This window comes from Lathyrus oleraceus, chromosome 1, assembly GCF_024323335.1.
Source record: "Lathyrus oleraceus cultivar Zhongwan6 chromosome 1, CAAS_Psat_ZW6_1.0, whole genome shotgun sequence".
NCBI classification, from domain to species: Eukaryota; Viridiplantae; Streptophyta; class Magnoliopsida; order Fabales; family Fabaceae; genus Lathyrus; species Lathyrus oleraceus.
The window spans coordinates 232,995,920-233,068,008 of record NC_066579.1 but is presented as its reverse complement, the minus strand read 5'-3'; the positions used below and the strand labels follow the sequence as shown (position 1 = coordinate 233,068,008).

The window sequence follows — 72,089 nt, the reverse complement described above, 5'->3', positions numbered from 1 at the left end:
ATAATTTATCAAACAATTTATCATGCCAAAAATATTTATTTTATCACTACCACAGTGAATCGACTAAAAATAGTAAAATATATAAAATACCTAGTTTTAAATTTTAATTAAAATTAATTATTATAAAGCTCACATATTTTAATTCCATGAATAAAGTAAATAAATTCTAGATATATTAATTTAATAAAATTGAGGATTTTATAATTTATTTGGATTTCTTATGCATAAATTAATCTATTAAATAAATCATTAATCCTCAAAATTAATGAGAAATATTAATAATACATATTTAAAAGTTTGTGATGTTACACATTACATACTTTTAAAATAGTATAGATGTCCATGACTTAGTATAAAGTTACATATATTTTGATTTTTTGATTTAGGGTAAATATCTATTGTTTGATGAACAAAGACCTAATAATTAAAAAGCAAATGAAGAGGAGAGAAATATATTACGTGTAAAAGTCTATGCATTATATATTTTGATTTTGTGTAGAAGTTCCTATATTACATAATTTGATTTAGTCTAAAGGTTTATACATTACATATTTTGACTTAGTGTAAAAGTCCATACATTACATATTTATATTTAGCGTAAAGGTCCATACACTACATATTTTAACTTAATATAAAGGTTTATACACTGTTTACATTGACTTAATGCAAAAGTTGATACTTTACATACATTACATATTTTGACTTAGTGTAAAGATTCATGTATTATATACTATGACTTTGGTAAATAGAAAAAAATTTAAATTAATATTTTTAAAATTTAATTATGACTTTGATCTCTTTATTTTTATTTTTATTTTAGTTTAAATGCCTCCCTTTAAATTTTAGCTTTGTCTCTAAATTTCATTTTTTTAAAATTTAAGATCAAATTTTATACGTCAGTCTATTTCATGATGTGTCACTGTCACATTTATAATAATTAATTCCAATTTATTTTTATTAATTTTTAATTACATATTATTTTTTTTAGAAAATTCAAAATTTATTTATTTAAAAGTTGAAAAAAAATTGAAACACTGGGAAGTTACTAGTGCTATATTTCTAGCACTAAGCCACCTAAACTTATTTGTTAGTTTTTGGGCAGGATAAATTTATATGATTTAAATAAAACTATGATAGAAATGGTAGAATGGAAAAGTGCCACACCTCATACAAAAGGTGCTTGGAAAGTCTATGGGACTAACTTATATGGTTACATGCTTAGCTTATTAGATTAAAATGATTCATATTTCTCCTACCAAACAATAACAAATAAGTTTAGGTAGCTTAGTGGTAGAAATATACCAAAGTTACAATTAAGTGTTTTTTTAAATTGTTTATGATTCATATAATATTAATATTTGACTTAGATTCATTAGAATTTGAATTACAAAATCAATTTGGAAGATAAGGAGTCTCATTCTATATAATTTTTTATCATTTTATATAAAAGAAATCTAATCTTTAAATTTTTTTAATGTGTAATTTACTATCTTTCTAATAAATTCAAATTTTAATGATTCATTAATCTTTTTGAGTGAGATCATAAAAAAAATCATTTTTGATCAAAATTTTGTAAATAAAAATTAAAAAATTAAAACAACTGTACAAGCTGATATTAATCAAAATTTTAGTATAAATTGATCAATCAATTCACATAAACCGATTTCATTACAAATTTCAATTTGTGTAAAAACCTTATAACGCATTCACAACTATTTTAAATTAATGTTTAAACATCCAAACATCTAATAATTTGCATAAATTACTAGAGAGGACTAAAGAGAAATAATCAAAATTCAAAATATTACATAAAGTTTTTTCTGCACAATATACAAGTTTTATTTTGTTACCCCACTGTTCCCTTTACCATATTAACTTTGTAAAATATAAAAATCTATTTCACAACAACCACTTGAAATATTGAGTTTTTGAAAACCTCTAGTGATTTTTAGATTTTTCAAAGACATTATCACATTTTCCAAAAATTATGACAAGTATCATTTTTACTGCATTTTTGGAAATATATGTTAAAACCACATGTTTATCATGCATTTTAATAGAATTTTGGGGGAAAATCGATAAAAATGCATATATTTATTTTCTGTTATTTTTAAAAAACCAGTAAAAATGTATGCATTTTCTGGATTTTATGAAATGACCATAAAATGCATGCAATTTTTATCGGATTTTTTTGAAAAAATTCAAAAAAAAGTATGCATTTTTATTGATTTTTTCAAATAAATACAATAGATTAAGTTATTTTATTTTATTTTTTAATAAAGACCAGAGTATCAGATGACACGATTACTTCTTAACAACGTAATAGAGTTAAAGTTGTTGTGAGAGGTCGAGCGAGGCGAGATGTCGTAGAGGACTTGCATCTTCGGACGAGGATAGTAGCCCCGACCAATTTGGCAGATCAGTTTTGTCCATCCCACATTATCCGATGTAGAGTATCTAGACCTGCTTTTGCATGAGCGACCGATGATGATAATGAAGAGCCAGTTAATGTTAAGGCAGCAGTTCATAATGACATACAAATGGTAGTAGAGACAAAGGTGACACATCCTTCTGAGATGAAAGAGGTGCTCCATCATTATGAGGCGGAACTACAACATAATGATATAGAGGTTACTCCTCAGATTGTAAGATATTTTTCTTAACAACACATGACTCTTATTTATACCACTTTTGATTTATTCTGGACCAAACAAAACGGTTGGTATAATCACATCCGTACAAAACTATCGGCAAAATCTCAATCGTTCAATTAACACTACCGAATTTTTACCTGACCCACTAAAAATCAAGTAATTCAAAGTTGATTTGAAGGTAAAAAAACTGCCATTTTAAAATAACCAAGTTGTGCAATAAGATACCGGTTTTTGAAATATTCGGTACACCAAATTTTTCAGATACACTGCTGAATTTGATTTGTATCGTTTTTTTTTCAGACTTAATGATAAAATTTTGACAAGAGTAACATGTTTATTATGGAAATAAGGGGGCGTGCCAAGTGTCAAAGTATAAGTAGGAGGGTGCCATGATAAAATCTCCACAATATACCATGTTGAAGTGTAAACGCTGAAGAGTTATAGCAAGAAAGAGAAAGCCAAAAATATGGGGTTGGCTTAACTAGTTCAATTATTTGTTATATCTATTACAGGCAAAATTTAGAGAATTATGATGAGAAATGCGATCCTTAAGGTAACTAAACAAATTCCGCAAGTAAAAAGAAATTGTCTACCAAAGCCTGCTATATCAACCATCATATCCGGTAGATGTAAAAATGGCGCAATTAAAAAGACTTGCCGTTTATCAAGCTCTGCTAAAGAAATTGGCAACTAAGTTGGTCTTTGCCTATCTGTATCTGTATAGTTTATAAAATCCAATTTGCTACTTTAGTATTAGGTTGTTTTCTCTTTGTGATTGCTTCCCTTTTTAGCCTTCCCTCTGCATTTGGTGGTTGAAAGCAACATGCTGTCTTCTTTTGCAACAATGTTGGTGCATCTAGCAACATTACAAGATTCCCATGCTTCATGGTTCCCAGAAAGTTCAGAGTCAAGGGAAATAACCAATTTCACATGATCTGACGAGACAGCTTCTTCCCATCCTGCATCAAAATTGCTTCTATTAGGAAAAACAAATTAAAGATCAAGCCAAATAGGTACAAGCAAGTAGTAACAATGCTTACTTTGTGCAAGAAACTCTCTAGCATCCTGAATCGAAAACTTTAACTTTACTGGATCTACTCTACTCTCTGTATTGGAAACTTTGTTTTCAAAACCACTTCCATCACTACAAATCCTTGACAAGTTCTGACAAACTTCATTTCTATTAACTTCATCTTCCATCCCACCACTTTGAACTGGAAATGGATCTTCTTTAGTTTCAAATCGACTAACTGCGGTGGAAGGCTTAACCATTGACTGATTATTTTCAGTGGCACGTAAATTAGGTTTCTTTGGTTTATTCTGAGAACTATTCTGCTTCTTCACCATATTCTCAATCAAACACTTTTCTTGAATTGCCACCACATTCTCAATCAAACATTTTTCTTGAGATGCCACCACATTACCCTCTGATTGGCTGCAGTTGGCAAGATTGACAGATATAGATCCTATCAAAACTTCATGATCCTTTACAAGGTCTGGTTCAGTCTTTGTTACGGTTTTTAAAAGCATCCTGTCAATTTCGGGTTTTGGGTTTCCATGCCATGCTTTACCAGCATTAGATGTACCATCTGCCTTCTGACCATGGCGGGTTCCATATTTCTGAATGACTTCAGGATTTGAAATTGGAGGATTCTTGTTTGTAAGCTGATCACTGGCAGTGCGATGGGAGAATTTTGGCAGCTGGTGCCATCTTGCAAGATGATCAAGTTCACGTTGTGACTGTCGAATATTCAGATCAGCACCAAAATCATGTCCTGATTGGGTATCCCCATTTTTTCCTTCATTGATGTCAGGGAATTGAAGAGGTACATGTGGAGTGTTCTTTGCAGACTCCACTGGATTTTGAGCTTCAAAATCATATGTATCCAAAGATGTTTCTGTCGGTGATACAGTCTTCATTGTATCGTCAACATTCTCTTTAGTATCTACCTCAAGCTTGTTTCTTTGTTCCTTCGCCTTCTGTTCTTTTTGCCTAAGCTTTTTCTGACGTTTCCTCTTCAAAATCTCAGCTTGTCTATAAATGAAGGGTAAATAAATAAGGCGCTCAACGATAAACAAACGTATCTCATGTACTTTTTCCTAAACAAATGTTCAAGACAAACTTGAAGTATAGTAGCCCAGTTTATTTTATTTATAATAAGAAATGAAACCTAAGAAAATAAAATGAAAATCACTGCAGAAGCATTGTTCGATCTTATTTTAATTTGTGACAAGCTAGAAGTACTATAGGATATGTCAAACTTCTAAACAGACTTTTTTTAAATTTTATTCCAAAATTAGTCTTTTATAGTATTACTCAAACACAACCTGGTATGGTACCTTTTCTGGGCAGCTTCTTCCTCCTCAACCAATTGCTTCTGGCACCTCAGTGCTTCAGCATCCTTGTCAGCAAGCCATGCCTTAACCTAAATGAAAGAAAACTCATTTCATCATAACCATAACTGAAATAACTATTTTGGGAAATCAAGATTTTGGGTTTTTTATGATACAATCAGCATATAAGGTTTTGTAGTTTCTGAGGAAGTTAATCCTTGACATTTGGTTCCATTAGCACCTTCACAGCAAGATCATAATTTCAAATACACCGAAAAAACACATGTTGAATCCATGGGTTAACTATTGAAAGAAGACGGGTTTCAGGGCTGATGCTATAATAGGGATTTGGACTTTATATAGTGTTACTATGTGAAAAGCACCTTATAGATGAAATAATCCATTTGAAGCAAAATTATAAGAAGCAATGTGTTAGTTTGGTTTGGGCCTAAGCCCAAAAAATGTGTTCAATAGAGGAATGAGTTATATTTGCTGATGTGACTAGTTGGTTAGAGGGGAATGATAGTTATATAAAGGATAGGGATAGCAAGAGAGAAGGCATTGAAAATTATTCAGATAGGAACCGTATTGGTTTGGGCAGAGAGAGAACTGTCTCTTCTCTGAGGAGCTTAAGATTATAGGGTTCGTCTTCTGTAATAGTTATTGTTTTTCCATTAATAATACAATTTCTTTTCCTCTTGAATTTGGGTTCCTAACACACTGTATTAAGATAAGAAAAGGCGGGTGAGCTATGTGTGAACAAATTTTGAAGTGAAGAGAAACAATTACCAATATCTGTTCTAGCAAGAAGCTTGTACAAGCCACTATATTTTTCGGTTCAAGACCAATTTTTCCAGCCCCTCCAGGAAAAACACATTTTTGCACTGACACTGTTGTCCCCAATAAAAATGTTCCTTCACTAGCATCATCAAGGATACTGAATAACTCCTGGGAAGGTATAGGAAAACTGGAAGGTTTAGGTTGAACAATGTCCTGCAAACAATTTTGACGTATTGCATTAATATACCAAGTTACACCTGTCAGAAAATTTAACAAGAAAAGCAAATTAATAATCCTGACTATATGCTGCTTACCAATAGGGCAGCACCGGCCCTCAGATAACACGGAAGAAGAAAAAAGAATCCTTGTTTTTGAGTAAGAGTCATCAAAGCATGCAAAATCGAAGACCCTGGAACTTCCTAGAAAGCACAGTCAATGAAGAAAAACAAGATATTAAGATTATCTTATGTAAAACAGGAAAAGCAACAAAAAAAAAAATAATAAGAGCTGAAATGAAGATAGAAACATAATGCTCTATCATAGATCATATCTTAATTAAAATCATTGACCTCTAAGTCTTTCTCAATAGTTTTTCTTAGCCTTCCTCTGCCTAGTAATTGAGCTACCCCTTTGTATTATTAAATCTACATTTCTGCTCCCCACATGTCTAAACAACCAAGTCGGAATTCAACTGTCTTTTCATAATAAGACAATGACTACCCCAAAGCTATCTCTAACGCTCACAACAATACTAGCTTGACTAATACTTCCACACATCTAGTACAACCCTGTCATCTGAACTACACTAAGTTTACTGTCGTGTTGGCATTTTATTTCCAAACACACATACAACAATATTGGTATTTGTATTAGATTTGTAACCTGTACGATAGAACTTTTCTTTTAGCTTAAGCAACACCTTTATATCGCATAAAACACCCGAAGATCTTCTACATTTCATTCTGCCCACTTGAATGATTTACACTTTCCTCTATTTCTACGTTATTTTGAACAAAACCTAAGATATTTAAACCATGTGACTTGTGTAGGGGTGTGCATGGATCATGAACCAAACCAAATTGAACCATATATATGGTTCGGTTTGGTTCTTAAAACCATTTTCATAAAACCAATTTATTTTTTAGAAATCGATTTATAAGTGGATCGATTCGGTTTTAAACCGGTTTTTCAAAAAAAAAAAATAGTTTAAAAAAAACACTTTTAAATCAATTTCTTTAAAACCAATTTTTTATTTTCTTAAAAAAATCAATTTCAAAACCAATTTTATAAAAAAAAATAGTTTTTAAAACTATATTTTTTAAAAATCAATTTTATATCAAAAATAATTTTATTTTCTTTTAACTAACTTTTTTATTTTCACTAATTATAAAACTATTTTATATAAAAAAATATTTATTTTAAAAAATCACTTTAAATTTAACTTTTATAATCACCATAAATAATATCTCGATTAAAAACAATCCCAAAGTATGATGCATTATATAAAAACGGTCATAAAATAAAATAATTATGAATTATATCTCTATAAATCATAATTGTTCATAAAATAAATAATTCATCAAAAAAATTGTTCAAATTTCTAAAATCTCTCATAATTGTTCATAAACAAATTTTATGAGGTTTTAAAATATTTTTTCTTTTAAAATTTAAAAAACATAAAAAAAACAATTTTTTAAGAAAAAAAATAACAAATATTCAGAAAAAAGAAAAAATATATATATAAAAATATTGAAAATAATAAAATTATATTCTGAAAATAAAAAAAATAAAAAAAATCTATTTTTTTTAAAAATATTTTTTTTACTGAAAAAATACAAAATATTTTTGATAAAAAATACAAAATATTTTTGATAAAAAATATCTTTTTTATTTAGAAAAAAATAATAATTTTATTTGAAAAAAATATCAATTTTTTCGAAAAAAAAGTCCAAATATAATATTTTTGGTGAAAAGAAAAAAAAATCTGATTTTTATTTTTAAAATAAATTTTTTATAAAATTTAAAAAAATTTAAAATATAAAATTGATTTATAATGTGATAAAACATGAAAACATACAAATATAAAAATTTAACACATAGTAAAATTTGGATAACCAATAACAAAACCAAATTTTTATAATGGGTACCGGTTTATACTTGGACAACAAAATGGATACCCAAATTTTTATTTAGCATTTGGTTTGGTTTTTTTAAAGTGGATCAATTTGGATACCAATTTGGTTATGGATAACCGGTTTTTTTGCACACCCCTATTTGTGGTATAGTATGATCTCCTAGTTTCACCTCTAAACAAGTTGTGATTTTCCTTTTGCTAAATTGACATTCAATATATTGTCTTCTACTCAAACAAAAGCCATATGCTTCTAAAGCATGTCTTCAAGTCTCTAACCTCTGCTTTATTTTCTTTCTTGTCTGTCCAAAATAGGTTTCATGGTGCTGTCTCTTGAATGTGCTCTGTAAGGACTTCTAAGTCTAATGTAAAATGATATGAGCTTAAAGTTGACCCTTGGTGCAGTCCTATATTATTGGATAGCCATGCATCATTAAAGCTGACTCTTGGTTTAGTCATTTTTACTGTTTATTTAAAAGTAGATTGTGTTAAGATGACTTCACATCTTCCCTCTTCTTGCACTCTTAGGTTTGGGGCTTAACTGAAGCTCACAAAGCCCACTTATAAGGTGAGGGCAGCCCCTTACTTATAACAACTATTTAGGCCATATCACTATTTGTTCCAACTTCAAGTACATGGCACCGCATTTTCAAAGTATTGTTCACTTTGAGTCTTGTATAGTCCTCACGAGTCACAATTGTCTTTGTAAAAAGTGCCTTAGTGGGTAGAGGAGTGTGAGTGTTTATAAACTACCCTTAGCCTCAATTCTCAAGCAATAAGAGACTTTTCGATGAACCGAAACAATAGGCCCCTACTTAGCGCGCCAAAGTTCCGACATCGAGACCTCACAGTTTTGTCATTTGTAAAGGGCGTCTCAGTGGGTTTAGTAGTGCAAGTGTCTATAAACTACCCTTAGCCTCAATTCTCAAAAAATAAGTAACTATTTCTAGTGTACTAGACCAATAGCCCCCCAATCAAGGTTATGCGGCTAAAAGTCTTGTAGCTTAGACCCCTGCTTGGAGCCCCAATGTTCTGACCTCAAGTCTACAAACAACATGCTTAGGAGATATTGTCTGCTTCGAACCTTGTGTATGCCCTCGCCGTTTTACTCCTTTGTAAAAGGTTCCTCGACTGATAGAGGAGTGTCGTTGTTGTTTATAAGCTACCCTCAGCCTCAAATTCCTAAATAATGTGGGACTGTTTGGTGTACGGGAAGTATCCAGCGTAGAACTCTCAACACTACCCCCAAGTCTAGACATACATGGAGTGAAACCTTGGTAGCTTGATAACAAGTAGTCCAATGGGTCTAGAATAGCTCCAACAGTAACTTAGAGTTTGGGTTTGGCCTAACATAGCCCCACAAAACCAACTTGTAAGGTGTAAAGTTCCCAAGCTTTATAAGCTCGTATTAGACACCACCACTAGTCGCTATATGACGGGCTTTTTCCAATAAACCCCTCATGCATACCACACACTACAGGGATTAGTTTGTGGATAATATGGTGGGCAGCCCAACAATATACCTAGGATAGACTTTAATAGCAACTCAAAATTTAGATTAGACCAAACTCAAATTCACAAAAACGGACTTGCAAGGTAAGGAGTGATCAAGCCTTATAAGATCTTATTATACACTATTTATATTTTAAAAGGCCAAAGAAGAGTTTGTAAAACTCACATTCATAATTCAAATTTACATTTGAAAAGGAACCTATCATCTTCCAAACACATCAATGTGGATATTTTGTGTCATAATGAAAAGTAATATGCATACAAGATAATTAAAAAGTAATATAACTTATTTATGTAAGAGCAACAAGATTTTACCTCCAGCATTACATTTTCAAACGGTACAACTTCCTTCGCCTCTTCTACCGAGAGCTATAAAAATTATGAATAAGAACACATCAAAATCACCCGGGTCATTATATATGTAGAATTCACAGTGATGAAATATTACCTTATCCCAATATGCCCCTAAAAGCTCCCTAGTTTTTGAAGTATCCTGAAATTTGTAAACAGCATAAAGAAAAATTGAGGGCAACAAGGAAAAGAAACAAAAAAAGTGTTGTATAGGCATAGCATGAAGAAAATACAAAAGGGTAAATGTATGAACTAAGAGAAACAATATGATAGATATAATTATACTTAAAGGATCAAAAGAAAACCTTATCAATCTTTTTGAATCGGTGATGCACAAGTAAATGTCTTCTATAGTTAAGGGTGGAGCAGAACTCTTGAGAACACTTCTCACATTTATCCGTCGGAACCTTCAGAGGATAGAGCAAAGGCCAACCAGGATATTCTGTATGTACGAAAAATTCCTCTTAAGCTCATAGATGTTTGTTGAAAAGTTAATTGAGGGCTTTTGAAAAGTTGAGATGTAGAAGCTAGTTTTTTCTTATACTAGAAGCTATTGCTTAAAAGAATCATAGTCATTGCAAGATTCTTTTATTATTTCTTTCTAAGTCAAGAGTTATATACACCTATAACAAGCCCAAAAGTGAACTATGATACTGAAAAAGTAAACTCTCAATCCTGTACAGGCCAGCACAAAGGCCGCATTCAATGAAGCATGGACACGATATGAGTATCAGATACGATACGTATCCGATACAGCAATACGTATCCGATATGGCAATACGTATGCGATATGTCACTAATTGAATAATACTGGATACAATACGTTTAAGATACGTATATAAAAATTATAACAAAACAAAATACATAACACAATTTAAAACGCGATAAATTTCAAATATTGGTATTGATAACAAATTATGGAAAATAAAACCAATTTTGAAAAATGGTAACTAACTCCAAAGAATTAATTAGGATATTAAAGAGAATGAGCAGGAATGAAGGGTTACTAAAAGGGGAATGGAGGGTCATTAAAAAGAAGGATTTGATAAAAAAAATAGTCACGTATCTGTATGGAGTATCGGGGGCGTGTCGTCGCCATATCGGAATTTATTTATTTATTTTTAAATAAATAAATTCGGACACTCCTTTGATACGTATCAACGCCGTATCGGTATGCCTCGGATATGATTCGGCAGAGATTTTGACGTATCTGTGCTTCATTGGCGGCATTAGTCTAAATAAATATTTATAGCTCTGCTCAAGGTCTTTCTAATTTGTTTCCGGACGGCTAGACACATTACATGGCTGGTGTACATACTTCAATTCAATTAATGTCCAATGCATACAAATTTATATCAAAAGAATGATTTTGAACATGAACCCCCGAAAACATAAATTTTCAGACCTGAATAAACATTGCTAACACCTTGCGGATCAAAAGCATGAAGAAATGGAATCAACTGTCCTGGGCTGTCGCTGACCCTTGGAAAATAAAAGAAAGGTTCTTTGCCAATTGCTTGTCTGATTATGGTTTCTATTCCGTCTTCTGTTCTCATGACATCTGGAGTGTCAGAGGCTTTGAGTTTTGCAACTGACATCTACTTGAACAAAAGCTCACCAAGCAATTTTACTAGATTCCACTGCATAAAATATAAATTAATACTTGTAAATGGGTCATGTGGAAAGTCGATGAAAACTTTCTTGTTTAAAACATTTGAATTTCAGGTAAACAAGTCAAAGTTGTCAGTAGAAGTTAAAGGGAGGAAAGACAATGCTATTGATTGTTTTCTTTTCTCAAATTATTTACCCCGAAAAAAGGAGACACGGTCCTGCAAATGACTTGATTTAAGCCAGGGAAATAACAGAATAAAACTCCACAAATGTATCTTTACAAACTTACAAAAATGTTGGTAGCACAGTTCTTGTCTGGTCCCTTTTTCTCTCAGAAGACTTGGGCCTCTGGTGAAAAGTTAGAATCTAATGTCAGCATCAAACTACATAGCATAAGAACTAGAATATAATGGTACATCATATCAGATAGTCAATGTGCCATATGCAAAATACGTATGATCTGGTCCCCATTCATCCTCCTACATAGGCACCACACACCATACTTTTATAGCGATTTCTGCTACGCCAAATGTAGGAAATAAATTACAAACAATCAGTTGCAGATATACAGACCGCACTCGTGAATTACCTTAAACATATGGCCAAGGCCTCAACATCTGACCCATTGTTAATGTTGAGTGTGGAACACACATGTCCACTTTAGAATAACTTGAGATTCTTTACAAATCACAAGGACTAAAAACAGGTTAAAATATGATCAAAAGACTTAACAAAAAGATCAGATCATTACTTGTCTAACTTTGACAAGATGAACAAAGGAATGAAGAATGATTTTGAACATGAACCCCCGAAAACATAAATTTTCAGACCTGAATAAACATTGCTAACACCTTGCGGATCAAAAGCATGAAGAAATGGAATCAACTGTCCTGGGCTGTCGCTGACCCTTGGAAAATAAAAGAAAGGTTCATTACTTGTCTAACTTTGACAAGATGAACAAAGGAATGAAGTAGATGTGAACTTTTTTTCCTTCTCTATGTGATAGAAACAATTTATTGTGAAATTAATGCTCCATTATACCCTATACTAAGAACGGCTTCAAATGCAGAACTGTAATTGCCCAGAATCACTAAGTCAGTAAATTTACAATAAGGCAAATTCATCATTTCCCCGATGGACAAGCTGGTTTATGTTTGGAATACGGTTGAAAAACCCTATCGCACGTTTGAGCCCAAGCAGTTATAAATTTCTTTTAGGGCTAACGTATACAATGGGTTTTCATCAGTAAACCAAACAGTGTTGTCGATGGCGGAGAGCCAGAATTCCGCCATACCAGTAGCTTTGCAGCGCCATTATAGCGGATTATGGCAGAAAAACCCGCAATATCGGCCTTGATCAGCATAACCAAGAATTAAGCTACAACTAAGAAAGCTAAACGCATGCATCAACGACAGTAAAACGATCTCACACAATCCAACAAAACTACAATGCATATTCTGAAAGCAGTAAATAATAAAATTGGAATGAAGTGATCTATCAAGTATTAGGCGAGTGATAGTGAATCACATACCTGAGAGAAATGAGGAGAATGAGAATTCTTCGGCAGCGGCGACAAAATGAGAGAAAAATGCTAGAAAAAGATTGTTAGAATAAACTTATAATAAAAATTGTAAGAATGTTCTTCATATTTAAATAAAGAAAATTAAATATTAAAAATATAATGTTTTTGTGAAATGAGTTGTAAAAATAAAATAACAACCTGTCCTAAGCAAAAATAAAATCTTATAATAATAATTAATAACTTTGCGTTTTTTCAATATTTTTTTTAAATGATCTTATTTTGTTTTTTCTAGAACAAAAATTGAATTTCTCTTTTAAATACAATTTAGTTGATAGAAAAATAAAAATATATTTATAAACTATTATATCACTTATTCATATTTAATATAGGACTACGTGTTAATAAATTAATAAATTATTTAATTCAAAAATTAGTTGAAACTCATGCAAAAACGCGGGTATATACGTTGTTTATGATTATTATTATTATTATTATTCAGTTATTAATGGTAATATTATACATGATTAAATTATAATTAAATTAACAATTCATTATTTTTTTATAGTTAAAAACGACAATATATGAAATACAAAAAAATAATATGTATTGTATATAATTTTAAAAAATGATAAATTTAAAGAAAGCAGTAAAAATTCATGGATTTTGTAATGTTGCATACTATTTTTCATATTTAAATATATATTTGTAAATTATCATATCACTTATTCATACTTAACTTGTAGAAATATAAGTTAATAAATTATTTTATTCAAAAATTAGTTGAAACGTGTAAAAACGCGGGTATGAATTATTACGTTGTTTATTATTATTATTATTATTATTATTATTATTATTATTATTATTATTATTATTATTATTATTATTATCTAGTAACTAATGATAATATTATATATAATTAAATTATCATAAAATTAACAATTTATCATTTTTGATAGTTGGAACGTCAATACAAAATAAAAAAATAATATGTATGATATATTTATAATTTTAAAATTTGATAAATTTAAGGAAAGTAGTAAAAGTTCTATGGATTTTGTAGTGTTGCACACTATTTTTCATAGTTGAATATATATCAAGTTCCTAAATCTTTAATCTCCATAAAATCTCAGGAGTTTGTTGATGATGTTTGTGTGATTGACAAATCTATAGGGTTAAAGATCAAGGGTGATTGCTTAAATATGTTCAGTGCATTGTCAAGAGGGAAAGGTGATGGGATTAAGAAAGAGGGATGAGGAGAGGGGGTGGTAAGGGGGGGGGGGGGTGGAGAGAGATAATGGGGTTGAAATGGTGTTTTAAGATATGGTATTTTTAGGGTTGAAAATGGCTGATATGGCACAAAAGAATTCTCATTAGCAGCTTGAGGAGTAAAGTTTGGAGATAAACCCCGGGGATAGGCAGCAACATGCCTACTAGGACCTGACTGGCAGATCGGCTAACTCACCATAGGTTGAATCACAGTATCCACAACAGCATCAGCATAAGTGGTGACAGCAATGGCATCAGTAACTACAACAATAGCAGGATTGACAGCAGAGATAGAGGTAGTAGCCTTCTGAGCTAGAAGGTATTCCATTATGGTGTTCATATTACCTTGGAAGGAGTTCAACTCGCCTCAGAACTGAGCCAAGGTTTCCTTATACATAGCATTCTCTTGTTCCAGATCTGCCATAATTCTCGATTTGTTATCCCTCGTGAAGTACTGGTGTCGATGAGTCGTCATTTTTCTGGCTGGAGAAAGGACAAGGTGGGTTTTTCTAGTTGATAGGCACGAAATGTGGATGCATGAATGCACATGTTGGGGATGGAATGCAAATAATTATGCAACACCCATAGATTCAAAGAATTGATGGTATAATAATTCAAGGTCAAAACTCCGACATATATACAGCAATGCAAAAATGATATGCAATAATATATGTTAACAACACAAAATAATCTGGATAATCTGCGTGTACTGTCCGATGCAGGATCAAAGGTTTGACGTCCATGAGAATAAGTGTATGTAGAGTCTATGGTTTCCTACAGAAAATCCCATATCCCCCTCATAGGTAGGTTCTACTCTTCAAAGGCAACCTAGAAAGGTTACTAGAGTCAATGACCCAGTTCGAGATACCATTGCCTTAGACGAATGACTTGTCGGACAATGATGCTTCCAAAAGGATCCACTCTAGGTGTGACGTCTCGTGTCAATCATGATCGCGGAATAACTCCACGGAGGTCAAACACGACTCTAGTCACATTATCATGTGTATGTACTCAAACTCGGGTATAGAGCTTTTCTCTCATGTAATCTATCCCATCCCAAGAGGGAGTATAACAGATAATATCCATGATAAACAATATGTAAAGCGATAAAGAATGTGATAAATAAAGCGAGTAAGTCAATAAAGGTAAACACTTAAACTAATGGAGACGCAATCATAACTAGGCTCGACTCCTTTTAGCGACTAGGAAATGCTCCAAGAAACAAGTTCCCCAGCAGAGTCGCCAGCTGAAGCTGGGGATGCTCAAGAAGAGACCCACAATTACAAGCAGAGACGCCAGTTGAAGCTAGCAGAAATATACCTGAACATATCGCACGCTCAAACATACAACAGAGTCGCCATCAAACTTTATTTATTCCCTATGGAAAGGGAAAACATCGATAAAACTCGGGGGAAAGAGATATGTTGGGTAAGGAAGTCGGTTATGCAAGGGGAAGGTATTAGCACCCCAAACATCCATGGTACTCCATGGGAACCATTTTAATTGTTCTCGCTCGAATAGGTGTAATATTTAAATGTTACTCGCAAAAGAATGGGAAAAGGAAAGGAAATAGATAAAGTTCTCAGTGAGGATTGGGGCCCTCATGCCTACGTATCCTCATAGTGCAATGAGGAGTTCAAAACTCCATAGTTCAAAGAACTAGTGGTGAGAGATGAAAAGAATGTTGTGATAATAGTATAGTCTAAAACAAAGAATAATGTTGTTTGAACCCCAAAAAGGGTGAAAGCATGAACCCAAGAGTAAACAGGTATGAACCAACAAGTGAGGGGTCTAAGACATGGTATCGTTGTATTAAAATAACCGAAAAAGAAGGGTTGCCTGTATACAACTGCAGAGTAAGTAAGGATATGTTCGTCTAAGCAACGAGAGGACTAACAAGACAAACAAATCGGCTCTTGGTTCACAAAGAGATACAAGATGGAGCACAAAGGTATAGTGTATTTGGCTTAAAGAATGGGTATATCACATGAAGTGAATGAAGACAGTATATGACTGTAGGTCGTGATTAATATTCCATGGAGATAAATGGAAGAAATGCCCTATGGCAGAAGAAATAAACAAATATGCTCCCGGATGATTCAAACCCTCGTGCCTACGTATTCTCATCGTGCAATGAGAAAATCAGAGCAATCGTAGTTCAGCCTACTACGGCTGGAACAAAAGGGAATGAGATTGAGTGTCAAGGGGCAAGATAAGTTGCTTAACAAGAAGGAGTGTGGTACTAACCCAATAATGGTGATCTACCATAAAGATATATGAGATATGCTTGACCTACACACGAGAGGTTTTATAAGGCAAAAGCTTCGTCTAAGCATGAGAGATCTTATTAGACGAACAAATGATTATGAAATGATTGGCCCACACACGAGAGGATTTACAAGACAAGAGTTTCATCTAAGCACGGGAGATCTTATAAGACAAACAATGATTATGAAATGATTGGCCTGCACACTGGAGGATTTACAAGGCAATAGCTATGTCTAAGCACGATAGGTCTTATAAGACGAACAAAGATTGAGGGGTTTGCTAAAGCACAAAAGGACTAACGAGGAAAACAATGATTGACTGGAGTGGGCCTAAGCACAAGAGGACTGATAAGACTCATAATGAATAGAGGTTTTCTAAAGCACAAGAGGACTGACGAGGCAAACAAAGATTGAGTTAATTGATTATGATTCAAAGACTTGATTACAATGGAAATGATCCAAAGTATATATGAATGTCAATGGGAGTATGATTAATGATCCATTGAGGAAAAAATGATTAGTGTGCAATTGTGTTTTTCTATTGAAGTGTTGAATGATATGATGCTTGCTTGAAGAAGAAGACTTGTCAATCACGTGGTTCAAATTGCAATAAAGTCTATGAATAAGGGCGAGTGCTTTGAATAGCTAGGGCCTACGCCCCGTACGCAAAGTCACCCTAGACAAGGATAGGAGAAATTTCGTCTTATCATTCCTTATTACTTAAGGCTTGTAGCTTACGACTTGAATCAATATTAACAAGTTGTTGAATCATGCATTAATCCTATTGATGTAATGCCATTTGTTTGTTGTATTGAAAAGGCTCGACAATTGTTTGATACAAAATGTGTTAAAGCCTATGAATGAGGGTGAATGTTTTGCATTGCTATGGCTTACGCCCCGTACACAAAGTCACTCTAGACAAGGATAAGAGAAACTCTGTCTTATCATTCCTCATTACTTAAGGCTTATAGCTTACAATTTGAATCACACTTGTCAAGTGTTGACACCTTTGTTGTGCTGGAGAATGTAGTCCACTTTGCTAGCTATGTGTCATACCCCAAAATTTGCCCATTAGTATTTCGAGATATTTTTCAGGGCACTCCGACTCATTTTTATGACACTGATCTCAAAGGAACAAAGGCCCAGCTCACGAATGGCCCAATCCAGAAAATGGCCCAAACTGGCCTGTTCGCTACGCGTTCGCTACACGCTCGCCTAGCGAACGTTCGCTACACGCTCGCCTAGCGAACGTTCGCTACACGCTCGCCTAGCGAAGCTGACAGACAACAGAAAATTTCGGGCTTCATTCTGAGCCCATTAGGTCATGAAAAAGAGCATTATAAATACCAGCACTTCAGTAATGAAAAGGGGAGAACGAAAAAGGACGAAAGGAGAACCCTAGCAAGCAAACCCTCGCGCTCACAGACGGAAAACCCTAAAGGAAACCCTGAAGGAAAAGCCGGTGGCAGCAAGGTCACTTCCGCTCAATTCGATCCGATCGGCCAACTCAAGGTTACAATTCGATTACAAACAGGTTGGCATTGCTATTACTACCTTATGTTCTTAATTTGCATATGGTATCATGATTGAATTTATGAAACTATCTTAAGTTTTACATATGAATTTAAGTATGCATGAACACCTGAATGTCTAACCACATAATCTCTGTAATGGATGCTATAAGGTGTGAAGCTTGCTGACATTATGCTGTTATCAAAACCAGAATCCGCAGCCGCTCGCTAGCACATCGCTAAGCGAGCATGCAGCGAGTATTCGCTAAGCCCTCGCTAGGCGAGGCAGCGGCGACCGGGACAGTCGCTGATTTTTCTGTTCTGTCCTTTGCTAACCTGTCATGTTTTTATCATAGCCATGCATTGTTTATCTGACCCTACTGCTGTTCTGGTTTCTTTTGCGGTGCAATCCTTGATTGCATCCTGACTTGGTACTCTAACCCGTTTGCTGAATTTTGTAAAGGTTCACCTTTCCCAGGAAAAGATTGTTGTCTAGGTTTTCCACTTTATTTGTGGGATACCCTTGTGGAGTTTCACCCTAAATTACCTAATTAATTTTAATGTATTAATTTTAATGTATTAATTTTAATGTGGAGATTCATCCTAATTACCTAATCGATTGTAAAATATGGCCTCTAAATATGTGATCTTGGACCTCTCTTTATTGCCTTACGATGTTACGGTATTACGGTCATGTCCCGCGAATGTGGGGATACCCTTAGCAAAGACCCTTCGATTAAATCATCATGTCCCTTTAAAATAAATCATAGTCCCTCGGATGTTGCCTTCGAATATATGATTTTGTCCCTCGATGACCCTTCGGTGTAGCCTACGGTTAAATGATGATCGTCCCTTCGAATGCTAAGGTATCCTTACAACTGTTGCCTTCAATGACCTATCGATGACCCTACAATGACCCTTTTACATCCAAAGGATAAAACTACTTACTTCTCAATAGTAAGGACAGTTTTACCCTCATAAGGATAGGAAATGCCCATAACGACCTTAGGAAGGTATAACTCTCAATTACTGGATCATAACCAAAAGCATTTTCCACCCCTCACACTTTGCAAGCCCTAGAAAATCACCACTTGGTATACATTCATACTAGAATCATTACCAAGTTATATCTTTCTAAACTATTTTTCAAAATCAAACGAGATAAATACTTTGTATACATTCATACGAGAATCATTACAAAGTTAAACTCTCTTTTCGAAACATTTTTAACAATTCACCAACACTTTTCAGACGAAAATATAAGTGATCCAGCAATTAAGAGCCCATGGATAACCATGGATACAAAGGGTGCTAATACCTTCCCTTTGTATAATGTACCTCCCGAACCCAAAATCTATTGAGGTCTTTCCTATTCTTTTCCACCTTTCCTTATTGGATAAAAGAAAAGTCGGTGGCGACTCTTGCTATCCGCGACATTGCGATAAAAAGCAAAATACCCCAAGTCAGTTCACCGTATGACAGAACTGGCGACTCTGCTGGGGACTATTACAAGAGAGGTTACCTTAAAAAACAAGATCACTTATTTAAAATTGTCTGATTTACTTTTAAGGGATTGCTTGGGTATTCTTGAGTGAAAGATCCTACACCCGGATCTAGTGTACCTTAGGTAAGTAGCAATAGATCATCGCGACTATCCGGCGTATACTGGAATGGTTAAAATGATGGCTACGGTTAATGTGACACTTTGGATGTCCTGATGTTCCTCATGTTTACTTGAGGAAAAATTTGGCATCTGCGTGGTGTCATTAAAGCATTAACCAGACTTTTAGAACCCTAATTGACTCATCCTGGCCATTAGAAAGTAGTGAGATAACTGACTTCGGTTCCGACTGGGGTTGGTTGAGACTCGATACTACACTCCTTGAGATTGGACTTTAGGGAAGCTTCGGTCAACCACTTGGTGTTGCACTGAAGTGGACTTGAGGGAAGGTCAATGATTGGAGATCCTTTTAGAACCCGGTTACTATTCTAGGACAGGTTGAACCAACTAAACTTCAGTGGGGAGGGTACTTACCTATGGAACTCATGCAAGCCTTAAAACCTAGGAATGATGGTTGTGTGACTTGCTTGCGCTTGTTATTTATTTAACCTCATAACATCATAACATCATAACATCATGACATCATAACATTGTACTAACCATTTCAAGGACTTAGGGATTTAACTTTGCTCTGTTTTGTAAAGCTATGGCTCCCAGGAAGACCATCCGGATTAATCTTGTAGCAATCTCTCCTCAACTCAAGGATTTAGTGTCAGAACTTTCCGATCATGCCCAGTTCATCAAGAAACACGGTTCTCTCCTCAATTTGGTTACCACTGGTTTCAAAGAAGATATGATGAGAGTTTTATTCCAGTTCTTCGACCCTAAACATCATTGCTTCACATTCCCAGAGTATCAGTTGGTACCTACACTGGAAGAATTCTCCAGACTGCTTGGGATACCTATCCTTGATCAAATACCTTTCAGTGGTTTAGAAAAGGTTCCGAAGGCTGAAGAAGTTGCCGCAGCTTTACACATGACGAAGTCCGACATTGAAGCTAATTGGGTAACAAGTAGTGGAGTTAAGGGTTTACTTGCCAAATTCCTGACAAATAAGGCCCGAGAATTCTTAAAAGTTATGAATGTCCGTGCTTTCAAAGACATTCTGGCATTGCTAATCTATGGCTTGGTGTTATTCCCTAATCCAGACCAATTCATAGACATGAATGCTATTAAGATATTTCTCACTCATAACCTTGTACCTACCTTGCTGGGAGACATTTTGCATTCCCTCCACACTCGTACCATGAAGAAGCAAGGGACTCTCATGTGCTGCATACCTTTGTTGTCTAGGTGGTTTATTTCGCACCTTCCTCAATCGGTCTTGAAGAACGAGCAGAATTTGAAATGGTCTCAAAGGATAATGTCGCTCTCCCACCCAGACATCTGTTGGTGTCCTCAGTTCAAGGAAAATGTTACCATCATTGACCGTTGTGGCGAGTTCCCTAATGTACCACTCCTAGGAATAAGAGGAGGTATTACTTATAATCCTGCTTTAGCTCTGCGACAGTTTGGTTGTGCTCGAAGAGATGGTCCACATGAAATGATCATCGAAGGCATTGTGTTCGACTATGACAACGATTCCCAAGGCCTCCGTCAAAGATTTGTACGAGCTTGGGGCATGGTGAAGAGAGGTACGTTAGGACAGAAAAATTTTATTCCTATGGAACCTTATCTCAGATGGGTACGCGCCAGAGCTCGTGAACTTGTCATGCCATATCTTGCAATCGGACGTCAGATTGTCGAACCTGAAGCTGAAGGAGGTGCTCCTCAGATCATTCCTTATCCAGATATGCCTACCAATGTTGAGGAACTAAAGAGATCCTGGATCCAGTTGAGAGAAGAAAGGGATACTTTCGAGACTCAGTTCGTCGCAGAAAGGAAGAAAGTGTTAGAACTTACCAGTCAGCTTAATGAGGAACGAAGACTCAATGCGTATCTTCGCCCAAAAAGAAGTCGCCCCTGGGAGACTTGAGCTTTCATTGTATTTTTATTATTATTCCTTTTGTAATGAACATTGATCAAAGAAATTAGCAATAAACATTTCTCTCTCGTTGGTGATTTACGCAAAGTTAAATTCCAAAAGTCCTTGAAAACATTTCATGCATTGCATAACATAACATAACACTGCATAACAGGTATTTTACAAGTTCAATGTTCTCACAATTCGATTACAAACAGAAAAATGGATCTCGAACAAACTGTCAAAGATCTCCAGACTCAGAATGCTCAATTCAAGGAGATGATGCTAAGCTTATCCAAGGGGCAGGAGGAACTGAAGGCTCTTTTGCTCGAAAAGAAGAAAGACAAGAAAGCTGTGAGTTTCATTAACCCGGGAAGAAGGCGTAAAGGACAGGTCGCAGGAGTCAAGTTTGGAATCCCGAATGGTCCAGAAGAGGGGGCGGAGAATGATTCAGAGGAAGAGAATGCTGATTTCTCCAACCCTGAGGATGACGATGAAGATTATGAAAATGAACAGTACTCTCCAAGAGATGATAAGTACAAGTTGTTGGAAGAACGTATGCTAGCTATGGAGGGTCGGAAGGCGCCCGGTCTAGATTTCGAAAGTTTGGGTCTGGTCTCCGATGTGACCATTCCTCGCAAATTCAAAATCCCCACTTTCACTAAGTACGATGGTGCGTCTTGTCCTCAGATGCATCTGAGAGCTTATGTGAGAAAGATTCAGCCGCATACCACTGACAGGAAGCTATGGATCCATTTCTTCCAAGAGAGCCTGGCTGGCACACAGTTGGAATGGTATTATCAGCTCGAGAGCTCTGACATCCGCACCTGGACTGATTTAGCAACAGCTTTCTATAAACAGTACCAGTATAACTCTGAACTAGCACCTACCCGGCTACAGTTGCAGAATATGACTATGGGATCTAAAGAAAGCTTTAAAGAATATGCTCAAAAGTGGAGAGATTTGGCCGGCAGAGTCAAACCCCCTATGACTGACAGAGAATTGGTGGACATGTTCATGGGCACACTGACCGGCCCATTCTACAGCCATCTACTGGGAAGTTCTTCATCAGGTTTCACTGAACTTATATTAACAGGTGAACGTGTTGAAAGCGGCATCCGAAGTGGAAAGATACAGACGGCTACCTCTGCAAGCACCAAAAGGTCCTATCAGGGGAGGAACGAATCAAATGCTGTGTACGGTCAAAAGGGTCGTAACAAGAAAAACCGTGACCACGACATTGGAGCAGTTGCGATTGCAGCACCACCATCTCAAAACTTCCAGCCCAAACAAGACAGGCCAAGAAGGCAGTTTACCAGGATCAATATGACCTTGGCACAGGCACTGCAGGGAATGCTAAAGGCAAATTTGATCACCCTCAGAGATCCTCCTACGAATCCCAACACTACCTCTTCTCGTTATAACCCTAATGCCAGGTGTGCATATCACTCCGATAGCCCCGGGCATGATACAAACGATTGCTGGTCATTGAAGAATAAGATTCAGGATATGATCGAAGCTGGAGAAATTGAGTTTGAGCCTCCGGAGACCCCTAATGTCATCACTGCTCCTATGCCTAATCATGACAAGACGGTTAATGCCGTGGATGACGACGATCACGTTTCCAATGTGGCGGACTTAACATCTCCTCTCCCGATCATAAAGAGGAATTTATTGCAAGCTGGTTTATTTCCAGGTTGTGCTGAAGATTGCAATCTCTGCATACTCCGGCCCGAGGACTGTTTGAAATTGAAGAATGGTATTCAATGGCTGATGGACGATCGTTCAGTTCTCTTCGAAAGGATTCCTAAGGCGGAAAACCCTATTGAAGAAATATCCGTGATTGCTAGGTCCAAAGTTCCAGTGAAGATTACCGCTACCAGGGCGCCTGTGAAGATTACTGCTGAGCCCAGGGTTGCTCCCCTAATCATCACTGCACCTGGCCCGATCCCGTATTCCTCAAGCAAAGCTATTCCGTGGAATTATGGCGGTGATGTTTACGTCCATGGCGTGAAGCAAGTGGATAATGCTGCTAATACTAGTGGCATTGTTGGGACTAGTAAAATTACTCGAAGCGGAAGGATCTTCTCTCCAGAAATCTCACCTCCTGTCCTTGAAACTCGAGGAAAGGAACCAGTCAATCCTTCTCAGTCAGAGACACCGGTCGAAGTTACTCCCGAAGATGTTGCCAAACAAGAAATGGAAGAAGTGCTGAAAATCATTCGCAAGAGTGATTTTGATGTTGTAGAACAGTTGGGGCATACCCCGTCTAAGATCTCAATGTTATCCTTGCTGTTATCTTCTGAATCTCATGCCAATGCATTGGTAAAATTCTTGAAGACTGCTCACGTGCCTCAGGAAACATCTGTCGATCAGTTCGAAAATTATGTTGCTCACTTGGCTGTTGATAATGGCCTAGGCTTTTCCGATGCTGATCTGACACCAGCAGGAAAGAATCACAATAAAGCCCTGCATAGCTCCATTGAGTGTAGGGGAATCACTTTGTCTCATGTGTTGATCGATAATGGCTCTTCCTTGAATGTGCTGCCGACAGCTGTGCTGGATAAGCTGGATTGTAAAAGCATTGAACTGAAACCTAGTGACATTGTGGTACGCGCTTACGATGGTGCGAAGAGTGTTGTCCATGGAGAAGTAGTCCTTCCTATCAAGATAGGACCTCAAGTCTTCAACACTACCTTCCATGTAATGAACATTCGTCCTGCCTATTCCTGCTTACTGGGACGCCCTTGGATTCATGGGGCAGGCGCTGTAGCCTCGTCTCTCCATCAAAAGTTGAGGTATCCCACAAAGGGCAAAATTGTCACCGTGTGTGGAGAAGAAGAGTACATTGTCAGTAGTGTGCATACCTTCAGATACGTCGAGATGGATGGTGAATTCATTGAGACTCCTTGTCAGTCATTTGAAGTAGTTCCTCCGACCAATCCTGTCCTTAAGCCAACTTCCGGTGTGCCCAAGGTTATTCGTGCTCCTCCTGCTATGATTTCTCTGAAGGACGCTCAAGCCGTGGTTGAAAATGGTGGTCGTACTGGCTGGGGTCAATTGATCAACGTACCGTACAAGTCTGACAAATTTGGCCTGGGGTTCAGCTCTGACAAGAGTCAAATTAATGCTGTAGAAGATGCTGACAACGATTGCGACCTGGATAGCTGGATTTTCCCAACAATTGGTGACGGACTCAATAATTGGAAGGCTGAAGACACTATCCCGATTTCCTTTAGTCAGGAGTAATTGTTATTGTCTATTTTAGTGTTGCAAATTTTTGTTTTTTTTACAATTGAACTTCTCCAAGCGTTGTGTCTATACCCGGGGCACAATAGCTAATTTGTTAAGGGTTTTGTCATCTTCATAAGCATATTCATATTCAATAAATCAATGGACTTTTTGCATTCAAATATTGCGCTCTTTATCTTTTCTGTCATCTTCCAAACGAGCTATGTTTTCTTACACACACTCACGTAACGAATTGCAGATCCATACCCACTCTGGATCCTGTTGACAATAGTTCTACTACTATTCATTATGACTTTGAAAATCCGATCTACCAAGCCGAGGATGGAAGTGAGGAAGATTGTGAAGTACCTGGAGAACTTGCCAGACTGTTACTGCAGGAAGAAAGGACTATACAGCCACACGAGGAGTCAGTTGAGACTGTAAATCTGGGCACTGAAGTAAACAAGAAAGAAGTCAAAATAGGAGCAGGCTTGGAAAACAGTGTCAAGAGAAGGTTGATTCAGATGTTGCATGACTATGTAGAGATTTTTGCTTGGTCTTATGAAGATATGCCAGGACTGGATACCGATATAGTAGTGCATCGACTGCCAACGAGGGAAGAATGCCGTCCTGTTAAGCAAAAGGTTCGTCGCATGCGTCCTGAAATGTCTGAGAAAATCAAAGCCGAGGTGATGAAACAATTTGATGCAGGTTTTCTGGCTGTTACTTCTTATCCTCGATGGGTTGCTAATGTGGTACCAGTGCCAAAGAAGGATGGTAAGGTGCGAATGTGTGTAGATTACCGAGACCTGAATGAAGCGAGTCCCAAGGATGACTTTCCACTCCCGCACATTGATGTTCTAGTAGATAACACCGCTCAACACAAGGTGTTCTCATTCATGGATGGATTCTCAGGTTACAACCAGATTAAGATGGCGCCTGAGGACATGGAGAAAACTACGTTTGTGACGCAATGGGGCACGTTCTGTTATAAAGTAATGCCATTTGGTTTAAAGAATGCAGGGGCAACGTACCAGCGTGCTATGGTGGTTTTGTTCCATGATATGATCCATCATGAAATAGAAGTATATGTGGATGACATGATAGCCAGATCTCATACTGAGGAGGAACATCTCGATCATTTGTACAAATTGTTTGAGAGGTTGAAGAAATACAAGCTAAGATTGAACCCGAACAAATGCACCTTTGGAGTAAGATCCGGTAAACTCCTGGGATTTATTGTCAGTGGTAAAGGGATTGAGGTTGACCCGGCCAAGGTGAGAGCTATTCAAGAAATGCCAGTTCCTAGTACAGATAAAGAAGTCAGAGGTTTCTTGGGACGCTTGAATTACATTGCCCGATTTATCTCCCATTTGACCGCCACCTGCAAACCCCTCTTCAAGCTACTGAGGAAAAATCAAGAGATGATATGGAATGAGGAATGTCAAGAAGCTTTTGACAAAATCAAGAAGTATCTCCAGGAACCTCCGATCCTGATGCCACCGGTTGAAGGAAGACCTCTAATCATGTATTTGACCGTGTTAGAAAATTCAATGGGGTGTGTGTTGGGGCAACATGACGAGTCTGGTCGAAAAGAGCATGCCATATACTACCTTAGCAAAAAGTTTACCGACTGTGAAACAAGATACTCACTGCTCGAGAAAACTTGTTGTGCTTTGGCCTGGGCTGCTCGCCGACTGAGACAGTATATGTTGAATCACACCACTTTATTGATTTCTAAGATGGATCCTATCAAATACATATTTGAGAAACCCGCTCTCTCCGGAAGAATAGCAAGATGGCAGATGATTCTAACAGAGTACGACATCCAGTATACTACCCAGAAAGCAATCAAAGGAAGCGTGCTAGCCGATCATTTGGCTCATCAAGCAGTGGATGATAACCAATCTATGAATTTTGAGTTCCCAGATGAGGATGTCATGCTTGTTACTGATTATGAAGAACCTGGACCGGAGGAAGGACCCGAACTAGGATCCCGATGGACTATGGTTTTCGATGGGTCTTCTAATGCATTGGGCAATGGTGTTGGTGTGGTAATCATTTCTCCCGAGGGTTACCATACGCCTTTCACTGCTAGACTATGTTTTCATTGTACCAATAATATGGCTGAGTATGAAGCATGTATTTTGGGACTCAAGGCTGCTATAGACCGGCGGGTCAAGTTTTTGAGTGTGTACGGAGACTCAGCATTAGTAATCAGTCAGATCAAAGGAGAATGGGACACTAAGCATCCGAATCTCATCCCATACCGAGAACGGGTGATGACATTATTCCCATACTTTGAAGAGATAACATTCGAACATATCCCACGAGAAGAGAATCAGTTGGCAGACGCATTAGCTACCATGTCATCTATGTTCAGAGTCAGATGGGACAATGAAGCTCCCAGGATCACCATTGAGCGACTAGATGAACCGACATACTGTTATGAACTTAACACCGAGGGAGTACGGGAAAAACCTTGGTTCCACGAAGTAAAAAGATATTTAGAAACTCAGGAGTACCCTGAGGGGGCATCTATCAATGATAGAAAATTCCTGAGGAAGTTCTCTGCTAAATTCTTTTTGAGTAATGGAGTATTATACAAACGTAATCATGACTCAACTTTGCTTCGCTGTGTGGATAAAAAGGAAGCAGAAGAGATTATGGAAGATATGCACGACGGTATTTTCGGGACTCATTCTAGTGGACATACGATGGCCAAGAAGATTCTGAGATCAGGGTATTATTGGTCTACCATAGAAGCTGATTGCCATCATCACTCCAGAACCTGTCACAAGTGCCAGATATATGCGGATAAAGTACATGCACCTCCTGCTCCATTGAACGTGTTGACCGCACCTTGGCCCTTTGCAATGTGGGGCATTGATATGATTGGGGAGATTAAACCTACTGCTTCTAATGGACATCGCTTCATCCTTGTCGCTATTGATTACTTTACAAAGTGGGTAGAGGCCGCCTCATTTGCTTCTGTCACCAAGAATGTGGTGGCACGATTCATCAGGAATAATCTCATTTGTCGGTATGGCATCCCTGAAAGAATTATCACTGACAATGGTACTAATTTGAACAATAAGATGATTACTGAACTCTGCACGCAGTTCAAAATAAAACACCATAACTCTTCTCCGTACCGGCCAAAGATGAACGGTGCCGTAGAGGCTGCTAATAAGAATATCAAGAAGATCATACAAAAGATGACGGTGACGTACAAAGACTGGCATGAGATGTTACCGTTTGCTCTTCACGGTTATCGCACTTCAGTACGCACTTCGACAGGAGCAACTCCTTTCTCTTTAGTCTACGGAATGGAAGCTGTTTTACCAGTGGAAGTCCAGATTCCCTCTCTAAGAAACATGAAAGAGGCGGGCTTAGATGAAGATGAATGGATTCAGACTCGACTCGATCAGATAAACTTGATTGATGAGAAGAGACTTGCGGCTGTTTGTCATGGACAGATATATCAGAAGCGCATGACCCAGGCATTTAACAAAAGAGTCAAGAGACAGGTGTATCAAATTGGCGACTTGGTGGTAAAGCGCATCACTCTACCACAAGGTGATCCCAGAGGCAAATGGATTCCCACGTACGAAGGGCCGTTTGTAGTTAAGAAGGTATTCTCTGGTGGAGCCATGATACTAGCCACAATGGACGGCGAAGACTTCCCACATCCCGTGAACGCAGACATAGTCAAAAAATACTACGCATAAAAGAGACCTGCTAGGTCGACGTACCTAGGCAAAAGTAAGGGCATCCCGGCGAACCAAAAGGTTCGGGCAAAAATTAGGGATAAACATAAAAAATGTGCACCCGGCAAGTCGAAAACCTGAAAAGGCGGCTTGGGCAAAAAGGGGTATCCTGGTGGATTGAAAACCTGAAAAGGCGGTCCAGGCAAAAATTAGGGATTAAAGCGTATGACTATGTCCCGTTCTCAGACAGCTTCATCCAAGTTCAAAGGACTGAACAAGCTAATCACTTCTATCCGACAGCAGGAGATGAGAGGCTTGAAGACATAATGGCAGTAGTGGAATTAAAGTCAATAGGACGTTTTCGGCATAGCTTTCTCTTTGTTTTCTTGACAATTTCCTCTTACTAGGATTTTTGTCTCCTTGTACACAAATTGCCTGTTTATAGGCCCTCTTTCGAAATCAATATAATTTTAGTTTCAAAAAAAATGTTCTTGTTTTACTTTCTCTGTTTTGTTTGCATAAACGTCCATTGATTTAATTCGAATTAATATATGCATTTGGATATGATCGATGTTTACCAAAAATGCGTGCATAAAATAGAAATAGCGATTACTACTAGGCTTCAGGATCGAGGAGAAGGTCTAACCATGCTTTCCAATGAATCCGTTGCTAATTCTATTCCCCAGCAAAGCCAGTTATTCCCCAAAAGCAATTGGCATTATTAGACAAATTGGTCATCTCTTCCACCCCCAGCCAGGCTTCTGTTAAATATTTCTACCCTCAGACAGAATCAAGTATCCCCAGCTAAGAAAGGATCACCGATACCAGTATCTCCAACCAGAAGATTGAGATTTGTTTTCCCCAGTAGAGTCCTCTGGAAGAACTTTTCAGATGCATAATTCATTCATTACATCATTTCACAGCATACGCATGCATACATCGTTTGCAGTTATTTTCGAAAGCATAAAGCATCTCATGCATCATGACATGGCATGAAGCTGACTTTATTTTTCAGGTTAATTATCTTCCTGATACAGTCAAAATAGAGAGTCATTCAGACGGACATCTTCATCGATTACGTTCAGATTCAAATACATCTTTCAGATACACTCCATGACAACATTCATCCTGACGTCCTCCTAGTGACGGCCTCTATAAGCCCATCCCAGACATTTATTGCAAATACAACGTATACAAATACTATCAGATATAGCCTAGCGTACGGTTCATTCTGATTCAGCTCAACATATGACTCTTTCAACTCAGATGCGATCTAACGTACGATCCATTCCGACCTTCAACAACTCCAATACGGTCCAGCATACGACCCATTTGGACCTTCAAGGCCTCGGATGCTACCTAGCATACAGTACATTCTGAAGTGTAGTCTGGCGTATGACTACCCCCTTCATCACCAGGTACAGCCTAACGGACGGCTCAGTCTACAACTCAGATACGATCTAGCATACGATCCATTCTGATCCTTCACCCCCAGTAACGATACAGCCTAACGGACGGCTCGTTCCGCAACTCAGATACGATCTAGCGTACGATCCATTCTGATCCTTTATCCCCAGCAGTGTATGACTCATTCGGATTCTTATCTCATCCTGATTCGGCACAGCATACGACTCCTCCAACAAGTCCGATACGGTCTAGCATACGACCCATTTGGATGTTCTTTCCTCAGATACTACCTAGCATACGGTACATTCCGAGGTGTAGTCTAGCGTACGACTACTTTTCGTCAGATGCAGCCTAACGGACGGCCCATTCTAAATCCCCAGGGAAGTCGACGGCCTAATGAATGACCCACTATACGGTCTAGCGTATGACCCAGTGACACCCATGACTTCAGATATCTTCTAACGTACGACGTACTCTGAAGCTCTCATCATCAAACTTCCTAGATGGCATCTTTAAGCCCATCTCCATCAAGACTAATTGACAAGCGCAAATTTTCGGGGCATTCTAGTGTTCAATAATCTTCCACCTCCAGACCACGAATGGTGCACATACCATTCTACTCTCTCGGTTCAAGAATATTGAACAGGGGCAGCTGTCATACCCCAAAATTTGCCCATTAGTATTTCGAGACATTTTTCAGGGCACTCCGACTCATTTTTATGACACTGATCTCAAAGGAACAAAGGCCCAGCTCACGAATGGCCCAATCCAGAAAATGGCCCAAACTGGCCTGTTCGCTACGCGTTCGCTACACGCTCGCCTAGCGAACGTTCGCTACACGTTCGCTACACGCTCGCCTAGCGAACGTTCGCTACACGTTCGCTACACGCTCGCCTAGCGAAGCTGACAGACAACAGAAAATTTCGGGCTTCATTCTGAGCCCATTAGGTCATGAAAAAGAGCATTATAAATACCAGCACTTCAGTAATGAAAAGGGGAGAACGAAAAAGGACGAAAGGAGAACCCTAGCAAGCAAACCCTCGCGCTCACAGACGGAAAACCCTAAAGGAAACCCTGAAGGAAAAGCCGGCGGCAGCAAGGTCACTTCCGCTCAATTCGATCCGATCGGCCAACTCAAGGTTACAATTCGATTACAAACAGGTTGGCATTGCTATTACTACCTTATGTTCTTAATTTGCATATGGTATCATGATTGAATTTATGAAACTATCTTAAGTTTTACATATGAATTTAAGTATGCATGAACACCTGAATGTCTAACCACATAATCTCTGTAATGGATGCTATAAGGTGTGAAGCTTGCTGACATTATGCTGTTATCAAAACCAGAATCCGCAGCCGCTCGCTAGCACATCGCTAAGCGAGCATGCAACGAGTATTCGCTAAGCCCTCGCTAGGCGAGGCAGCGGCGACCGGGACAGTCGCTGATTTTTCTGTTCTGTCCTTTGCTAACCTGTCATGTTTTTATCATAGCCATGCATTGTTTATCTGACCCTACTGCTGTTCTGGTTTCTTTTGCGGTGCAATCCTTGATTGCATCCTGACTTGGTACTCTAACCCGTTTGCTGAATTTTGTAAAGGTTCACCTTTCCCAGGAAAAGATTGCTGTCTAGGTTTTCCACTTTATTTGTGGGATACCCTTGTGGAGTTTCACCCTAAATTACCTAATTAATTTTAATGTATTAATTTTAATGTATTAATTTTAATGTATTAATTTTAATGTGGAGATTCATCCTAATTACCTAATCGATTGTAAAATACGGCCTCTAAATATGTGATCTTGGACCTCTCTTTATTGCCTTACGATGTTACGGTATTACGGTCATGTCCCGCGAATGTGGGGATACCCTTAGCAAAGACCCTTCGATTAAATCATCATGTCCCTTTAAAATAAATCATAGTCCCTCGGATGTTGCCTTCGAATATATGATTTTGTCCCTCGATGACCCTTCGGTGTAGCCTACGGTTAAATGATGATCGTCCCTTCGAATGCTAAGGTATCCTTACAACTGTTGCCTTCAATGACCTATCGATGACCCTACAATGACCCTTTTACATCCAAAGAATAAAACTACTTACTTCTCAATAGTAAGGACAGTTTTACCCTCATAAGGATAGGAAATGCCCATAACGACCTTAGGAAGGTATAACTCTCAATTACTGGATCATAACCAAAAGCATTTTCCACCCCTCACACTTTGCAAGTCCTAGAAAATCACCACTTGGTATACATTCATACTAGAATCATTACCAAGTTATATCTTTCTAAACTGTTTTTCAAAATCAAACGAGATAAATACTTTGTATACATTCATACGAGAATCATTACAAAGTTAAACTCTCTTTTCGAAACATTTTTAACAATTCACCAACACTTTTCAGACGAAAATATAAGTGATCCAGCAATTAAGAGCCCATGGATAACCATGGATACAAAGGGTGCTAATACCTTCCCTTTGTATAATGTACCTCCCGAACCCAAAATCTATTGAGGTCTTTCCTGTTCTTTTCCACCTTTCCTTATTGGATAAAAGAAAAGTCGGTGGCGACTCTTGCTATCCGCGACATTGCGATAAAAAGCAAAATACCCCAAGTCAGTTCACCGTATGACACTATGCTTGATTGATGTTGACTTGAAGTCTTGATCTTGTATTTGAACCTTGGGGTCTTGAGCTCCTGAAATTCAGCGTATCTACAATAGCTTGGGCATAATTAACTTGCCATATCAAGTGATCAAGGGTCTTTTGATCACTTGAAATAGGCTTGAGGCTTACAGCACAATTACAGAGGATTTGGTTAACCAAAGTGATCTTTGGTCAACACTAATCGAGGGGATTAAAAATAATAGTTGAATTATATATATAATAACATCCTATTGAATTAATTGACTAAGTAAAATCAGACAAATCTGACCAAGACCCTAAACTAGGGGAGCATGCTCCAAAATTTTAAGTCCCAGGGCAAAATGGTCATTGTTACAAATGGAACAATTAGGGAAATATTGAATTAATAAAATTCCTAATTACTATCTAATTAAATCTAAATAATTCTAAAAACTAATTACCTAATTAGTTTCTAAGTCTAATTAACTAACATTCTAAAATATATTATCATAATTAAATTAACCAAGATTTAACCATAATTGTTCTAATCTTTACATCTAATTCTAAGAATTTAAGTTAAGATATAAAAAACCTAATTAACCTAATTCTAATATCTAAAGAAACTTAATTATATTAATCCCAATCTAGTTAATCTAACTCCAAGAACAAACCTAAAAAAAAGAGGTAATGGGCTTGAATCAGGTGGGGTGCAAACTTAAATGCACATGGTGGCTTTCTAGCCAAAATTTGGGCCTGGGACGCAAGACCCTGGCATTTGAGACTTTCCAGAAATGGGTTGCACAATGTGAATGAAGGTCTGCAGAGAAAATTTTACTTCGCACCCCTACATTTAGCCTCATACCTCTACAATTTTAAAAAAATTCCAATTCTACCCTTAACTGGTTTTAACCAATTTACCATTTTATTTTTACCATTCAGTTGAAACTTTCAAAAATTACACGTTTCACCCTTGCACCAGAACTCTGGGAAAAGACTTCCGGTATGTATTTTTTCCAAACCGGAAAACTTCACAAAAGACATCCGGAACACACAAAGTAATGAACTGGAAGTCTTCACGAAAGAGTTCCGGTTCTTTAAGAAAAAAGTCACGTTCCGGAACACTTCTTGAAAGAGTTCCGGTAAACAAAGTTACACATACCGGAACTCTTTGAAGAAGTGTTCCGGTTTGTGTATTATGTGTTCCGGAACTCTTTCAAGAAGTGTTCCGGTTTGCTTTTTTTTGTTTTAACTTTTTTTTTAATTTTTTTTTATTGTGCAGGAATGGAAAATCTTTCCAAAATATGTGTAGATACTTCTGATGCGTTTATAACGACTAAAAGATTTGGTACACAAGAAGAGGTGATCAGATGGATTAAAGAGGTTGGAATCGATAATAAAGTAACTGTTATTATCAGTCGTTCAGATACTGAAACAAGGAAGAGAGGGAGAAGTAACAAATTAATATTTGGTTGTGATAAAGGTGGGAAACACAAGAGTACTGATAGTGGTACCCAAAGTGCGTCCAAGAAATGTGGATGCCCATCTAAAATCAGGTCGACTCCGGCGAAAGATGGGTATGGTTGGAAGATTGATGTAAAATATGGGTTACATAATCATGGTTTACCTGATAGATTAAAAGGTCATTCCTTTATTGGTAGGTTGACCACAGATGAGAAGCAACATGTCGCTGATTTGACAAAGAGACATGTACCACCTAGACACATATTGCTTTCCTTGCAAGACCGAGATCCTGAGAATGTCACTCGGATTACGCAAGTATACAAGCATAACAGTGTGATACAAAAAGAGATAAGAGGTTCTAGAAGTGAGATACAACATATGTTTAAGCTTATTGAGGATGAAGGCTATGTCTATTGGAGTAGAAAAAAGGATTACTCGGAAGTTGTGAGAGAGATATTTTGGGCCCATCCTGATTCAGTTAAGTTGTTGAATGTTTTTCCGATTGTGTTAGTTATGGATAGCACCTACAAGACAAACAAATATAGACAACCTTTGTTTGAAATTGTTGGCATGACATCAACCGAGTTGACTTTTTCTGTTGCATTTGCGTATATGGAGTCTGAGCAGACAGAGAATTTTTGCTGGGTACTGGAGAAATTAAAAGAGTTGTTTGTGAAGAAAGACTTGTGTCCACAAGTGATTTTGACAGATAGAGATCTTGCTTTGATGAAAGCAATTGAAATTGTGTTTCCCAAGTCGATTAATTTGCTATGTAGATTTCACATTAACAAAAACATTGGTGCCAAATGCAAACAACATGTGGTGAATGACCTGCAAAAGACGATAGACACATTATGGATGGAAGCTGTTTGGGCTAGTGATGAGGTAGAGTATGGTCAACGGTTGCATCAACTTGAGCAAGCATGTGTTGATTATAGTGGATTTATGAATTATGTGAAAGACACATGGTTGACTCCACATAGACATAGATTTGTTGGAGCATGGATTAATCAAGGGCTACATTTGGGTAACACAACGACTAATCGGTACGTCTTATAATTTTTTATGTGTTATTTTTATATGTGATATTTTTTCTATGTATTTTTTATGTGTTATTTTCAATATTTTTAGGGTTGAATCTGCTCATTAGAAGTTAAAGTAGATGTTAGGAAACAGTATAGGTGACATGGTCAAATGTTAGGAAGCTATGAATAACAACTTGAGGTTACAACTGGGAAACATTAGAGCTTCTTTTCAAAAGAGTTTTTACGAAGTTGAGCATGCGCACATAAGTCCCTTTTATGTTATTTGTGTGGTTCCGTATCTCGACCTGCTTTGAGACGTATTGCTGAAGAGTTATTGAGAGTTGATTATGTTGGAACTAATAGGCAAATATGTGGTTGTACTCTTAGAACATCTTATGGGTTACCTTGTGCTTGTGAGTTAGGAAGATACACACTAGGTGGTATACCGATACCCATAGACGTTGTTCATGTTCATTGAAGGAAACTAACTATGGAAGTTGAGTTAGAGGTAGGTGCAGATGATGGATCAGAGGTGGATATGACTTATGCAATGGATGAATTATGGAAACGATTTAGGTCATTAGATGTTATTGGGAAAAGGGCATTAAAGAGTAGGGTATGTGAACTAGCATACCCAACAATGACTCCATTGTGTCCACCACCTGAGAAACTAAAAACCAAAGGAGGAGTGAAGAAGAAAGGGAAAAAAACCAGCAAAATATGATGTTTATAGGGACCCTTCGTATCATGAGTATGTTGATAAGGCATCTCAATCTTCACAAAGGCAATCTCAACCATCACAGACTTCGAAGAAGTTAAAATTATCAAAGAAGCAACCACAATTCACTCTTCAATTTCCTAATCATATTAGGTCATACATTGAAGATGTAGTTAATGTTGAATCATATGGTAATTGTGGATTTAGAGTCATTGCATCATTGCATGGATATGGTGAGGATGGTTGGCCAATGGTTCGCAGAGAGTTGGGGTTGGAAATAATAGACAAGTATAGGTCAACTTTGTATGACAAGTTATTTTCTAATCGGTTGTCAGAAGTAAGAGAATCTTTGATGATAGAATCCTTTGGTTCACAGCCACCTGAAAAATGGTTAACTCTACCAGATATGAGTTACTTGATAGAGAGTCACTATAATGTTGTACTTGTCTGTTTAGGCAATCCGTGCATGACTTTCTTTCCGATGACAAGTTCACATTCACCAAATGTCTCTATTTATTGCATTGGTTTTGTTAACCAAAATCATTGGGTTCAGGTACGTATTTTGTATGACAAGTTATTTTATATGATTTAATATTTTAATTATTTCACTTAATATTTTATATGACTTAATATTTTAATTATTTCACTTTATCAGGTTAACATGAAAGAGGGTTTCCGTTGCCACCGGTCACATTAGATTGGAGGAAATTTCGTTCTCATACAACAACTTCTTGGATGTTAGGATTTGCAGGACGTCTACAACATTGGCAATTACTTACACCTATATTAGCATGAATATGTACTCAAAACATGAATATGTAATCAAAACATGAATTTTATAATATGTCTATTATATTCAGTTCTAAAACTTAATACATAAATCAATGTGAACGAGAAATATGCAAAGCTTCAAATAAATCAGCAAATTGTGGATCTTCCTCTTCGGCATTAACCTGTCTCAGATAGCAATGAATCAATGTAGATACACGAGCCCAATCAGGATCAGATGGTCCGACATCATATACAGGAACTGGTACCTCTCTTGGATCGTCACGATGGGGAGGGACCAACCGTGGATGTGAAACACTATAATACCACTCCAGATAACCATCTTCTACATCATATGGAGTGGTGACCAGGGTAGTTGGACGGATCACAGCGATAACGCTCTGATGGTAACCAATCCAATCAACATCAATATCCGTCGCCATCATACAATCAAGAGGTGGGGATGGAACATACTGCCTATACCCGAACTGACGTAAACATTTGTCAGGCAAGTATGGAACAACTATGTCACCCCACTTTAAACACCCCATGTAGAGACATATCTCATCAAACTGACGCCATGCTCTATGATCCTCAAATGGATGCCATATGACGTCGGCAGGTGTCAGCTCGTCCAAAATAGGTTGTAAATCATCAACCTTCAGGACTCCTTGCCTATACGACCATCTCATCGCTCGAGGAAGACCATAATTATCAACTGGTTTCCAATTCTCCCCTCTTTTTCCAACAGTTGGAAAGTACCCGTGAATCCAACACTGTTATAAAATACAAACATAATAAATAAAATAAATTAAGTTAACATATTTTATAAAATGAATCCAACACTTAATAAACAAAATTAAATTATATACGTGTAGGAGAGTAGGATATCCACCGAGCTGTTTGCAACTGAACATGGATGCATCTCCAAGATATCTGTATAGGGTAACTAGTGCAGCTGCTCCCCAACTATATCCTGAACATCTATCTAAGTCCGTAAACAGTAGAGGTATCGTGCCTCTACAAGTGTAAAGGTCTTATCGGCAAAAATGGTGGAACCCACCAACATCAACAGATATGCTCTGGTCGCATATGCCCAGCTGGAAGCAGCTCTATGTTGTACGAATGAATCGTATAACCACTCCAACTTATAATACGAACCCCTACAGCTATGAACATGTGATTGTATCTCACCCTGTGACACTCCTAAGTAGTCAAAAACTTGATGCGTTGTTTTTCGCAAGTATACGAACGCGTCAGAGTAATATAAAAGATTGTCGAATCCATAGAGACCAAATGTCAATCTATTATTATCTATTGATACGATGTTTATCTAAGGTAATCGAAATAGGGGTTTTTAGAGTGCACAATGAAAAATAAAGTATTAAATAAAATTCAATTAACAAAGACAAGTTAGAATGTAATTCACATAATCAATTAATAATCCAAGTACTTGCTAATATAATTACTTATGGGCAGTGTTTCCTACTTTGAAAAGAACTAATTTAATGGGAACTGTCGCTTTCGCGTATTCAGAACCGAGTTGTACTCCCTAATCAAACCCTCTTATTGTCACTTATAAAAAGGCGCGCATTGCGTTAGAGTAGTAAACCTATTTTTAAGAAATATAGTATCTTGACTAAGTTGAAAAGTATTTTGACCTGGATTTCTTAACCAAAAGAGGTTCTCACGAACCAGACTCTAAACTTATAAACGCGTCCGAAAATAGTTTTAAAATCACTTTTCTTTTTAAGTCAAAAACTCCTAATGAACTAAACAAAGCGCTTTCGTTGTATTTGAAATAGTTAAAAATAACTAAGTTTAAAAAGACGTTGGACGACTTTCGATCTTACCCAACGGAAATTAAGTGCGGGAAAACTTAAGTTGAAAGTCAAAATAGCCCTTAAGTGTTTCTACGAACAATTGTACGGATTATCGGTTCAATTACGATCCTTACATTCTAACCTTTATAGGTTTAGCTAGACATGGTAAAGTAAAGGTGCATTTTAATTTAAATAAAAGTAGTGCGAGTGCGGAATTTAAATAAAAGTAGTGTGAGTGCGGAAAATAAATAAAAGTAGTGCGGTGCGAGAAATAAACAAAGTAAAGTGCGAGTGCGAGAAATAAACGAAAGTAGTGCGAGTGCGAGAAATAAATAAAGTAAAGATATTGCGGGAAAGTAAAGTAGACAAAAATAAAGCAATAAAATCTGCTCCAATCGGAGGATTGAATAAAGTGCGTAACAGAAATGAAAATGGCGGCAGGATTAACTTCCTTCCAAAGTGCTCCAAACTCGATTACAGACTCGATTACACAGTGTGGCAACACTCCGATGTGAAGCGATTACCATTTTTTACAATACTGAATATATGCCTAGTTGTAACTAAGTTTTGATCTAAGTTTGGATGATGAAACAAATGAAATCAAGTCTCTATTTATAGGCAAGGAAAATAATGGAAATGACAATGATGCCCTTAAGTTTGAATTTGGGAGGGAAACTTCTTTGTTCTTGTGGCGCCTGCCACCACACCATGGCGCCCTCCATAAGAGTAAATTGTGGCACCCAAGTGGAGATAGTGGGATATGTGGCAGTTGAGGAGAAGTTGGACTATGACACGTCATGGCTGGACCCATGGCGCTAGCCACAGTGGGAGCCACAAGTGCAAAATGCTGATTTTTAGGCTTTTTAGCTCATTTTCACTCCTTTTCTCAATCGGGGCTCTGATTAGACTGAAAACCTGAAAATAAAGGAAAACACAGTAATAACATAACAAAATAACAATAAAACAACTAAAATGCATGCGAAATCGGAGTCGAAAATACGGTGAATTTCAGTGTCATCAAATTCTCCTACACTTAAACCCTTGCTTGTCCTCAAGCAAAATACTTAAAAGCTCATAGAAGAAAAACTGGTGTCAATGAGTGATTCGGGCTAGAAAGGCTTCTAAGTTCAAGTCGGGATGCAGTGATAGGTACTAACTGAGTGAATTAAGGGTATCGGGATGACACTTATCCGCAGACACGGACATAAACTCCATTCCTATATTAACCAACCCATATTATCCCACAATACCTAGGCCTACCTCTTCATCTCTTTTTGGGTCCTTTTCATTCAGGCGCAATCACATTAAGCCCGTTATCTATACATGCTTCATAGCAGAGTGACTGGTTAGTGATTCTGATCCTAAACATGGGGTTTCTGGCACATAAATATGTGTAAACCCTTTTATTTGACCCAAATGCAGTTGTGGGGGATCGGATGGTAATCCGCCCTACCGAGTTCAGCGCCAGATACCTCTGAACCAACTAACAGCGGGTGAGTTTTTCTTTTTCTTTTTCTTTTGAAGCAAGTTTTTACAACTTTTTGGTTTAAATGACTTTGTGAGGGTCACCGATACCGGAGTTGATTTTTTTCTTCTTTTATTTATTGCACTGGATCATTCACTTATGTTCATCGGTCCCCTACGTTGAGGATGCTTCGACCGGAGCTGACTGCTGGAATAAACTACTGAGGACTATACTGAAATGATAATTAAGGCCATGGTATATGGGGTTTCGGGAGTGATTCCTATATTCATGAAGTATATAGTGCTAAAATGATACTGATGTTTCAAAAAGTTCTCCCAAGTCACTACATTCTAACTCAAACCTGTCTTAAAGCCCAAAAAATTTCAGAACAACACCATTTTCTTTTGCAAAAAAATTTGGTAGGGCTAAAGGAATGGGGAGATGAGGATGTACTAAAGATACATTATACTGGTGACTCGTCAGACACATGCATTTTCTAAAACACTCTAACTAAAAGCAAAATAAAACAAAGTAAACAACTAAAAAGCAATAAAAATAAACAATCTAACTAAAAACAGAAAAGGAAAATAGAAAGCGATAAATTCTCCTCCTACACTTAAATTGAACATTGTCCCCAATGTTTCAAAATAAGATAAGGGGAGAGTAACCTGTCATACTACGGCTGACCACTGGTTCCTTCACCATCCTGAGGGTGAAGACGGGATCGGCTGCGACGACGGTCTCTCTGATCCATCCTGGCCTGTAAGGCATCCTGAGCAGTCCTCACTTCTCGAAGGTTGCTTAAAATGGAACCCTGAGTGACCTCTATTAACGCAAAATGCTGACGGTGGTAGTTCTGCTGACGGAATTGCTCGTAGGTAATCGCAAGCTGAGTCTGTGCAACAGTCTCATAGGATCGATCTGTCCTCCGCTGCGATTCTTGCATGAAGCTCATGTTGTCCACCAGTTGTTGTTGAATGATAGAGAGTAGGTCATCACGCCTTTGCTCTCTAGCCATGTGGTCGCGCCATATCTTCTCTGTAATATAAAATCCAGGAGCAGAACCTGCAAAAGAAGAAGATGGTGCGGTGTGTAGTGGTGAAGGGTGACGGGGGGACACATGAGGTACGAGAGATTGCTCTCTCCGATCAAACTCTTCATCAGTGTCATGACCCTCTTCATTAGGAACATTAGGAGGAAGTGGACCCAAAACATGTGGAGCATCTAAAACATAGGTCCAATTCCTTTCATTAGGTACATCAGTACGTCTAGTGCACAGTAAGACAACAGATGGGATAGTTATACTATGAATCATAAGCACATAACCTCCCTCTCTTCTCAATCGGCACAATTTCATATCTCTCAGAAATTTTAGGTTGATTGTGCGAGGAGCTAATGTAGCTATCTTATTGTTTGGGTTAAGAGCTCGAGCAATAGACGTAATGAGTCCTCCAAAAATAATAGGTCCCGCTTTATTAAGAGTTAAAGCCATATGAGCAATCATAAACGGGGCCGAATTAATTCTCCTATTTGTGAGGCTTCCTTGTAAAAATAGAAGCTCTTGAGCATTAACCTTGTTTAAATTCTCCCAGCCAAAAATAGTACATGCCAACAGATATCTAAAAACTCTGATGGTCGGGTTATGGATGGTCGAGGCAAGAATTCCTTCAAAAGAATTTATTAAAGTATTAGACAGTCTCTGCCAGAAGGAAAACACCTCGACCGACCAATCTGAATCCAAAGGGGCCTCACAAATAGCACATTCCCCATGAGGAATTCCTAACAGACCTGCTAGTTCGTCGGTACTAAATTCATACTCAACAACAAACATTTTAAATAGAACAATACCAACTGTACTAGCAGTGTTAGGACTGACAATATAAATTAAATAACTTAAAAACTTGATTGTCAATCACTCAAAGGTAGGCTCTCGATTTAAAAAGATAGTGTGCAAGCCTAAAATATCTAACAAATTAAAAACACTATGGTAAATACCCAAAGTATAAAGACAGTTATCTTCCACGTACCTCGTCGGGAGAATTTCCCGATTTTGCAACCTTTTGATAATCTTTCTTTGCCTATCTCCAGGCTTCCCTTCGCGAAGGATAAATCTGTTGAACTCCATTATTTAGCTCTTGGAATGTGATGAAGAAGATGAAGATGGGTTTGTATAAAGGTGGGGTTTTTATGAATATTGACGGAAGAAAATGAAAATGGAAGTTGGGAAGGTGACTTGTATGGTGGAAAGATGAGAAATGTGGGAGCTTTTATGGGGTTCAAGGGAGTTTTTGGAAGAGGAAAAAATGGGTTTTGGAGGTTTGAAGGTTTGAAAATGGTGAAAAATGTGAATCTGCCCCGAGCTTTATCAGACGCTGTGGCGGGCGCCACAATATCCATGGCGGGCGCCACAAGAGTAATTTCAGTTAGGCCGGATTTTGACTCATTTGGTATGGGCTTCTCCATTCTCTTTTTGGTTGGGAGTCCGGATAGCATTTTCATTGTTTTTCCTAATGAAATAAGGTTTGCACAATTTTATAAAAATAAAATTCAAACATTAGACTAATAAATAAATAAATAATTAATATTATTAGACTATAATATAAATATAAAGGGAATAAACACACATAAAATATGTATATATATGGAAACATCAATGTGCTAATATAGTTAGGAAATATACCAAATGCAATAATATAAAATAAGTCGGGGAAATGCGAGAAATAATATAAGCATAAATAAGAAAGAATAAACGAGACGGTAAACTCAAACAGCAGGGGGCTCCTCTGCCTAACTGGATCCACGAAGTACGACTATCTCCTGACGAAGCTCTACGATCTCTTGGTACAAACAATCAGCCTCAGTAGCATGTGTAAGATCGGATTCCGCCATCTATAAGGTAAGGTCAGCCACCTCCTGCCTAAGCTCAGCAATCTCTCTACGACACTCGGCAATCTGCATGCGGATATCTGGGTCTGCAAAGATAAATTATTAGAGAGCACAGTAATCCTGGGTGAAGGCGGTGTAGGAGTATAATCAGCTACAGGTGGGGATCTAGGCTCCTCAACATTCTCTCCATGACCCTCCAAAGCATAACTCCAGTTAGCTGGATCATGAACACTGGTCATCATCGGATCTGGCAGTGTAAAGTAGTGTATCGTCTCGCTATCAATCAACAATCTGAACTGTCTGGGATTGAAATAGGATCTCCTCATCAATCCTCTGGTCAAGAAGAAATCGATATCCATAGTAGTGTAGCCACAGAAAGTATTGAGATGGAGCAGTTTGCGGGGTAGACCTAAGGCAATGGCAATCTATGTGACAATCCCTCCTACATGAATAACTCCTTCGGATGATCTGGAAACACTGCTAAGGACACACAGCAGAAAGTTCCCACATGCCACAGGGCGAGACTGGGATGCACAAAATAACAAAAATATCTCCTCCTCACTCAGCAAAGTCTCAGCATCTGGTCTCCCAAGAAAAGAGTGCGTCAGTATCATCTGGAAATACCTCATAGCAGGGTTGTGGATAGCCTGGGACAACTGAGTAGAAGGATCCTGACTCCCTCCACCAGAGATATCGCTCCAGAATTTCTCCACTTCCTTACCCAGAAAGTATCCCATCGGCGTCTCAGGGATAGCGTCGGGGGTAGTCTGAAAACCTAATAAGTCACCGAACTCCTTCTGACTGAAAGAGTACTCAATCCCGAATATCCCAAAAACAACATGTCCATCTGGTCCGGAGTAAGGATCATAATCAAATGAACTGAGGAACTCCAAAGTCAAGTTTCTATAGGTGTTGCTCAGGTCATCAGCGAATTCATCCCATTGAAGTTGGTGGCATAGGAATCTGATGCTCGACTCAATGCATAAGGCTTCCATGCAATCCTGGTCTGGATAGCACATAGGGGCCATAAAGCGCTGGTAGAGAGCTATGTAACACTCCCTATAAGCGTCATCCCTGAAAGCCACGTGCATGTCATCAAAGTTCTGCATCCTGCAAAGGTTAGGAAAAAGGATCCTGAAAACACAAACATTGCAAATGATATTTAGTCTTGGTGAAAATATGATTAAAAATAAAATAAAGTAAATAAATGCAAAAAAGTAAAACAAGATAAGAAAATTGTGGGTTGCCTCCCAAGCAGCGCTTGTTTAACGTTGTTAGCTTGACGATCAGAACTTATACATTTGTCGTAGGAATCGGTGGATCTATCAGAGTGTGGCTGGAGTAGTCTGTCGGAATGCCTCCTCCTTCATAGAGCTTCAGTCTTTGCCCATTTACAATGAATGGACTACAGGTTTCGTTCTTGATTTCTACAGCTCCGGATCTCAGAATCTTAGATACTTTGAAAGGCCAAGTCCATCTTGAACGCAACTTCCCAGGGAAAAGTCGTACCCTAGAGTTGAACAGGAGAATAGGGTCGCCTATATTGAAGTCTTTTTTCACAATTCTCTTGTCATGCCAAGCTTTTGTTCTCTCTTTGTATATTTTGGCATTCTCGTAGGCAGATTGCCTAAGTTCTTCCAGTTTGTGAATGTCAAGGATACGTTTTTCACCAGCGGTCAGGTAATCTAAATTCAAAGTTTTAATGGCCCAATAGGCCTTATGCTCTAATTCAAAAGGTAAATGACAGGATTTTCCATAGACTAGTTGGTAGGGAGTTGTTCCTATAGGGGTTTTGAAAGCGGTTATGTAGGCCCATAACGCTTCTTGGAGCTTCTGAGACCAGTCTCTTCTAGATATAGAAACAATTTTTTCTAGATTTTGTTTTATCTCCCTATTGGATACTTCTACTTGGCCACTAGTCTGTGGGTGGTATGGTGTCGCTACTCTATGCCTAACTCCATACTTGCTTAAAAGTTTATCAAATATTCTCGATATAAAGTGCGATCCTCCATCGCTTATGACTAAACGGGGTGTTCCAAATCTGGGGAATATGTAGTTTTTAAATAACTTGATCACCACTTTAGTGTCGTTTGTGGGTGCAACTATAGCTTCAATCCACTTAGACACGTAGTCCACAACTATTAAAATATACTTGTTTCCTAAGGATGGTGGGAAAGGAACCATGAAATCTATACCCCAAACGTCGAAGAGTTCTACTTCCTGAATGTTTCTTAGAGGCATTTCGTCACGACTTGAAATATTTCTCGTGCGTTGGCATCTATCACATTTGACAATGCAAGCATGGACATCACGCCACATGGTAGGCCAAAATAGGCCAGCTTGAAGAACCTTGGCCTATGTCTTAGAGGTGCTCGCATGTCCATCATAGGGTGCAGAGTGACAAGGCTCAATTATACTTTTTACCTCGTCTTCTAGAATGCAACAGCGAAAAATGCCGTCTTTACCCCTTTTGAAAAGGAGCGGTCCGTCCCAATAAAAGTTTCTTACATCGTTGAAGAACTTCTTCTTCCGGTGGTAGTCAAGATCAGGGGGTACGATATCAGTAGCTAGATAATTAACAAAGTCTGCATACCATGGCACATTACTTACACCTAAGGATTTTTGGAAATGCTCATGAGGGCCTAGGCTATCTTCTTCAATGGCTTCTAGTCTAGCCATTAGTCTATCATAGGCAAAATCATCATTGATGGATACGAGGTTTGGTTTTAGGTGTTCTAGCCTAGAAAGGTGACCAGCTACTACATTTTCAGTGCCTTTTTCATCTCTGATATCTAAACCAAACTCTTGTAGTAATAGAATCCATCGGAGTAGCCTGGGCTTGACATCTTTTTTACTTAAAAGGTAATGAATGACAGCATGATCGGTGTAAACTATAATTTTTGCTCCTAGTAGATAAGATCTAAATTTGTCTATAGCGAAAACTACAGCTAGTAGTTCCTTTTCAGTTGTTGCGTAGTTAAGTTGGGTAGCGTCTAGGGTTCTACTGGCATAATAAATCGCATGTAATTTTTTATCTTTCCTTTGTCCTAGAACGGCTCCAACGGCATAATCACTAGCGTCACACATTATCTTAAAAGGTTCTGACCAATCAGGGGGTTGCATGATGGGTGCTGAAATTAACGCTTGCTTTAAAAGATTAAATGCTTCATTACATTTTCCATCGAAAATGAATTCAACATCTTTCATTAAAAGGCCAGTTAAAGGTTTAGTTATTTTGGAGAAGTCCTTGATAAAACGCTGATAGAATCCAGCATTTCCAAGGAAACTTAGGACTTCTCTGATAGTTTTGGGTGGTTTTAGGTTCTCTATGACTTCTATCTTAGCTCTATCTACCTCAATACCTTTTTCGGAAACTATATGTCCTAAAACAATCCCTTCGGTGACCATGAAATGACATTTTCCCCAGTTTAGCACAAGGTTCACCTCCATCCATCTCTCCAGGATTTTCTCAAGGTTAGCAAGACAATTTTGGAAATCAAATTCGCAAACTGAGAAATCATCCATAAATACTTCCATGATACTATCTAGGTAATCTGCAAAGATTGACATCATGCAACGCTAGAAAGTAGCTGGGGCATTACAGAGACCGAATGACATTCGTCTGTAGGCAAAAGTTCCATAAGGGCATGTAAAGGTAGTTTTTTCTTGATCTTCGGGGTGGATAGGTATTTGGAAGAATCCAGAGTATCCATCTAGATAGCAGAAGTAAGTGTGTCTGGCTAGACGCTCCAACATCTGGTCTATAAATGGCAAAGGGAAAAGATCCTTCCTGGTTGCTTTATTTAACTTTCTGTAGTCTATGCACATCCGCCATCTTCCTTCTATCCGTTTTGCTACATGTTCGCCTTTATCATTTTGCACTACTGTGATGCCTCCATTTTTAGGTACTACATGCACAGGGCTCACCCACTTACTATCTGAGATCTGATAGATTATACCTGCTTCAAGTAACTTAAGAACTTCTTTTTTAACAACATCACTCATTATAGGGTTTATTCTTCTCTGATGTTCTCTTGAGGGCTTTGAATCTTCTTCGAGCGAAATCCGATGCATGCATATAGATGGGCTTATACCTTTCAGATCAGAGATATTATATCCTAAGGCTGAGGGATATCTTCGTAAAACATCTAAGAGTTGGTTTGTTTCCTCTTGGCTCAAGGTAGCACTGACTATAACTGGACAATTCATCTCTTCATCGAGGAACTCATATCTCAGGTTCTTAGGCAGTTCCTTAAGTTCTAAGGTTGGTTTCTTAGGGCATGGCATAAGATCTGGGGTAAGGGATAAACATTCGTAAAGGTTATCATCGATGTAGGGCTTCCTAAAGTCATCATCTTCCAGTATGAGGGTTGATGGCAACTTAATTGTTTTATGATTTCTTCTTGTTATATTTCCCTAACGCATTCATCAATGATATCTATGGCATAACATGCGTCTCCCATCACATGTGCCATAAGAAATTTTGAAAGTATAAATTCTATCTTCTCGTCACCTACCTCAAATGTCAACTTTCCTCTCTTAACATCTATTATGGCTCCTGGAGTTGATAAGAACGGTCTACCTGGAAGGATTGGTATATCATTATCCTCTTTAATGTCCATGACAAAAAAATCAGTAGGGATAAATAACTGACCTATCCTAACAGGGACATCTTCTAATATGCCTATCGGATACTTAACAGATCTATCGGCTAATTGAAGTGACATCTTAGTAGGCTGTAATTCACCTAAGTTTAACCTCTCGCAAACTGCTAAAGGCATTAAGCTCACACTAGCTCATAAGTCTAGAAAAGCTTTTTCGATGACATGACTTCCCAAAAGACAAGGAATGGATAAATTTCCAGGATCTTTATCTTTTTTGGATAACTTATTCTCGGAAATAGAATTGCATTCCAAGGGCTTCAGATCGTCGAGTCTACGTTTGTTGGTAAGAATGTCTTTGAGAAACTTTGCATAAGAAGGTTGAAATTCTGGTATCAGATATAAGATGTCAAAGATGATGTCACGACACTAATATTTGAGTTACACTAACAGAAGAGAGATATAGAATGGTAATGCAAATGACACAAGCAATTGTTAACCCAGTTCGGTGCAACTCACCTACGTTTGGGGGCTACCAAGCCAGGAAGGAAATTCACTAAAATAGAATCAGTTCAAAGACTCTCCATACACTTCAACAAGTTACAGTCTTTCTCACCTAATCTCTACCCGTGCAATTTCTACCTAAGCACTCTTAGATATGAGAACCCACTCACTTCCCTACAATCACACCTGTGATCTTAAACAACAATCCCTTGAGAAAAGGAAACACTTTTCAATAACACACTCTTGATTTTACTTCACAGTTTCAATCAAGAAGTCACACTCTTGATCTTGCTTAACAACTTTGATCAAGAAGACACACACTTGATCTCGCTTCACAGCTTTGATCAAGTAGACACACACTCTTGCTTAACAACTTTAGAGTGACAAATTACAACCACAAATCAGTCCAATTCAACCATCAAAAGATGACTTGAATGGCTTACAAGTCTCACGACTAAACAGACACAAACCCTAGCTCTCTCTCTATATTTCGCTCAGTATTGGTTGTGTACTAAAACAGGTTTTCTAAGTCCCTTTTTATAGAAGCTTTCAGCTGGGCTTGGACATCTTGAAAACCCTAAATCTATTTTCCAATTAAATCTTTTCATAACAGCTGGTTAGATCTCCTTGGAGAATAAGTAAATCAGGTTATAATCCATGATTGAATGCGCCAGCTAATCAGATCTTCAATCATATATAGATTGCCATTAATTGTGCAATCACAAAACACCAGACATTCATACTGAATGTTCTGTGTACAGGATGTCATGACATCGGGTCTGACATCCTGGAAAAATCCTGCATAATTCTATAATTCCTTTTATAGCTTCCAGCAGGTACACAAACATCAGATGCCATGACATTGAGTATGACATCCTGATACACTCCTGCATAATTATGTTTTTCCATTTTAACTCCAGCAGGAACACACATATCAGATGCCATGTCCTTGAGTATGACATTCTGAAACAATCCTGCATGAAAATGTTTCTTAAACTCCAGCAGATACATAGGATATCTTATGTTAAGACATCACAAATAACATTTTGTGAACTCTTTTTGTTTTAGCAAAATTTCTGCCAACACTTAGAACCAGCAAACTCCCCCTTTGGCAAATTTTGGCTAAAACATATATTTGTCCTTTTTGTTCACAAGAAAACTATCAGCAGTTAAACAACAGTTTAAACAGCAGCAGAAGCAAATACAATTACTAGATATAGCTCCTAGTAATACACACATGCACAAGGGTACTTCTCCTCCCCCTAAATTTGTGCAATAGAAACAGAATTACTAGTTATGGATGCAACTAGTAAGACACATAAATGCACAAGGGTAATCCTTCTCCCCCTAAATCTGTGCATACAACAAACAACCTCTATGAACATAATAGCTACTATAATCACAGCACCTGTACCAGCCAGAATGTCATTCTGACATCTGCTTCAACATCAACACCTGTGCACCATATCAGACATCCCCTTTGACATCTGTAAACATAATAATATTCTGTTTTAACACCCGTGCACTTCCTTCAATAATAGTTGTCCTTCAGTTCAGCTACATACATCTCACAACTCCACAACTGCTTCCATAACACTTCTCCCCCTTTTTAGTCAAAATTGACCAAAGGTGACCAATTAGACAAAATAAATGTCAATTAGTCTATCAGAGAATGTCAGATCAGATGTTATAACATTAAACATGTTAAAACACAATAGTTAGGCAGTACGAACCATCATCGTACACAGTTGTGGTAGCTGAGATAATGAACAAATCCAAGGAACTCTTTTAAGAGCCCAAAATATTACAAACAGGCATCAATGAGGACTGACACAATTTACACATTTTTCAAAAAAAATAATAAAACTTCAGCATCCAAACAGCAGCACCGGAACAACTTCCAAAATAACATCCACAACAACCTCACCAAGAACACTCTTCAAATACAACACACCTCACACAATCTTCAGTCTTCAACACACAAGGGGGGGGGGGGAACCATCAATCAGAGGAAGAAGTATCACCTTCACCTTCAGAGCTTTCAAAGCTGCCACTGGATTGAGCTTTTGACCTCTCTCCTGAGCTATTGGCATCTGAGTCTTCACCAGCCTTCTCCATTTCTTCCTTTTCCAGGATACAAATAAGAACCTCCAAAGCTTCTTTTCTTGCCTTGGCCACCCTTATACCATTATCCAATTCCTTGCAGGTTTCTTTTAATTGATCAATTAAGCTCCCTTGAGATGCAGGCTCCCTTCTGGCAGATGTCCTGACAACATCATTTACATGACTTCCCTCAAACAACTTATAATGAATGGATAGTGGGGGCTTTCTTCTGCTTGGAATGTCATTTGTATTGAGTATGCCTGGTTGTTGACTCAAGATAATACCACAAATAATGGATGGGAAGGCAATGGGCAACTTCACAACATTTGTGGAGGCATGTCTGATGGTTTGGTCAAACATAAACTTTCCAAAATCATAGTTAATCTTGGTTCCAATTGCATGAATGACTCTTCCAAGACCAATGGAGATGGTAGAGATATGATTAGTAGGCACCCAATTAGCTGAACCAATCTTGTGCAAGATGGCATACTTGATAGTTAGTTTACTAGCTGATAAGTGATTCCTACTAGGCCATTCCTTAACTTGGCCAACTGTAATAATCCTACAGACCTCATTGTTTGTAGTTTCTAGATCTACTCCTCCATCAGTTCCTCTTCCTAGGAACTTGTTGATGATGGTTGGTGAGAATCTCACACATTCCCCCTTACAAAGACTTTGCAGAACTCCCTGCTGCTCCTTTCATAAATCTCCTTAGGGATGTTCACAATGAATTCTTTTACTAACCCCTCATAGCACTGGGGTAAAGCAGTCACAGTTTTCATAAGACCATCAACCTTAATTAACTCCATGACTTACTTTACTTCAACAACCTCTTTTCCCAATTCTCTTTCAACCGCTACCCTCCTCTGAATGACAAACTTCCATTTGGCAGCACCATCTTCTAAGTGAAAAGAGATATTGTCTAGATGCACAACAGCCACTTTGTTTGGAGACTTCTTCACAACCTGCTTTTTAGCAGGGGAGATGTCTGGGACATCGTCTTCGACATCCTCATCAGATTCAGAGCTCTCACTTTCTTTCCTCTTCTTAACCTCTACTTTACTCCAAGACTTGGAGGGACCTACACCAACATCCTTTTTCTCTCTTCTAGTTGTTCTTATTTCAGCCACACTCTTCCTTTTTTTGATTCTCAGTTTCTTAGCTACACTTGTTTTCACAAGATTGACCAAAGTGTCATCTTCCTCAGAACTTTCTTCCTCCAGATCAAGGATATCCTCAGTAGTTTCATGACACACACTTGCTGGTTTCTTGCTGGGTAAGTTTTTGCCTAGAGAACATAATCCTTCTACAGCCACTTCCTTTTCTGATCGAGATGATTCATCATCTTTCTCAACTTGGGGTTCTACCTCAGGAGAGGGATCCCTTCTGGACAGAGGGGTAGAAGCCCCTTTTGCATGTTCTTCATTCAGAATCCTAGTAACTAGGTTTCTTATGGTACGATCAATGAAGTGCATGTCCTCTTTATTAGGAGAGTTTTCAGAAATGTTACCTTGCCTAGTTCCAGTCATGGAAGATAAGCCTGGGGCGTCACCTGGTATCACACAAAGAGGAGTAACGTCCAACACGTCTTCATCTAGAAACTCCATGGAGGGAGTTCTGGTATGATGATAGAGTTTTGAACCAGATGAAGAAGGATGTTGAGACATGTTATTGAAATTTTGACAGAAATTTCTTTGCCCTAGCAGAGTTTCCTTGAGGAGTTGGATGGAGATGAAGATGGTTGTGTTTAGGTAGCATGTGCAAGTGACATAGATACTATTTCCAATGTTAGGGAATGATTTATCATTAATGTGGCTCTTTATTTTAAGTGGGCAGACACTATTTTTATTTCCTTTTTCTTTCCACTTTAATTGCCATAATTTCACAAGAGTCCAAATCCCTAATTTCCCTTTTTCATATTTAGATTGAGTACCATCCAAATTCTTTGCACCCTTGTCAACTAGTGGCATTTCAAGCTTTGGAACTATGATTTTGTCTTCCACAAATTTTCTAATAGAGAGTTGACAACAGATAAAGAACTTGGTCCAATTATGCTGAATATGATTTTTGGACATTGCTGTAGTATTCAGGTTGTCAAAATACAATGTCATGACATCGTGTGTGACATTGTATGCAATTATCAGTAGTTTCATCCAACCTAGTTGAGAACAGCTGCTTCCATCTGATATATTTTCATCATAAACACCATTTTCATTTTTCAAATGTGTAGGAGCATGTGTCCTTTCACTTTCCATCTCAATCTTTTTCACATTGTTCTTTGCACACATAGTTCCTTGTGGCCCAGTTCCACCAAAGCTCTCACTAATTTCAGACTGCATATAACCAGTCATGTGTTCCCCTATTTGATCTAAATTTTCAGATGTTTGGGCAATCATGACCTTTTCTTCCTTGAAAGTGAGGTTAGGTCTTAGCTTATGGTGTAACATCCTTATCTGACATTTCCCACAGACTTGTCTTTCATCACCCTTGAAGGTTCTTCTAGCAATTGTACTCATCTTCACCCCTTCCTTTTTGTCATAGGTATATTTAGAGGAATAATCCATTTGAGAGCTCCACATGTAACAGTTGTCTTTGGTCCTGATTCCTTCCATAATTACTTCACTGTCTTTGTTAATAATCAGACATTCAGTTTTAGTGAAGATAACATCCAAACCTTGATCACCTAGCTGACTGATGCTTATTAGATTTGAAGTCAAGCCCTTAACCAGTAGAATATTGTCAAGTTTAGGAACTCCAGGACACTCAAGCTTGCCTATCCCCTTTATTTCACCCTTTGCTCCATCACCAAAGGTTACATAGCTTATGTCATGAGGGTGAAGATCAGTTATCAAGTCTGAGTTTCCAGTCATGTGTCTAGAATATCCACTATCAAAATACCACTCTTCTTTGGCCGAGACTCTGGGGGGAATGTGAGCTATCAGACTTGTAACATTAGTCTTAGGAACCCATTGCTTCTTGTTGATAGGCCTGTGCTGTTTGGGTCTGGGTTGATAGTGAGTCTGTTGATGAACAGGGGTAGGGTAACCATACAACTTATAGCAGAAGGGCTTTAGGTGACCAAATTTCCTACAGTAATGGCATCTCCATCTTTGGTGTTTCCCTTTCTGCTGTTTTCTCCTCTGATGATGTGACATCTCAGGACTACTCTTACTACTATTGCATTTAGGTTTAGCTTGAGGTTTGCAACTAGTGTAACTGCTCTCAGCCTTAGATTTATGATACCCTATTCCAGATTTGTCTCCTGTGATTAGTCCAGTTTGGAGAATCTTGTCTAAGGAGTCAGATCCATTGTTTAACATCCTTACATACTTGGTTATCTCTTCTAGTTTTGAGTTTAAGAGCATAACTTCAGTTTTTAGCTTGGAGATGGTTTCCACATGTTCTGCCTTTTCATTCTCCAGCTGTACTATCTTCTGACTTTCAACTTGTTGACTTTCATCTAGCTGGACCTTCAGAGCCACTACTTCTGTTCTCAATTTGGAGATGGTTTCCAATTGTTCTACCTTCTCATTCTCAAGTTGAGTTATCCCCTTCTTCTGGCTTTCAACCTGTTTACACAACTCTACACTTTTGTGACACAACTTTCTGTAGGTAGAGGCCAATTCTTCAAAGGTCACTTCTTCATCACTCGAGTCTTCATCAGAACCCCATTTTCCTATTAATGCAGTCACCAGATTTGCAGCCTCTTCTGTGTCACTCTCATCAGACCAGGTGGCAGCAAGACTCATCTTTTGCTTCTTGAGGTAGGTTCCACATTCAGTTCTAATGTGTCCATACCCATCACATTCATAGCACTTTACTTCTTTTCCTTCTTTGGGCTTCTCATCTGTCCTTGCTCTTTTTCCATTGTTGATGTCAGATGAGATGTTCTTGACATTTGCCTTGGATCTTACATCCATTTTTTTTAACAATCTGTTGAACTGTCTCCCCAGCATTGCAACTTTATTGGCCAATTCTTCATCAACATCTTGACTGTTTTCCTCTTCTGTGTTTGTTATGAAGGCAATGCTTTTGGTTTTCTTTTCAGTTCCATCATTCAATCCCATCTCAAAGGTTTGGAGAGAACCAACCAACTCATCAACTCTCATGTTGGAAATGTCTTGAGATTCTTCTATGGCAGTCACCTTCATAGCAAATCTCTTAGGGAGTGACCTGAGTATTTTTCTTACCAGTTTTTCATCTGTCATCTTTTCTCCCAGGGCTTCTGAGGCATTAGCAATTTCAAGGATACTCATGTGGAATTCATGAATGTTTTCATCTTCTTTCATCCTTAAATTTTCAAATTTGGAGGTGAGCAGCTGAAGTCTAGACATCTTTACCCTAGAGGCGCCTTCATGAGTGGTCTTGAGAATGTCTCAAGCATCTTTGGCCACTTCACAGTTGTTTACCAACCTGAAAATATTCTTGTCTACCCCATTGAATATTGCATTCAATGCTTTAGAATTTCCAAGGGCTAGATCATCCTCCTCCTTGGACCATTGTTCTTCAGGCTTCTTCTCTGTAATGGCTTTTCCTTCTTTAGTAATTACAGGATGCACCCAGCCTGTTAACACAACCTTCCAAGCCTTGTTATCAAGAGATTTTAGAAAGGCTACCATTCGAGGTTTCCAATAGTCATAGTTAGAACCATCCAAAATTGGTGGCCTGTGAACAGATCCTCCATCTCTCTCCATTGTACCAAAAAGTATTGTCCCTAGATCTCACCCAGAAACATAACAGGATGCCTGCTCTGATACCAATTGAAATTCTGGTATCAGATATAAGATGTCGAAGGTGATGTCATGACACTAATATCTTAGTTACACTAACAGAAGAGAGATATAGAATGGTAATGCAAATGACACAAGCAATTGTTAACCCAGTTCGGTGCAACTCACCTACGTCTGGGGGCTACCAAGCCAGGAAGGAAATTCACTAAAATAGAATCAGTTCAAAGACTCTCCGTACACTTCAACAAGTTACAGTCTTTCTCACCTAATCTCTACCCGTGCAATTTCTACCTAAGCACTCTTAGATATGAGAACCCACTCACTTCCCTACAATCACACATGTGATCTTAAACAACAATCCCTTGAGAAAAGAAAACACTTTTCAATAACACACTCTTGATTTTACTTCACAGTTTTAATCAAGAAGTCACACTCTTGATCTTGCTTAACAACTTTGATCAAGAAGACACACACTTGATCTTGCTTCACAACTTTGATCAAGTAGACACACACTCTTGCTTAACAGCTTTAGAGTGACAAATTACAACCACAAATCAGTCTAATTCAACCATCAAAAGATGACTTGAATGGCTTACAAGTCTCACGACTAAATAGACACAAACCCTAGCTCTCTCTCTATATTTCGCTCAGTATTGGTTGTGTACTAAAACAGGTTTTCTAAGTCCCTTTTTATAGAAGCTTTCAGCTGGGCTTGGACATCTTGAAAACCCTAAATCTATTTTCCAATTAAATCTTTTCATAACAGCTGGTTAGATCTCCTTGGAGAATAAGTAAATTAGGTTGTAATCCATGATTGAATGTGCCATCTAATCAGATCTTCAATCATACATAGATTGCCATTAATTGTGCAATCACAAAACACCAGACATTCATACTGAATGTTCTGTGTATAGGATGTCATGACATCGGGTCTGACATCCTGGAAAAATCCTGCATAATTCCATAATTCCTTTTATAGCTTCCAGCAGATACACAAACATCAGATGCCATGACATTGAGTATGACATCCCGATACACTCCTGCATAATTATGTTTTTCCATTTTAACTCCAGCAGGAACACACATATCAGATGCCATGTCCTTGAGTATGACATTCTGAAACAATCCTGCATGATTATGTTTCTTGAACTCCAGCAGGTACATAGGATATCTTATGTTAAGACATCAAACATAACATCTTATGAACTCTCTTTGTTTTACCAAAATTGCTGCCAACACTTAGAACCAACAAAGGTATTTGGGTGATGGCTTCTGTGAAAGGGATTTCTACGTGAAGTTTTTCTATAACCTTAATGAATTTCTGATACTGGTTATTGATCCGAGTTTGTTTGAGTCTTTGCGGATATGGTATCGGTGGTTTGTATGGCGGGGGTGGTACATAAGTTTTGTCTTTAGGTTCTTCTCCTTTTTCTTGACCTTCCTGTTTTTCAGATTCCTCTGGTTCCTTTACTTCGTCCGTGGGTTAGGTATATTCCTTAGAAGTTTTGGGTTCACTCAATCTTGGGTTTGGTGGCTCATCATAAGCGTTCCCACTTCATAGGGTAATGACATTGGTTTGTCCTCTCAGATTTTGTTGAGGTTGTCCAGGGAACTGTCCTCCAGGTGTAGTCTGGGGGGCTTGGTTTAAGGCTACCTGAGAGATCTGGGTTTCAAGCATCTTAGTGTGAGTAACTATTTGGTCAACCTTGGTTCCTAACTGGGTAATCAGTTCGTTTACGTGAATGTTCTGGTTCATGAACTCTTTGTTTTGTTGGGTTTGAGGAGTGATAAAATTTTCCATAATTTTCTCAAGGCTCGGCTTTGGTGGCACAGGTTGCATAGGTTGATTTGGTCTTGGGGCTTGGTAACCTGGTTGTCTCGGAGGTGCAGTATTTTGGATAGGGTTATTGTTCTTATAGGAGAAGTTCGGGTGATTCCTCCATCCATGGTTATAGGTATTCGAATATGGGTTCCCTTGGGCGTAGTTCACTTGTTCAGAGTTGGTTTCGTTTAAGAGACTGCATTATGCAGATTGGTGTCCTTTGGTTCCACATATCTCACAATCCGACGAAACTGCAGCTGCAGTATTCGGGTTTATGCACATATGCTCAACCTTGAGGGCTAATGCGTCCATTTTAGCTTGCATCATGTCTATAGAGCCTAACTCATGTACTCCTCTTTGAGCTTCCTTCTTCTCAACTGTCGCTCGTTCAACTCCCCATGATTGATGGTTTTGAGCCATATCTTCGATGAGGGCACTAGCTTCAGGATAAGGTTTGTTCATCAGAGCGCCACCTGCGGCGGCATCGATGGTCATCTTAGTGTTATAGTGAAGCCCATTATAGAAGGTCTGAATGATTAACCAATTTTCTAAACCATGATGTGGGCATGCTCTTAACAGCTCTTTATATCTCTCCCAAGATTCGAACAACGATTCTCCTTGGTTCTGGGTAAATCTGGTTATGTGGTTTCGAAGAAAGACGATCTTACTTGGGGGAAAGTATTTAGCAAGGAATACTTTTCTAAGGTTGTCCCAAGTTGTTATGGAATTGGGTGGAAGGGAATCTAACCATGATAGGGCTTTATCTCTGAGGGAGAAAGGGAATAGTCTTAAACGGATTGCCTCAGGAGAAGCTCCATTGGTTTTAAAAGTGTCTGCTAATTGGAGAAAGATTTTTAAATGTTGGTTTGGGTTCTCAATAGCGAGACCTGCGAATTGTCTCTGTTGCATTAGTTGCAACAGAGAGGGTTTAAGTTCGAAATTATTAGTTGGGATGGTTGAGTTTACTATACTAGAACTAGGTTCTTCATTGGATGGTTGGGTGAAATCCTTAAGAGGTCTATGATTTTGATCTTCGGCCATAGCTCTCCTAATTCTATGGAAAAATAAACGTGCGCGAGCGTAACGTTCAGGTTCCGCCAGAGGGTATACTAAGCTTCCGACAAACACACCCGCTGTTAGTTGGTTCAGAGGTATCTAGCGCTGAACTCGATAGGGCGGATTACTATCCGATCCCCCACAACTGCATTTGGGTCAAATAAAAGGGTTTATACATATTTATGTGCCAGAAACCCCATGTTTAGGATCATAATCACTAACCGGTCACTCTGCTATGAAGCATGTACGGATAACGAGCTTAATGTGATTGCGCCTGAATGAAAAAGACCCAAAAAGAGATGAAGATGTAGGCCTAGGTATTGTGGGATAATATGGATTGGTTAATATAGGAATGGAGTTTATGTCCGTGTCTGCGGATAAGTGTCATCACGATACCCTTAGTTCACTCATTTAGTACCTATCACAGCATCCCGACTTGAACTTAGAAGCCTTTCTTGCCCGAATCACTCATCGACACCAGTTTTTCTTCTATAAGCTCCCGCTGTTAGTTGGTTCAGAGGGTATACTAAGCTCCCGGCAAACACACCACAAAAACTTGATGCGTTGTTTTTCGCAAGTATACGAACACGTCAGAGTAATATAAAAGATTGTCGAATCCACATAGACCAGGTGTCAATCTATCGTTATCTATTGTTATGGTGTTTATCTAAGGTAATCGAAATAGGGTTTTTTAGAGTGCACAATGAAAAATAAAGTATAAAATAAAATTCAATTAATAAAGACAGGTTCGAATGTAATTCACATAATCAATTAATAATCCAAGTACTTGCTAATAGAATTACTTATGGACAGTGTTTCCTACTTTGAAAATAACAAATTTAACGGGAACTGTCGCTTTCGCGTATTCAGAACCGAGTTGTACTCCCTAATCAAACCCTCTTATTGTCACTTATAAAAAGGCGCACATTGCGTTAGAGTAGTAAACCTATTTTTAAGAAATATAATATCTTGACTAAGTTGAAAAGTATTTTGACATGGATTTCTTAACCAAAAGAGGTTCTCACGAACCAGACTCTAAACTTATAAACGCGTCCGAAAATAGTTTTAAAATCACTTTTCTTTTTAAGTCAAAAACTCATAATGAACTAAACAAAGCGCTTTCGCTGTATTTGAAATAGTTAAAAAACAACTAAGTTTAAATAGACGTCGGACGACTTTCGATCTTACCCAACGGAAATTAATTACGGGAAAACTTAAGTTGAAAGTCAAAATAATCCTTAAGTGTTTGTACAAACAATTGTACGGATTATCGGTTCAATTACGATCCTTATATTCTAACCTTTATAGGTTTAGCTAGACATGGTAAAGTAAAGGTGCATTTTAATTTAAATAAAAGTAGTACGAGTGTGGAATTTAAATAAAAGTAGTGTGAGTGCGGAAAATAAATAAAAGTAGTGCGGTGCGAGAAGTAAATAAAGTAAAGTGCGAGTGCGAGAAATAAATAAAGTAAAGACAGTGCGGGAAAGTAAAGTAGACAAAGGTAAAGCAATAAAACCTGCTTCAATCAGAGGATTGAATAAAGTGCGTAACAGAAATAAAAATGGCGGCATGATTAACTTTCTTCCAAAGTACTCCAAACTCGATTACAGACTCGATTACACAGTGTGGCAACACTCCGATGTGAAGCGATTACCACTTTTTACAATACTGAATATATGCCTAGTTATAACTAAGTTTTGATCTAAGTTTGGATGATGAAACAAATGAAATCAAGTCTGTATTTATAGGCAAGGAAAATAATGGAAATGACAATGATGCCCTTAAGTTTGAATTTGGGAGGGAAACTTCTTCGTTCTTGTGGCACCCGCCACCACACCATGGCGCCCACCATAAGAGTAAATTGTGGCGCTCAAGTGGAGATAGTGGATATGTGGCAGTTGAGGAGAAGTTGGACTATGACACGTCATGGCTAGACCCATGGCGCCAGCCACAAGTGCAAAATACTGATTTTTAGGCTTTTTAGCTCATTTTCACTCATTTTCTCGACTGGGGCTCTGATTAGACTGAAAACCTGAAAACAAAGGAAAACACAGTAATAACATAACAAAATAATAATAAAATAACTAAAATGCATGCGAAATCGGAGTCAAAAATACGGTGAATTTCAGTGTCATCAAATTCTCCCACACTTAAACCCTTGCTTGTCCTCAAGCAAAATACTTAAAAGCTCATAGAAGAAAAACTGGTGTCGATGAGTGATTCGGGCTAGAAAGGCTTCTAAGTTCAAGTTGGGATGCAGTGATAGGTACTAACTGAGTGAACTAAGGGTATCGTGATGACACTTATCCGCAGACACAGACATAAACTCCATTCCTATATTAACCAACCCATATTATCCCACGATACCTAGGTCTACCTATTCATCTTTTTTTGGGTCCTTTTCATTCAGACGCAATCACATTAAGCCCGTTATCTGTACATGCTTCATAGCAGAGTGATCAGTTAGTGATTCTGATCCTAAACATGAGGTTTCTGGCACATAACAAATGTGTAAACCCTTTTATTTGACCCAAATGCAGTTGTGGGGGATCGGATAGTAATCTGCCCTACCGAGTTCAGTGCCAGATACCTCTGAACCAACTAACAGCGTGTGACTTTTTCTTTTTCTTTTTCTTTTGCAGCAAATTTTTACAACTTTTTGGTTTAAATGACTCTGTGAGGGTCACCTATACCGGAGTTGCTTTTTTTTCTTTTATTTATTGCACTGGATCATTCACTTATGTTCATCGGTCCCCTATGGAGAGGATGTTTCGGCTGGAGCTGACTGCTGGAATAAACTACTGAGGACTATACTGAAATGATAATTAAGGCCATGGTATATGGGGTTTCGGGAGTGATTCCTATATTCATGAAGTCTATGGTGCTAAAATGATACTGATGTTTCAAAAAGTTCTCCCAAGTCACTACATCCTAACTCAAACCTGTCTTAAAGCCCAAATACTTTCAGAAAAACACCGTTTTCTTTTGCAAAAATATTTGGTAGGGCTAAAGGAATGGGGAGATGAGGATGTACTAAAGATACATTATATTGGTGACTCGTCAGACACATGCATTTTCTAAAACACTCTAACTAAAAGCAAAATAAAACAAAATAAATAACTAAAAAGCAATAAAAATAAACAATCTAACTAAAAACGGAAAAGGAAAATAGAAAGCGATAAAATCTCCTCCCACACTTAAATCGAACATTGTCCCCAATGTTTCAAAATAAGATAAGGGGAGAGTAACTTGTCATACTACGGCTGACCACTGGTTCCTTCGCCATCCTAAGGGTGACGACGGGATCGGCAGCGACGACGGTCTCTCTGATCCATCCTGGCCTGTAAGGCATCCTGAGCAGTCCTCACTTCAAACCGAGAGCCTACCTTTGAGCGATTGACAATCAAGTTTTTAAGTTCTTTAATTTATATTGTGAGTCCTAACACTGCTAGTACAGTTGGTACTGTTCGATTTAGAATGTTTGCGGTTGAGTATGAATTTAGTACCGACGAACTAGCAGGTCTGTTAAGAATTCCTCATGGGGAAGGTGCTATTTGTGAAACCCATTTGAATTCAGATTGGTCAGTTGAGGTGTTTTCCTTATGGCAGAGATTGTCTAATACTTCAATAAATTCTTTTGAAGGAATTCTCGCCTCGGGGTTAATACGCACCGGAACACTTCAAAGAAGAGTTCCGGTGTGGATAAATAAAAGGTTGGCTACCGGAACACTTCTTAAAAGAGTTCCAGTTTAGTTCATCCAAATCGGAAGTCTTTAAGAAAGAGTTCCGGTATACAACCAACCAAACCGGAAGACTTTCTAAAAGACTTCCGGTTCAATGCCCCCAAAAGGCAACAAACCGGAAGACTTTAGATAAGTGTTCCGGTATACATTATGTGAACCGGAAGACTTACTCTTAGTGTTCCGGTTTACAATGCCAGAAAAAGCAAAAATATGTATTCCGGAAGTCTTCAAGCGCAAATGGGAAAAAAATTCATTTCTGAAAAATATACCCTATTTATATGAGGGCATTTTGATAAAAAAAATTGATATGTAAGAGTGTGGGTATAATTGTAGGTATACGAGGTAAAGTTTTCGTCTGCAGAAGGGGCAAGCTCGTTCGGGCCTTAGGCCCAAGCCGAGTCCAATGCACAACACACAAAAATCTATCAGCATGAAACAAAGGACTAAACGCTCCTGCAGCAAAAGGTTGAAAGCGCTTCTCAAACAATCCCGAGTCAGTATCGCGTTTCGGCGTCCCACACCCAACATCACGTCTCAGCATTCCACATCCAACATCACGTTCATCGCTCCACAAGCTCATGGTTTCGCGTTCATGATCCGACCTTATCGCATTTTCCGCCATTACTGTCACAAACTCATTGATCTAAAGCTTCCTCCATCGTGGATTCAATCAACCACAAAAATAATTGTGCCTAACCCCAACAAATTGGATCAAAACTGAAATAAAAATTTACACCACAAAGATCGAGATAAAAACGAATGGAAGTAAGAGGAACTCACCGGATTTTACACGGCGACAAAAAAATCAGGTATGGTTGAACGCTCCCTTTCTTCCCCTGTCTCTTCTTCTCCTTCGGTTCTTCTCCAATATTCTTCTTCTTGGATCTGCTAATGGCGTTAATGTTTCTTCTCGCACTTTTGCTATTTCAATTATTGAATGCGTGGTGTGGCTGATGCAGGGCAAAGCCGAGGGTAATGATGATGCAGAGCGGCCAAATTTATGCAGAATCGAGCTTTATGCAGGATGAAGAGAGTTCCTGCAGAATGAAAGGCTTTTTGCAGAACAAAGAGAATGGATGATGCAGGATGGAATGGCTTCGTGCAGAATCAAGAAATTTCAAAATGAAGAAGTTGCAGAAAATGTGAAGATTGCAGGTTGAAGAAGAAATGAGTGCAGAAAGAAGAAGAAATGAAGATCTCAGATTGAAGAATGGAAAGGTGAGTATTTATAGAGTTTGGATGTTAACTCTGTTAGTCTCAGTTAGATTTATCAAGTGCAAATTGGTTAAATGTTATCACATTGTTATCTTTCGGTTAGTTAGTTAAGAAATATGTTAGGGTTAGTTTTAACTGAGTTTTCTGTTAATTGCATTCATTGACTGTTAGTTTGTTAGAGTTAGATGTTAACCTCTATCAAAGTTAGTTAGAAATTTGGAGTTAATAGAATTGGTTAGTTAGATTAGTGTTGTTATGTTAATAGCTGGAAGTAGTGAATGGATTCTGTTAGATGCTAGAGTGAGTAAGGAGGCTATTATTTTGAACTCTGTTAATTGTTAAAATCAACTTAAGTGTTAGTTATTGAGAAGTTAGATGTAACTGTTAGTGGTTAACTAGTTAAAGGAATGTTAGCCCTGCAAGTTAAAGCCGTTTGAAATATCAGTGATTAGTATTTGAATGAATCAGATTATGTGGTTTGTGACTGAATGGGATTGTTATTGTTATGTTATGCCGTGAATTTATTGTTGGTTAAAACTTGAATTTAGTTGCTTGTTAGTAATCGCTTATTATGTTAAATAAATTAATCGGTTAATAAATTTCACATTGTTCTATTGAGACCTGAACTGAGTTGTTAGAATGGTTTGGCTTGAAAACTGTAGTGGTTTTTCTAAGAGAGATTCATTCACATGCCAGTAGGTTTATGAATTTTGTTTTTTTAATGGAATGTGGAGTGAATGTGAATCCGTCGTTGTTCTGTTACAACAGGATGCAGGTGGACCAGAATTTTCCCATTTATGTGTTGAATCATTATGAGTTAGGTTTGAAATCCTAATTGACATGCTAGTATGGCTATTGGTGTAGGAATATTGCCAATAGTCCACTCCAAATGGTCATTGAGTGCATTGGTGTATGAATTACCTATGGGCTTGTTATGCTATGTATGTATGAGAAATGCTTTTGAATTAAAACTGTCATGTATTAATGGTTTGTTAACTTGTGCTAATGGTATGTTGTAGGTTGATATCAAAGTTAAAAGATTAAGCAAATGGTGGAAATCTGTGAAACTCTTGATGGTAAGAAGGGAGGCATTTTTGCTGCTGCTGCTGATATCTGCATGAAGCTTTATCACATGAATGATCGATTGACATTTCAACTGCAGAACAAACAACCGGAACCTCTTTTGAGTTGTCGAGGCCCCTTAAAAACTCAACCCAGTTAGGTACTAACCCAAGCTCGACAGCAGTACATGTGATATTACTAAACAATGGTAATGGTTAGATGTGTTACGGTGGAACAAGAAGAACCCAAAAAAAATGGGGACGGGCTTATTAGAAAACAACGTTTGACTTTAGTCAACCTTGCTAACTACATTCTATGTAATTTGTGTATGTACCGTGCAACTTGATACTTAAATGTAATGAAAAGTTTGTTCGTAAAATATTTCCTTTATCTCAAAAATGCAACTTTCCCTTAAAAACTTCAAATTCAAAACTCATCTCTAAAGCATGTGTTGAAAACAAATGGATTTGTTAGTATACTATGAACTAAAAAATCGATGGATCAAATAAATACATCATGGAATATGAGCCAATGAATACAACATGAATCACTGAACCATGAATGTGAATTTGCAAGTTTGGAAATGGTTATTGGATGTGGATACTTGTTATGCTAAATGGTTACTTACATGGATTTGGATATTTAATTGTTAAAATGGTAAATTGGATTGTTAATGGATTTAAAATGGTAAACTGGATTGTTAATGGATATGGATTATTAAAATGGTAAATTGGATTATTAAAATAATTTAAAACTAATCCAAAAATCAAAAGTCAATAAAAATCAAATCAAATTAAATTGATTTATAATTAAGATTAGTTTAATATTAAATCACTTTGAAAAATCTATAGTTCATTAATTTAGCATTAGTTTCATATCAATCTAAAATTCATTTGAAAATTAAAATCCATTAATTTGAAGTTTGAATCCTTTTGAAATTAAAACCAAATTAAAAATCAATTTAAAATTAAATTGAAATCAAAAAATAAAAAGTCAATTAAAATGAAAAATGAAAAATCCAATTAAAAATAAATAAAATTAATTTAAAATTAGAATCAATTTTGAGATTAAAGTCAAAGCACCAAGATGAATATAACGATGAAGTGGGTCAAACAGGCATAGATGATGATCCATGTTACCAAAGTCGAGACAATATGGATTTAGGAATGGATGGTTGACTTTGGTCAATTAGTTGACCAGAAAGTCAACAATTGACCTCAATCAACCAAGAAGCGTGAATTAGGATTTGTATTAAGCACAGGGTGACGAATCAAGCCGTAATGCACAATAGGATCATAATGTCCCTTGGTTAGGGTTTTGGGCCCAAAGCAAGGCCAACAAATGGATCACCCATGATGAGTACCCATAATTAGGGTTCTGTGGATCAAAAGGTCCATCAAGGACATGAGCCAAGCAAACCAAGGGTTAGTCATGAACGAAAGATCGAGATGCAACCTCACAATGTTAAGCAGGACCAAATCTTATTATTCAGAAGTTATGAATCTATGATGTATGCGAAAATGAATGCACGGTGCACATGAATGCAGATGAATCTCAAGTCATAGGTCAAATAGAAAGTGAAAAGGGGAGGGCAAATTTTGGGATACGACAGTTGTGGATAGGGAGTTAGGTGGTAATAATGAAACTTGTTTCTTTTTGGCCGAATTGCATTCAAATGGCTCAACCTCACACTATTTATGATCATTGTCCGATTTATTGACTATTGGTGAAGAGAACTGGGGTCCTAGGTCGACGAGAATGTTAAAATGTTGGACAAATTTACTAGGTTACAAGGAGTTTGTGAAGGAACAATGACTATCTTTACAAATGGATGGGTGGGGAGGTTTTGTGTTGAAAGAAAAACTAAAGCTGATCAAAGACAAATTAAAATTATGACTTCAAAATCATACTCAGAATTTAAAAGACAAAATTTAAACGGTAAAAGACCATATTTCTTTATTGGATATTAAAGGAGATGAGTATGATCTAGAGGATGGGGAGTTAGGAAAGTTACATTATTTATTGGCATAAATTATTTCTTTATCCAAATTACATTCAAGTATCTAATGGCAAGAATCTAGATTAATCTAGCTAAAGGAGGGAGATGCAACTTCAAAATTCTTTCATGGTATTATGTCTTCGTGGAGAAGGTTGAATGTTATCATCTTAATTTCAGTTAATGATGTATGAGTGGAGGTGTCAATGGAGTAAGAAGTGTCGTTTTTTATCATTTTCATAATCATTTTTAGGTGATAGCGGTTGATCGGCCAAGGATATGAGATCTTTCTTTTAAATCAATCACTAGGAAGAAGGGGTCAGTTTTGACTCTACCTTTTTTAAAGGTAGAGATTAAGCATGCAGTTTGGGATTGTGACAGTTTTAAGAGTCCAGAATCGGACACAACTAAGATTGGCTTTATCAAAGACTTTCAAGACGTCTTAAAATATGAGTTAATGCGTTTTTTTTACTGATTTTCACTGTAATAGAAAGTTGACTAAAGGCATTAACAATTCTTTTATTGCTTTGATTCCCAAAGTTGAGAGTCCTTAGCATTTGTCGAATTTTCGACCTATTTCTTTGGCTAACTGTCTGTATACAATTCTATATATGGTTCTTGCTAATAGGCTAAGACACGTGATTGGAAGTGTTATTTCCGAGTCTCAGTTAACTTTTGTTAAAGATAGGCAGATCCTGGACGGAATTCTTATAACTAATGAAATGGTGGATGGTGCATCTATTTTGAAAAAAGAATTATTAATATTTAAGATTGATTTTGAAAAAGCATATGATTCAGTGGATTGACAATATTTATATGATGTTATGTGTAAAATGAATTTTTTGACTCTATGGCGGAAGTGGATATTAAAGTGTATTACTATGGTAACAACTTTTGTACTTGTGAATGGGAGCCTAACTGATGAGTTTAAGATGGAAAGAGGTTTTTGTCAAGGTGACACGCTTTCCCCTCTTCTCTTTCTGATAGTAGATGAAAGGATACATGTTTTGATTAATGTTGTAGTGGAAAAAGAAATGTATACATGATATGGGGTGAGGGCGCCAAATGTCGTTATTGTTTCTCATTTATAATTTGTTGATAATATGCTATTGGCAGGGGTTAAAAGTTGAGAAAATTTTTGAGCTTTGAAGGTGGTGTTGAATCTTTTTGAAGCTATATTAGGATTAAAAGTTAACTTTCATAGAAGCATGTTGTTTGAGGTCAATGTATCAAATTCTTACTTGCACGAGGCATTGATCTATCAAGTGTTAGGAGAAAGATGAGTAAGAGAGTGATAGTGAATCATGTACCTAAGAGAAATGAGGAGACTAACAATTCTTCGACAACGACGACAAAATGAGAGAAAAATGTGAGAAAAGAGATAAATGATTATTATGAAGTAATAAAAATTGTAAGAATGTTCTTCATATTTAAATATAGAAAATCAATAAATATTAAAAAATATTTTTTTGTGAATGAGTTGTAAAAATAAAATACCAACCTGACCTAGGCAAAAAATGATCCTTATGATGATAATAATAACTTTTTTTCCAATATTTTTTTAAATGATCTTATTTAGTTTTTTCCCGAACAAAAATTGAATTTATCTTTAAAATAGAATTTAGTTGATAGAAAAAATGATATATGTAAATTATTATATCACTTATAAGTTAATAAATTATTTGATTCACAAATTATTTAAAACACGAGCAAAAACGCGAGTAGGGGTGTTCAAAACCAAACCAACCCAATAGAAAACCGCAAACCAAACCAAACCAAACCAAAACCGCAAAAAATCGCATTTGGTTCGGATCCGTTTGGGTCATTCTCTAACAAAACCGCACGGTTTGGTTTGGTTTGCGGTTTGTATTTTTCAAACCGAACTAAACCAAACCAAACCGCATTATGTTACAACTCAAACTTCAATTATCTCACATCTAATCCAAAACTCATACTTAGTATGCCTTAACCTTACAATTAAAAACGATTTTCTCTTACTCACACTTAGGATTTCAATTTCAACATTCTTAAATCTCTCCCAGTAGTATCGCACATTCTTCTCATCTTCTTTACCTTGTATGTTTCGCTTTTTCTATTCTAATATTTCATCTCTTATGTTCTTTCTTTTTTATCTTTTATGTTACTATTTTCTCTTCCAATTACGTTTTTATCGCACATTTCTTCTCAATCCCGCATCTCATATGTTCTTTTTTTCATCTTCTCTAATCTCTCTTCTCATATATTTTTTATGTTTTATTATAATTTCTTTGATATTATTTTATTCTAATATTATATATATGTTTTTTTTTCATTTTTGTCTAATCTAATTTTGTGTATATTGAATGCGAAGTTTTTGTCTAAATATGATAAGTTTTTATGTTATTTAGTAATGTATGAATGACTAAATACAAAGTTACGTTCTTCTCTATAGGTGTAGGTATGACTCAATAAAAATATTGTAAAAAACCGAACCAACCGAACCAATTCAAATCGCATTGGTTTGGTTTGGTTTGGTTCGGTTTTATTTCTAAAAGTCAACCGAACCAAACCGAACCGCATGCTTTTTTCTCTTGCGGTTCGGATGATTTTTATCGTCAAAACCGCCCAAACCGCACCGCGAACACCCCTAAACGCGAGTATGAGTTATTGCATTTATTATTATTATTATTATTATTATTATTATTATTATTATTATTATTAACTAGCGAGTAATGATAATATTATGCTTAATTAAATTATAATAAAATTAACAATTTATTATTTCTGATAGGTGGGAACATCAATATGCTAATACAAAAAATAATGTGTATGATATATTTATAATTAGAAAATGATATATTTAATGGAAACAATAAAAATCATATGAATTTTGTAGTGTTGCACACTATTTTTCATATTTGAATATATGTCAAGTTTCTAAATGTAACGCCTTGTATAATGAATGGCATGAATAATATCATACAAGTGTCTAGAGGCATCATTATACAATATCTCCTAAATAAACTAAGAGTTATGTACAATATCTATAATTGTACACAATCCACATTGAAAGATCACAATAATCAAAATCTTTCGAAACTCCTCTAGCAACTTCTTTTATCTTTAACCTGCAAATAAACACCTGAAAAACAACCACGATAATTGGATGAGATAATAATCTTAGTGAGTTCCCCTATCTTATGGATCCACTCGACTCTACAGGGTTTCTAATCGATTCCTAACTCAAATCTTCATCTTTCGTTACTTGTGTATCACTCACACCATGTAATAAAGACTTAAGTATCTAAGAGATATTCACAATGTATGGCAACATGTCACTTGAGTTCACATAACTCAATAAATCTTTATTTGGATTCACGAAACATCGATCCCCGATCGGACCTACGTCTAGGGCAAAGTTCGTGAAGCTAACGAAAATATACCCGAACGTGTCGCACGCTCGAACATACAACAGAGTCACCATCGAACTTTATTTATTCCCGAAGGAAAGGGAAAACATTGATAAAACCCGGGAGAAAGAGATATGTTGGGTAAGGAAGTTTGTTATGTAAGGGGAAGGTATTAGCACCCCTTACATCCGTGGTACTCCATGGGAACCGTTTTGATTGTTCTTGCTCGAATGTGTGTGATATCTAAGGATTACTCACAGAAGAATGAGGGAAAAGGAAGGAAATAGATAAAGTGTTCGTTGAGGATTAAGACCCTCATGCCTATGTATCCTCATAGTGCAATGAGGAATTCAGAGCTCCGTAGTTCATAGAACTAGTAGTGGGAGATGAAAAGATGAGTGACCAAGGTATGGTCTAAACCAAAAAGTAGTATTGTTTGAACTCCAAAAGGGATGAAAATATGAACCCAAGAGTAAAGGTGGCGTTGATCGATATGTGGACTAGCCGGCAATGTCTGCCACTATATGGTATAGCCGAAAACAAGGAGAATTAGGTGTTTGGGTGCGAGCCAAACAACTCTTGGTTCACAAGGTGACACAAGATGGAGCTCAAAGAGGTAGTGTATTTGGCTCAAAGATAACAGTATATCACATGAAGTGAATGAAGGTAGAATATGAATGCATCATGGAGATGAACGAAATGAATGACCAAAGTCATAAAAGTGAAGGGTTTGGTAACAAGTGACTGAAGAGGTGTACTTTGAAACCAAAGGTAAGGTATACATTTGAATTCATAAGAGAAATAGAATTTGTACCATAGAGTAAAGGTGGCACAAACCACAAGTGATGGGCCTAAGGCATGGTATCATTGTACGGTTGGGCCGAAAAAGAAGGAATTAAATGTCTGGGTACAAGTCAAAAAACTCTAGGTATGAATGTGGATTTGCCACTATATGGTCCTAAAAGGGTTTATATGGAATTCCAAAGAAAATGTATCTGATTTCAAAGAAACAGTGTGTCACTAGGGTGAACAGTTTATGATCGAATGTAGATAATGAATCATGAAAGATATGGATGGTGCCCTAAGGCGGAAGGAAGAATAATAAATAAGTATGCTCGCGGAGGATTCGGACCCTCGTGCCAACGTATTCTCATCGTGCAATGAGAAAATTATAACAATCATAGTTCAGCCTACTACGGCTGAAACAAAAGGGAACAAAATTGATTTGCTAGGGTACACTACCCTTCAATGCTGAAAAGGAGTGCCAAGGTAGGTTGCTTAACAAGTAAGGACGTGACATTAACCAATGATGGTAATCAACCACAATGTAAATGAGATATAGCCAAAGTTTGAACTCCCCAGGGCAAGATAGATGAATGCCATAGTCTGAACTAAAACAGAGGCAAGGAACAGATTTCCAGAGTCTGAGCTCAATAAGGACAAAAGAATATGATGCCGAAGTATGAACTATAAAATAATGTCAAAGGTTTCCAGAATCTGAACTCCATGGACAAAATGTATAAGTATGCCATAGTCTGAACTATACAAGGCAAAGAAACTGATATGAATGCCAGAGTCTGAACTCCATACGGGAAAAAGAGTATGATGCCAAAGTCTGAACTATAAGGCAATGAAAGAGGTAGCCATAGTTTGAACTCAATGGACTGGATGAATGAATGCCGAAGTCTGAACTGTATAGGCATGATGATATGTCAAAGTCTGTTTTGTATAGACAAAATCAAGATGGATAGAGTCTGAACTCAATGGGGCAAGGATGCCAAGATCTGTATCTTATGGGCAAGGAACAAAACCAGAGTTTAAACTCCATGGGCTGAAAGAAGTTGCCAAGGTCTGCATCTTGTGGGCAAGAAACAAAGCTAAAGTCTGTACTCCATGGGCTGAATGCCAAGGTCTACACCTTATGGGCAAAGAATAAAGGATGCCACAATCTGAATTGTGTGGATGAGATGTCAAGGTCTGTACCTTATAGGCAAAGAATAAAGCCAGAGTTTGTACTTCATGGGTTGAAGGAAGTTGCCAAGGTCTGCACCTTGAGGGTAAGCAACAAAGTATGCCATAATATAAACTGATATGCAATCTATGAAGCAATTGATTAAGGAATGGGTATGTGACCCCAAAGTAACGATCCCAATAAATGTATGAATATCCAGGAGGAGAGTCTTCTACCGAAGGAGGATTGATGTGTAATGATGCTTCACTGTTGAAGTATTGAATGATTGACGCTTTCTTGAAGAAGACTTGACAATTGTATGATTCAAATTGCACTAAAGTCTATGAATGAGGGTGAATGCTTTGAATAACTAGGGCCTATGCCCTGTATGCAAAGTCATTCTAGACAAGGGTAGGAGAAACTCTGTCTCATCATTCCTCATTACTTAAGGTTCATGACTTATAATTTGAATCACCCTTATCAAGTGTTGATACATTTGTTGTGCTTTGAGAAGTAGTCCACTTTGCTAGCTATGCTTAACTGACTTTGACTTTGAAGCCTCTATCTTATATTTGAACCTTGAGGTCTTGAACTCTTGGGATTCAACATATCCACAATAACTTAAGCATAATGAACTTGCCATATCAAGTGATCAAGGGTCTTTTGATCACTTGAATAGGTTTGGGGCTTATAGCATAATATAAAGGATTTGGTTGACCAAAGTGTCATTTGGTCAACACTAATTAGTGGGATTGAAAATATTAGTTGAAACTAGGTATAATAACATCCTATTGAAATAATCAACTAGATGAGAATCAGACAAATCTGAGTAAAAATCCTAAGCTAAGGGAGCATGCATTAGAAATTAAGATTCTAAGCCCTAAGGGCAAAATGGTCATTATACATAAATGAAAATAAAGATCAATATTATTCATAATTAATTAAAACCAATTAATCAATACATGAATATTTGAAGAAAAGAATTAAACTAAGTTTATTTACTTAAACCTAGAACTCCTAAAGATTTCAATTAACGAATAATTAATGATTATTTCTACTAATCACAACCAATTAATTAATCTCATAATTAATTAATTAAAACAATGATTAGTCAAAAATTATAACAAACTATTAATCTAAGTGAAAACAGAATTAATCATGGTCATTTAAACAAAAAAATCACAAATTCAGAATTTAACTAGGAAATGATTAAATCAAGATTAGCTAAAATGATCGTAATTAAATTAGATTAGAATGAGGGGTGCTGCCTGGGGCTCAAAGCCCAACAATTCAATGGAAAGACAGGTTCACTCAGACTTGGGGTGTAACATAATGT

General features: G+C 37.4%; 1 protein-coding gene, 2 long non-coding RNA genes and 1 other non-coding gene across 4 annotated transcripts in view; 3 read left to right on the top strand and 1 right to left on the bottom strand.

Moving 5' to 3' along the window:
* Positions 1–3,092: 3,092 nt before the first annotated feature.
* Positions 3,093–14,489, bottom strand: LOC127101254 (uncharacterized). Its single transcript, XM_051038618.1, has 12 exons — positions 14,358–14,489; positions 13,094–13,098; positions 12,905–12,964; positions 12,204–12,280; positions 10,068–10,204; positions 9,860–9,904; positions 9,727–9,780; positions 6,083–6,187; positions 5,778–5,981; positions 4,983–5,080; positions 3,695–4,689; positions 3,093–3,613 (listed from the first exon to the last, which is right to left on the bottom strand). Exons 1-12 carry the CDS (start codon positions 14,487–14,489, stop codon positions 3,408–3,410), a joined length of 2,118 nt encoding a protein of 705 aa, XP_050894575.1. The 3' UTR covers positions 3,093–3,407.
* Positions 14,490–56,891: 42,402 nt separating this feature from the next.
* On the top strand, positions 56,892–56,998 carry LOC127116718 (small nucleolar RNA R71). The gene has a single exon (XR_007801514.1). It is a non-coding gene; the product is annotated as a small nucleolar RNA R71 (small nucleolar RNA).
* A 4,529-nt stretch (positions 56,999–61,527) lies between these two features.
* LOC127128858 (uncharacterized) lies at positions 61,528–63,798 on the top strand. Its single transcript, XR_007806060.1, has 3 exons — positions 61,528–61,949; positions 62,100–62,358; positions 63,375–63,798. It is a non-coding gene; the product is annotated as an uncharacterized LOC127128858 (long non-coding RNA).
* Positions 63,799–72,040: 8,242 nt separating this feature from the next.
* The window catches only part of LOC127128851 (uncharacterized), a 1,706-nt gene continuing 1,657 nt past the window's right edge, over positions 72,041–72,089 (top strand). The window contains exon 1 of the long non-coding RNA XR_007806055.1: positions 72,041–72,089. This exon is cut by the window's right edge and continues 992 nt beyond it. This is a non-coding gene — a long non-coding RNA (uncharacterized LOC127128851).

Excerpts from the sequence above, each read along its gene's own strand:
- LOC127101254 (XM_051038618.1), bottom strand. The coding sequence starts at position 14,489 with ATGGAATACCTTCTAGCTCAGAAGGCTACTACCTCTATCTCTGCTGTC. Across the intron at positions 9,781-9,859 it reads TAGGGGCATATTGGGATAAG|CTCTCGGTAGAAGAGGCGAA; the intron begins GTAATATTTCAT and ends TAATTTTTATAG. Across the intron at positions 5,982-6,082 it reads GGGCCGGTGCTGCCCTATTG|GACATTGTTCAACCTAAACC; the intron begins GTAAGCAGCATA and ends AATTGTTTGCAG.